Source organism: Cibotium barometz, chromosome 52 (genome assembly GCF_041138505.1).
Source record: "Cibotium barometz isolate CiBa-2024 chromosome 52, ASM4113850v1, whole genome shotgun sequence".
Taxonomy (NCBI): Eukaryota; Viridiplantae; Streptophyta; class Polypodiopsida; order Cyatheales; family Cibotiaceae; genus Cibotium; species Cibotium barometz.
In genome coordinates, this window is record NC_141097.1 from 17,422,185 (window position 1) to 17,489,981 (window position 67,797).

Sequence of the window (67,797 nt, forward strand, 5' to 3'; positions counted from 1 at the left end):
CACGTGTACACGCACACGCACACACACACATACACACACAAATCACATATCACATATCATTATCTATTATAATTTACATTATCAATCACATATTAAGTTATATTTCATGTTTTAATAATAATAAAAATATTTAATCATCATATGGATAACATTATGAGATACTTAAAATAATAGCTATTACTAAAATAAATTAGTACTTAAATTTATATGGGATTATTTGGGTGAGTGTAAGCCTAATATCATAATATACAAACATGGATGCTATTCTATGCAATTGATTATAATGAATATTAATTATCAATATTAAATATTAGGATATTTGGTTTTACATAATGATGACTAATTATGATTCCTTATTATATTATAACATATTTACTTATGAATATCTACCTGTATTTGACATGACAACCAATTATGATTCCTTATTATAACCTATTTACTTATGAATACCTACCTGTATTTAACACGACAACTTGGGTAACAACATTTAAGCGATTTTATAAACATTGTGATTCCTTACTTATGAATATCCACTTGTATTAACATGACAACTTGGGTAACAATATTATGTGATGTTATAAACATTATATTTGACAGGACAATTTGAATAATATAAACATTGTATTTGACAGGACAATTTGGGTAACAATATTTAAGGGATAATATATAAACATTGTTAAAATGAATAATATAATTACAGAATTGTCACATATGTTAAATAATTTTAATAGTATAAATAATAATCATATACATATATTTATATAGTAGTACTAGTAAATACTTTGAGATAATGATAAAGTTAATCATTAATGTATCAGTTCTCAAGGATAACATGATAATATACAGTACAATTTAAATGATAAATATAGTAGTTATCACATCACTATTATTATTATGCTTATCTTATTTTATTATAAGTAATTCAAATAATATTAGTATATGGTATGTATGATTACTATATTATATTATATATATCATTATAATTAAATATGAACTTATTTTAAGCTCCGTGCTTCTATCATCACATCACTCCCACAAGAGACACAATGCTCCAATGGTAACTCCTTTCTGTATCTTGGCGATTTGTGGGGCCCTATCTTTCCGTTGTGCTATATTCTTAGAGTCTCACCCTTAGTAAGTGTAGTGTGGGGGTTTGAAATCTTGAAAATTTTCCTAAAAATTGAAGCTAACTTTTATGGCTAGAGTGTTGCCCCCAAAAAACATGTGATCTCCTCCTCAGTTCTCTTTTTACTTAAATAAGAAATTACTTTACAACTTCCCTTTTGCTCTCCTCCTTTATCCTTGCAATTATGCTAAAGCTCAAGTCCTCTTAGAGATTTGTCTTGTGAAATACTTACGAGACTTACAAATTTTTTTAAAATAGAAACCAAGTAAGAGGCTCGTATGTTTGCTAAGGTCTTATATTTAATCCCAAAAGAAGTGACAACGAGGAAAAACAAAGCACTCTGTTTTTTTCATGGAGAATATATAAGTGATGGTTGGTTAGAGTGTACTAAGTCTTGTAAGTATCTCTTAGCCTTGCTAAAACTTGCAGGTCTAGAGTTTAGGGACGTCGGTTTTGTAAGTGCAAAACGTTTGCAAGAAACATGCCTACTAACTCTCTCTCGCTAAGTCAACTAAAACTTCGCTCTTAAAATCCCCCTCTAAGAATCCCCCTCCTCCCCCTGTTGGCCCTGTGGACAAGCTCTTAGGTGCCTAGGGAAAAAGTGGTGAATCTTGAGCAAGGAGGGAGATCTCCCCTGCCTATTTTCATGGACAAGGAGTCTTGCTCGTCTATCTTCCAGACCTCCCTGTGGACAAGCTCTTAGATGCTTCGGGAAAAAGTGGTGAATCTCCCCCGCCCATTCTCATGGACAAGGAGTCTCGCCCGTCCATCGTCACTCGTCCATCTTCGGGACATGTGAGTGTGTAAACACTCTTAGTTGCTTAGATTTTTCAAAAAGAAATTTCCTAATTTTAGGAGCTAGACAAAAATCCAAAAAAGTACCATCGAGGATGCCAGGTCATCCTCGTTTTTTCCTTGGACGGTTGGACCGTTCTCGAGTTGCGTTCCCGCGTCTCAGACTTCAGTTTGAATTTTGAGTTCTGTGCACGGGTAGTTTTTCCCAACCAGAGAAGAGAGAGAGAGAGAGAGAGAGAGACGGAGATTGGCCAGAAGTAGCAGAACTTTAAGGGCTCCATAGCCCTCTTTTTCCAAGTACCAGGGTTTCACAGCTACAGAAGGAAAAAACCGCAGAACGCAGAAAAAACCATCCGCGGTTTCAAAGCTTTCTAATCCAGCAAGCACGCAAGACCAGGGGAAAAGGAAACTCTAGGGTTTCAGATCGCAAAAGGAACAGCTAGAGTTTTGACCGAAGGACAGAGGCACAAAGCTCGGTTGACGAAACAGTGACATAAGAAATCTAGAAGTAAAGGATAAAAGAACGGCAAAGGAAAACGCTAGGGTTCTGGAAAAGTAGAATCTTGGATTTCAGCAAACGAGAACCTAGGGTTTCAGATCAATTGTACAGGTAAAGGAAATTCTTGTGTTTTGGCACCTCTGTGCAGAGTTTGACTATGGAACCTTAGGCACGGTCCCCATCGCACAATCTTCTTTAACTTTAAAGAGAAAGCTATGCTTGTGCTCGCTTTGAGTCTTCACTCTTCCTATTAAGGTTTGGACTCACGGTGATGCGGCTTCTTTTCTGCAGAAAGCACTCACAGTCTTCATATGAACGACTCCTGCACATAGAAAGAAAGCATGGCTTCAACGGAGACTCCAGTCGATTCTACCTGTGGCTCTCTGCTGCACGAGTTGCAGGTGTGCATTTTGATGTCGTGTTTCCTTGGCTTACTTAAAGCCTTGTTGGTATGGTTCTGTTACCATGGTTCACTCCATAGCTTTATATGCAAGGTACGCTGTCTGTTGCCGTAGTTCACCAAGCATTTTGTTCTATATTTCATCGCAGCACATCTGGGATGAAGTTGGGGAGAGCGATGGTGAGAGGGACAACATCCTGCTGCAGCTTGAGCAGGAATGCCTGGAAGTTTACCAGCGAAAGTTCAACCAAGCCAGCCATGCTAGGTCTTGTCTCCATCAAGCCATTGCCGATGCAGAAGCAGAAATTGCCTCGCTAAATTCAGCTCTGGGAGACCAAAAACTTGTCGCAAGTGTGAGCAATTGTTTCCATTTCAAGTGTAATGTATTGGATGTAGGGATCCTCTGTTAGCCGTACACTTAATGATCAGTGAGGATGCCAGGGTTCTCTGACCTATGTCTGATAATGATCCATGGTTATGCTGACCTCCAGAGCTCTGCATTTTCTGTTTATGTTGGCAACGTAGAGTTTTGGTGGCCTCAGGTTGATGTAGGGTTCTGGCGCTTATGGTTTTGTTGTTTATTGAGCCATGGGTCTGGTGTCCTCAAGGGCTTTTGTTGTTTATTGAGCTATGCTTTTAGTGTCCTTGGGAGCTATGGTTTTGTTGTCTAGTTTAGGTTGTCTTAAGGGCTATGGTTGTGGTTGTCTTTTCATTTCAGTTAAGAATTTGTGACCTGAGAATTCAGTACCTTTGAGGCTCACGAGTCAGGGTTGTGTTGTCTCTAGAGCTCTGTGCATGGAATAATGAGTGAGCTAGGGTTTGTTTTTGTGACATTCAGAGCGAGAAACAAGGTGCTACTTTGAAAGAGCAGCTGTTGGCAGTTAATCCCCAACTGGAAGAGCTGCGGAAGAAGAAAGAAGAGCGCCTGAAGCAGTTTGTAGATGTGAAAGGGCAGATTCAGAAGATACGAGCTGAAATTGCAGGTTCTTCCCATCTTGCTGATGCTGCTGTATTTGCAACTGCTGCGGAAGAAGACTTATCTCATGGAAGGCTTGAAGAATACCATGCTCACTTGCAAGCCCTTGAGAAAGAGAAGGTATTCTGCATCATCAGGCATCAAAATTCACTGTAACAGAACTGAATTGATTTGTTAGGATTGGATGTGCAGAAGAGTTTACCGTTTATGTTGCTTCGTGGCAGGCAGACCGGCTTCAGAAAGTTGCAGACTATATTGGTGTGATACATGATCACTGTTCTGTTTTGGCCATGGACTCTATGAAGATTGTGACTGCGGTGAATTCGAGCCTAGGTAAAACTGCCTCTGGAAATTCTCTTGGCATCAGTGACAACACCCTGGAGGGTTTAAAAATGACCATACAATCTCTGCAGCTTGAGAAGAAGCAGCGTCTGTGTAAGGTAAACAAACAAATTCTAACCCAGCTTTAAGTCTTATATAATCTGACTCATGCATGATAGGAAGCAAGCCAGGAAGTTGTAATAATATGATCATTTTATTCATTTTAACCTCAAATTTTAGTCCCTAATGTGATCAATTAGAAAAGACAATTATAGATGTCTAAGTGCAAATTAAGCAGCTTCATTAAGTTATTGTTGTTGCCAGATCCAAGATCTGGGTGCTTTTCTGATCGAACTGTGGAATCTAATGGATTCCCCTCAAGAAGAGCAGAACAATTATCAGCACATCACAAGTGTCATAGGGGCCAAGGAGAACGAGGTTTCTGCTCCTGGGGTCCTTTCTGTGGATAATGTGCAGCAGGTACACTGACCATAAAATTTCCAGATGGTTCTATTGTATTTAATGCTCTGTGTTTGTCTTGGGCTGTGTGCAAAATCCCTGCTCATCATGCAGGCAGAAGCAGAAGTACAGAGGTTAGATAAGCTCAAAGTCATCAAGATGAAGGAGCTGGTTCTGAAGAAACAAACAGAACTGAATAAGATTTACATGGAGGCACACATGGAGCTGGACCCAGATACTTCCCAAGAAAAGATTATGGCTATCATTGACTCTGGTTAGTGACTATATCTGGCTACTTTTCTTTGGCCTAGTGTCATATGCTCTTGATTAAAGTTTGATAGGATACCAACTAACTTGACTTGACTTGCTTAACCTGAAGGTTTGTTTGCTGCTTTGGAGCTTTTGGCAACTATGGATCAGCGGATTGCTTCTGCCAAAGAGGAAGCACTGAGTAGGAAAGAGATTATGGAAAAAATGGAGAAATGGATATCAGCCTGTGAGGAAGAAATCTGGCTGGAAGATTATAACACGGTAGAGTTCCTGTAAAACTTCTCCTCCCCCCCTACCCCACTTCCCCGGGCATCCATGCATTATCACACACGGTTTACTGTTATCTTACCAACATTGGCTTTGGTAGTGTATGATTTGAACCAGAGATCATTTTAGGATCATATGTGGCATGGATTAAAATATGATTTGTTGAATTAGTGAAATCACATGGATACCATCTTGTTGGACTCTCACAGAAATTTCTTCTGTAGTCTTCACTGGCCCAATTGTTATCACTGAGCAGGAAGCTGGACTTTTCAGGATGAAAATAGGTACAATGCTAGCAGGGGAGCACACATCAACTTGAAGCGTGCTGAAAAAGCTCGGGTTACCATACAGAAGTTGCCAGGTAGGTTTGGCTGTTGAACACAAGTGGATCCTGTGCTGCCCGTGTGGTCCAATTTTCTCTCTCAAATTTCATGCGGACAGATGAGGATGCTTTTGCTTTGTCACAGGTTTGGTAGAGAGTTTGATACTGAAAACAAAAGCATGGGAGGAGGAGAATGGCACGACTTTCTTCTATGACGGGGTGGGTTAAAAAGGAGTATTTGATGCAGTCGCATCTTAATCAATCCACATTCTTTGTGCAGAACCTAGCTTGAATCAGCTTAACTACTTAGTAAGCCAGAGCCTTATAGTAATTTGATATTCCTTCAGCTGACAAGTGTTGTTAGCTCATGCAGATGCGCCTCTTAGATGTTCTAGAAGACCATAACTTACTGAGGAAGGAGAAAGAACAAGAGTTTAACTTACTGAGGAAGGAGAAAGAACAAGAGAAAAAAAGAATAAGGGTATGCCTTTTGACTTTAGAGTTCAATTTTGAGTTGTTCTGTATGGAGTAAGCCTCTTTGCTTTGGTGACATAGACGGGTCTTCGTGTTTTTGTTTCAGGATCAAAAAAGGCTACAAGAGCAGATGGGGACAGAGCCACAGACCTTGTTTGGGTCGAGGCCAAGTCCTCACAAGCCTCTGAGTGCCAAGAAAGGCCTGAGCCTCCGTTCCACTAGTCATGTGCCTGCTACTGCTACTCCCAACAGGCGTTTTTCCTTTGGTGGGGCATTGCTGCAGACAGATGTGCCGAGGATGAGTGGGGTTACCCCTGTACGTTCGGGTAACGATGGGAAGGAGAAGACAAAAAAGCCAAGTGCTCCTGTGAACTATGTTGCTATTGCAAAGGAGAATTCAGTGTGTGCTTAAACCAATGGATTCCAAAGGACGTTTTAGTGTGTGATTGGCATGAGTAGCTGGGTAAGGCTTGGTGCTCCTGTGTCCTGTGTCTGCTACAAAGGAGGATTCAGTGTCTATCAATGTTCTTAACTGGTGCCTTCTTGATAAAAGGCTTTTTGGCATCAGAGTTACCAGCAAAGCTTAGCTGCTCTTGTTGGAAGCTAGAGCATAGCCAAATTTGATGTTGCACCTGTAGGTGTTCGCTTTTGGTAGTAGGTGCAGAAAGCTGACACTCCATGAATGGGTGTCAATGCTTATGTGCTTGATCCGTCAGCCATTTCATGTCTCCTTTCTGTAACCTTTTTGGTCTATGCTCAGAGAAAGGCATTGCAGGCTTGTTAAACAAGCTGTGTCTCAATACACCTTTGTGTAGGCATCTATGTGACAGCGCACATGTCGTGGTGGTGGGTGCATAAGGTAGGGCCAGTTGCTTCTCTCCTGTAGAGGGCAAGGAGAATGAGCAACGTAATCCATGCAAATGTGTTCAAGTGGAGAAGATTTGCCAGAGCAAAGGCAGCTGAATAAAGAAGCAGGACGCTATCCAAAAGTCTGGGGGCACTGCCTAGTGGCTCAGTTCATCACGACCCACAATAACCAAGAGGTTGTGGATTGGAACCATGACACATCATTCATCACTCACGACCCACCCTAACCAAGTGGTCGTGGATTGGAACCATGACACATCATTCATCACGACCCACCCTAACCAAGTGGTCATGGATTGGAACCATGACACCGTAAGATTGTGTTTGTGAGTGATGTAGCTTTTAGCTTGGCTACATCCCCTAGAAAAGGGGAAAAAAGTTTGGACTCTTTAACGAAGAGAAGAGAATCGTAACAGACCATCCATTTTCATAAGCTTGAGGTACATAAGCTTAGGCAGTTTCTATGGACATCTCCACTCATAGTACAATCTTGAATGATGCATAGGTTTTTTTTAATTAAAAATTTTGAAAAATTATGTGCGTGTATACTAAGGTGGGGTAGGGTTGATTTACTTGCCTATGACCAGATTCCATTAGCTTCTCCCTTCATTAAGCAAACTAGGGGCTTTAGAATAATCTACCTCTTACCAAATTCCATTAGCTTAACTAGGGGCTTTATATTAATTTGCCTATAGCCCACGGTCGCGTAGTTGAGTTGGTAGAACGGTTGGGTTTTAGCGAGAGGACTCAGGTTCGAAGCCATCATGGCTATGTGATGTGGGTATGTGTGTGTTCGAATATATATCAATCTCCCTTACAAATATTAATTTGCCTATGACTAGATTCCATTAGCTTCTCCCTTGATTAAGAAAACTAGGGGCATTACATTTATCAATGTGGTCCTAGTTATAGGTATGGCTTTATGTGAAAGAGAGATGACACTTGCTAAGGTCTTTACGTGAAAGAGAGATGACACTTGCTAATGTCATTTCATAATGCCTAGTGTTTTCCAAAGTTGAAATTACCTCAAAACTTTAAGCACTTATTTTTGTAGATGTATATTCATAATTTTTTGTTGGTGTATTGACATCACATTTAATTAATACAACTTAGTACATGAGTTCTTCACAACCCCTTTATCTCCTCGTCTCTCTTCTTGCCTCTACTTAGTTGAATGCCCTTTATAGAGAATTGTGAGACCTTAAATCGAAAGGATACGGGTGAATGGGTGAATGCATGCAAATAGAAAAACCTTATGGGGGACTCATTATTTTATTGCCTTAAGTAGAGAGGAAATGGATGGGTGAATGTATGCAAATAGAAAGTATATGGGGGGTCATCGTTTCATGTTGCCTTAAGTAGAGAGGATTTGAGGGTCATCATTTCATTGACTTTTTCAAGCATTAATCATTATACATGCTAAAATGAGACCTTAGGAAAACACTCTTAATTCTTGAAAATCTTATAGAATATATTTAATGGAAATCTGAAAAACATTTTGGTGCCACATAGGTGTCTTTGCTTTTATTACATATAGTGTGTATTCATATTGTTGTCCTTGCTTTTATTAAAGTGTGTATTTGGTGTAGGGTGTACTTTGGAGAATTAATAGAAAACAAGTTTGCTTTGCTTACCACTCTTTTTTGATTGGAATAAATAACTTAAATATATAAATTGTAGTTGTTTTAGGGATGGAATGAAAAAATAAATCTATTCAACTTTTAAAGACTACAAAATATTTTGTTGAGGTCCTTATGACATCACAAATTGTGTTAGTAGAAAAAGCATCCCAATGACATGTAGAGAAGCATAATCTATATAGCATCTTTCCAATTCTCTTTCCTCTATGGTGCTATACATAGTGTAGTAACCAACATCTTCTCAATTTGCAATTTGCAGCTCTTTTGTGGTGCTAAAATTGTAGTGAAGTATTCCTCCATTTGTGTGTGTAAATATATTGACAAACAATCTTTCTTTCTCTTTTAATTTGTTTCCAAGAGAATATCTCCCTCCTATTTGAATATTTGGCTTTGTCCTTATATTTCTCTATAACATTCTTTCCAATAAATTTTCATAATGATAAAAATAGTTAAAAATTAACCAGGCGTTGACTTTCACCACTATAAGTGGCACCTGCGTAAGAGATACGTGCGTATGTACATAAGTGGGAACACATGTTCTCACATATTAACATATATTCATAAGCCTTGGCCATGCACGTTCTTAACTTTTCTAGCTATGTACGTTTCTATATTGATATGCACCCCACTACTTGTGTCGAGGGGAGTATAAAGTTGATCACCCTTACATGTATACGAGGTTAATGCAAGATTTTTGGACTCAATCTCATGCTTTAGGAGAGTACCTCAAACGATGCCGAATTAAGAGTACCTTCTCAAGACGAATTTTTTCACCCTTTGAAATCCTTGAGACCTCACAGGAACCAAGTGTCTCTAGAAATTAACCAATTGAGCAATGGCGAGGATGCTAGCTTGAGTGAGGCGTATTACTGGGAATCTATCTCCTCAAAGATGTGTTGGACCAAGAAGTTGAAGCATCTAACTCCCCTACAACTACTCAAAGGAGTTTTTTAGACATCATTAGGAACATAATCATAAGAGGACTAACTGAGGAGTGGCAGTTAAAGACTCATCATCAAACTATCTAGCAAGTGAGAGACTACCTGTTCGATAGACTAAACATGGAGGCATCAACTTTTTATATGGATTTTAGCAGTTTGACTCGAGAAAATGAGAAGCACCAACCTTGCAGGTAATTCTTCCTAGAACCACAATTGGAATGGTCACAGAGATAGGGGCGGTTAAGTTTGCGGCTTTTAGCTCGGCTAGCTCTTAAAACACAAACCTGAGTGTGTTCGGAACAGCTTGGAGACCCACAATTTCTTTTGGCTTCAAAGCATCAATCCCGAGTACGAGTAGTGTGCAGGGGGGTTTAGGTTTAATATGACCACAGAGGTCATAACAACCACCTAGGTCACTAGGGCTGCAGGATGGATACATGACTATGGAAAGTGTAAGGAGTTTTGGACTAGGCACGATCTTAGGAGGAGCATACATGCCACAATATGAACCAACCTCACACTATTATCCTCGACAGTATCCAAACATACCTCAAGGGCAAGAGCAACACATGGCATATGCCATGCCTCCACCAACCTACCCATACCCGTACTATTGAAGAAATCCTCGATTCAACCTTGTATAATGCCTTGGTACTTAGAAAAGCATAAAAACTTTGAGACGTGCTATAGAAGTGCCAGAGACTTTGACGATAACTTCATGGGAACTTCTTTAAGGAATCTCTCCTGAGGAAATCCCTTCTGAAGTATCCTTTGGTATAGTACCTTCAAAGGTCAATGACAAAGGAAAAAAAACACATGTCACACCAACCAGACAAGACCTAGTGCCATGATCATAAAGCAAATGATATTTTTTTATATTAAAAGTGCGATTTTCATAAATAATTTTTTATGCATAAATGGATGCATAAAAGAAATTCTTCTATATTAAAAGAGTGATTTTCATCATAAATGATTGTATGCATAAACATAGGCATAAAAGATTTTTTTTATATTAAAAGTGTGATTTTCATCATAAATGATTTTTATGCATAAATGGATGCATAAAAGAAATTCTCTTATATTAAAAGAGTGATTTTTATCATAAATGATTTGTATGCATAAAAGATATTTTTTTAAATTAAAAGTGAGATTTTTATCATAAATGATTTTTATCCATAAAATAGATGCATAAAGAAATCTTTTTTATTTCAAAAGAGTTATTTTCATCAATTTTGATTCTATGCATAGAATGATGCATAAAGAAATCTATTTTTATTTCAAAAGAGTTATTTTCATCAATTTTGATTCTATGCATAGAATGATGCATAAAGAAATCTAATTTTATATCAAAAGAGTTATTTTCATCAATTTTGATTTTATGCATAGAAAGATGCATAAAAGATTGATTTTTAATTCAAAAATATCATTTTCATTTAAATTGAATTTATGCATAAGAAGATGCATAAAAGATTTTAAAATAGAATTTATGCATAGTAAAGATACATAAAAGATTTTAAAATAGAATTTATGCATAGTAAAATGCATAAAAGGTTTATTTTTAATTCAAAAGTGTTATTTTTCTTAAAATTAAATTTACGCCTAAATAGATGCAAAAAAAGATTTTTATAAAAGTGTTATTTCTACTAAAGTTTTCTTTATGCCTAATTAGATGCGTAAAGAATCTTTATATCAAAAAATTAGAATTCTCTTACTTTTTATAAATAGATGTGATGAGATGTGATAGGAATCAGATAAATGTAAATGGATGGATGGAAGTGATATGAATCAGATAAATGAAATTGGATGAATGGATGGGATGTCCTGTGAATTAGGATGTGAATGAATGTGAGGGCATGGTATAGGATGTGAAGGAATGGTATAAGATGTGAAGGAATGTGAGGGCATGTAAATCGTGATATGAATGAATGATAAGGGATGTGAATGATAAGGGATGTGAATGAATGATAAGGGATGTGAATGAATGAATGATAAGGGATGTGAATAAATGACGACATGTGAATGGATGATGTGGTTTGATGTGTGAATGATGTAGATTAATGTGGATGGATATATGGATGATGTGGTTTGATGTGTGAATGATGTGGATTGATGTAGATGGATGAATGGATGATGTGGTTTGATGTGTGAATGATGTAGATTGATGTATGAATGTGGAATGTGGATGTGGATGTGAAAATGGATGTATGAATGTGGAATGTGGATGTGGATGTGGATGTGAAAATGAATGTATGAATGTGGATGTGTGGATGTATGGATGTGGATGTGGATGTATGAATGTGGATGTGGATGTGGATGTATGGATGTGGACGTATGGATGTGGACGTGAATGTATGATGTGGATGTGGATGTGGATATGGATGTATGAATGTGGATGTGGATGTGGATGTATAGATGTGGTTGTAGATGTGGATGTATGGATGTGGATGTAGATGTATGAATGTGGATGTGGATGTATGAATGTGGATGTATGAATGTGGATATGGATATGGATGTGGAAATGGACGTATGGATGTGGATGTGAATGTATGAATGTAAATGTGGATGTGGATGTATGAATGTGGATGTGGATGTGGATGTGGATGTATGGATGTGTATGTATGAATGCGGATATGGATGTGGATGTATGGATGTGGATGTACGAATGTGGATGTATATGTGGAATAATGAATGCGAATGTGTATGTGAAATGATGTGACGATGATATGAACGAATCTGATGTGATGAGATAGAAATTAACGTGATTGGATGAGAATGGGTACACATATGAATTGAATGTGGATTGATGATGAGGGATAATGTGGAAAGATGAGAGTTCATTATAGAAACTGTAATTGTGACCTGTTTGTAAATGACTGTTTTATGTCAAGAATGCTGGGAAAGCATTTTGATCGTCTTATGATTAAGGTCGTGGAGACCTAACTGATAAAGTTGCAACAGCTGACGGCGGCGGAGAGTCAATGGAGGACGTCTCGCGTAGCATGGTCGGCCGAGGTCTTGACCAGCCTCCGTTCGATTTAAATGGTGAGCTTCCGGTACGGTAGATGAGGGACCAAGGAAGCGGCCGAAGCACTAGGTGACCTACGAAGGATCCTGGAGAATGCTGACCTGCTCGGGCTCTGGGTCGCTGAAGATACTCACACGTGCGTCGTGGAAGATATTGGAACAAGGAGTAAGAGTTGTTTTCTGAAACCGAGCATGGATCTGGTTGATTGACCTTGCTGGTCCTCAACGGATGAGTCCATGGCTCTTTTATATGGATCTGTTGGTTGATCTTGCTCATCTTCCATGGAGATTCCATTTTGTTATGTGAATATATTGCCGGTTACTATGAGCTAGGAACTATCGAAAAGGTCCCTAAGTGAACAGGTGGTGAGCGTTCTGGTTGCCAATGATGCCATAAGTACACCGATGAAGGAATGATTGAAAATAAGGATTCAACCAGAGATTTTGAGGATTGTGATCAGTGACATAATGGTTTTATTAAAGGATTGTTTTAAAGATAGCTGATGCTAAGAAAAAAGACAATTTCATATTGGGGTGTGTAAGTGGTGTGACTAGTTTTATGTTTGCATGAACATCCGGCTAGGGGGCTTGGGAACTCTTTTCCCTGGTACCATCTGGGACAAAACCTAACCAAATTCCTAATTGGATCCCATCACTACAGTGGTTAGTGGGCGGTTGGCTAACCCATGGGACTAGATGGGGTTAGGCTGGACTGATAGATCCGTAAATCGAGACTCAATTTCTGTTTAGTTCGATAGATGAAGTAAATTTCGGACAAAAATTGTTCTATGGAAAAGAATCAACGGCTGTGCCTCTCAATGAGGAAAAAAGCGTTGGTCTCTATGATCCAAGTACAGTCTTTTTCCCTGATCTGACTATGGGACTTACGGGTTTGGTCAGATGAGCTCAGTTATCTAAGGCTTTTGACTACGTTAGGGAAAAGTTATCCTGGTGGAATCGCCCATGCTTTCCGGGCAAAGGAAGTTTTTTCGGGTTCGGTTTTGGAAAAACCGATGGATTAGTCTCTTGTCCGGATATCCGTGGGACGAGGCCCCGAGTGTGGGACCTTGCCCCACGCAACAAGTGCTACTTCCGCTACTAGTATCCCAAAATTTGTTGCGCGGTGGGGACAGGGATCTTACAGTTGGTATCAGAGCCATTTGGCTAATGAGGAACAACCGAGAAGCCAAATATGTCAAAAATTTATCAAGAAGCACAGAAGGTTGTAATTGTGTGATAAAATTCATACAATTTGATATTCAAACTGAAATTCGTAAATTGGTAATTGGGTCTTCAGATGGAAGTACCGCAATTGTATGGAATCCCTGACTTGCTTGAGGCCTAGACATGATGATATTTACCTTATAGTTCCAAGAACCATGACTACCCGTATATACCGAGAGGGTATAACGGCAACTCTTTACTGACAGTATATACGACTAAATCTAAGACTTGAAATTATAAGCATTAATGCTATCCAGATGATGAATTCGAATGTGGTTGATATGATTTTTAAATTCTGGTTGAGAACTGATGAGTTGATTTGGATTCTGATTGAAAAATGAAGATTCCTAAATTTTGGTTGAAATGTAATAAGCTAAGTAAAACATCAACGAGGATCATTGGGACGAGTCCCTGTGATGATATTCTTAACTGGAATGACGTTAATGACTTCAGCCAATCACTATGAGATTAGTGGATTGTGGTGGTAGATTGCTACTGTTAACTTTTGTCCAGTGGATCAAGTTAAGGGATGATAAATTAAAAATCTAAAAAATTAAAATTCCCATGGAGGACTGTTCAGATGGAAAAAAAAATAGTATGATGGACCATTATTGTGTTAAAGATATGAATGAGATATTTTGAATGAATTATTAACTGATAATACATTCTATATGAGTATCTTTATCCCTTGATTCTGTGGGGAGCTGACCTATTTAGAGAACCCCGGAATCAGTTGAATAAAAAATCGGATTGAATCATAAATAAAGAGACTTAACAAGAATTTTCGTATGATAGGAACATGGATCGAGGTCGCCATGGTAGAAATGTTAACCCCCAACTCGATGAAGAAGAGATCGACCTGGATGTTCGTAAAACTCTTCATAGTTCGCAGCCTGGACCTTTCAAGGGTGAAGGGGAAAACTTGGGTGAGGCTGTGGAGAAGTGGATCGAATCAATGGAAGAATACTCTGATGTCACCGGATACAATGAGAAGAGCAAAATGGCTCTTGCAAGGCTGAAGATAGTGGAGACAGCTAGAGTGGCATGGAGAAACCATTGCGAGACAAATTGTCTCGACCGAAATACCCAAACCTGGACTGATCTCAAAATTTACCTAAGGACGAGATTCTGTCCTCCCGGCTTTTTAGAAACAAAGATGAACGAATTCTTAGAGTTAACCTAGGGGAGTAGATCTATTGAAGCATATCACCAAGCATTCGCCCTCCTCCTCAGATACTCGCCTCCGCTGGATGAAGAACAGCTGATGGCCAGGTTCATTCGGGGACTGAACAAACCTTTGAATATCCTGGTGAAGAATGCCAAGCCAGTTTCCATGGCCGAAGCAGTTCGGATGGCAAAGGATTTCGCCAAAGCCTTTGATGTCAAAGTCCCACCAAAGCCAGCACCATCACCTTTCAAAAGGTTTTTATTCCCAGAAGGTGATTTCAACCTTCCTTCGCCTAAGAGATATCAGGGTCAAACCCAAGACATGGGAAGTTCCAGAATGGAAGAAATGTCCTTTTCTCAAAACTCAATCCCCTGGATTTCAACTTCAGAAGTTCCACCCTTGAATAAGAGAGTGAAATGCTATAATTGTCAAGGGTTTGGACATCGCAGCATGGATTGCCCAACTCCTTTTGGATCAAGGTTTTCAGGGCAGGAAAATCAGGGATCAAGATTCCAGACTCCCGCCCCTTCCGTTCAAAGTAATCAGGGTTCTATCTACCAAAATTAGGGAAATCCCAAAGGTAGACCCTCTATCCAACCTGCAGTTTCAATCCAAAGTAATGTAAGACCTCCAACTCAGAATAGGGGAAGTCAAAGAGAGTTGTTTCCAAATCGGCCGTCCACTTCCAAGGCAGTAAAGTGATTGAAGAAGAAGAAGAAGATGAAAGAGATCATACTCCACCTGCGAGATGAGGACATCTTGCGTTTTTAAAGTGGGATGTCTAGTATCTTCCCCTGTAGTCAAATCCCTCTTCAGAAATATAAAAGATCGTTTCTACCTGTTTTGGTCTAGAGAGAGAGAAAATGTTCTAGAGAGAGGTTATTCAGATTTTGGATATTTTTGGATGGAAAAATATCTCTTTGTATTTAAATAAGTTCCCCTGAAACAGAAGTTCAAAAAGATTTTCAGAAGGTGTATTCGAAATAAATTATAATATGTTCAAAAGGCCTTATCTTGGGGGTCCAGATTTTTTAAAAATTTTAAATTAAGGTTTTGAGGGGCCAATCAGATTCATCCAAATGTGTGGAGAAGATAAATGCAAGAAATAAAGAAAATCCCCCTAAAAATGAGTAAATACTCACATAAGATGAAGAGTTGACTAAGGACAAGGATATTAGTTGAAAAAGAAGATATATTTAGTGAAATGATGAATTTTTGACACCTCAAAATGGGGATTCCCCCTCATGAAGGAGGCGCCTACTTCACATGTGTGGTGGAGTTTAAAATTATCAAAACGTTGCATACTGCGTCTATAAGTGATGAAAAACAGGTAGAGAGAGAGGAGACACACACACAGGAGCAAACCCGCAATGCCTGCGGATCACTCTGAACACCTGCCACTCTAGCATGTGGTGGCACATATCTATCCTGCCGAGCACCAGGTGTGCGTAAAACAGGTATGCCAAGTTCCTCATCCAAACTCTCTGAACTTAACGACTCATATCCTGTAATTCCAATTCCTTCAACTTTCTTTTTCCCTTTATCCACAGCACTACTCCCAGTGCTCACACTCTCATGCCTCAAGCATCCTGACCATGGACGTATAGTGCTACTCTCAGACTCTGCTGGCCCAGACATAGAAATTCCAATTCCTTCAACTTTCTTTTTCCCTTTATCCACATCACTAGTGCTCACACTCTCATGCCTCAAGCATCCTGACCATGGACGTATAGTGCTACTCTCAGACTCTGCTGGCCCAGACATAGAAATAGAACTTGCTTGTGGCAAGTTCACATGCACATCAGCATCAAGAGAATCAATGTCACCCTCATCCTGCTTTGTACCAACTAGCAAGTTCATCAAGCACATCTCGTGAGATAACCACTTGCCTAGTTTGTGGATTATAACATTTGTATGCCTTACGATCCTGTGCACACTTCTCTGCCTTAGGATCCAACTTCCTCCTTCTCTCATCAGGCACATGTACATAAGCTATGCACCTAAACACTTTGAGGTGTCCAATGTCTGGCCTAAAACCTATAAGCCGCATCTTTGGCGTACTTCCATGTATGGCTACTGTGAGTGTCTTATTAAGTATATACAGTGTAGTAGCACATGCTTCTGCTCAATAATAATCTGGCATGCTCTTTTCATTGAGCATTGTCCTAGCCACTTCACAAATGACTCTATTCTTTCTCTCAGCAACACCATTTTGCTGAGGTGTATACCTGCAAGTTAACTGCCTTCTTATGCCATGCTTTCTCAAGAAATGCTCAAAAGCATGTGAGGTGTATTCACCACCTCCATCTGTCCTCAAACATTTTATCCAAGAGCCATATTGCTTCTCTGCAAAAGCTTTGAAATCCATAAACTTTCCCAACACTTCACTTTTCTCTCTGAGAAAGTAAATCTAAGTCATTCTGCTGAAATCATCAATGAATGTCACATAGTATAAACTGTCTTTAATGGATGGATTTTGTGCAGGACCCCATACATTGCTATGAACTATTTCAAGTGGCCTGCTACTCATGTTGCCTTCTCTAGGAAACCGCAACCTCGCCTACTTTCCAAACCGACAGGCTTCACAAACATGCATATTTCCATCATACTTGAATCTAGGCAGCCCACTAACAATGCCTCTTGCTTGCATGTTCTTTAACCTTTGTATATTCACATGTCCAATCCTTTTATGCCACATATCAATGTCCTATACCACATTTTGGCTTTTAGAGAACATGGCTGATTTCAACTTAGGAATCCCAGCATCCAGCTTAAATAACCTGCCTTCTTTCTTGCCTTTAGCAATGACTCTACATCCATTTTTGAAATCCTCAACAAAGCAACCATGCTCGTTGAAACGAACCTGTAAACCCTGTTCCACCATTTGAACCAACTGAGGCCAAACTTTTTGTAATAGAAGGCACATACAAGACATCTGTCATCATCATAGATTTTGTTTCACCATTGTGCATAACCAATGGTACACTTCCAGCATGTGTGATGGCATGTTCGATATCATCTCCTGTCTCCACATAGCCTTTCACATCCATAGGCTTCATATGCTCAAACCATTCACCATGACAAGTCATATGGTTTGATGCTCCAGAGTCCATGCTGCCATCATTACTGCTTGATGCATAATTTCCACCATGTTGTAACCAGGAGCGTTGGTTTATTTAAGAGTTCCTAAAGATTCTTAGACTGTGTCAAAAGGAAAATGCTCGAATGGTATAGGTACAAATTTTAGGGTGGGGCCTCAAAATTTTAAAGTCTATAAAAGGGACCCTCTCCTCATTTCTCAGTTCACAAGTTCTAGGAGCTCTTCCAACCAACACCCACTATTGCACTCTTTGCACACTCTCAAGCAATATCAGCCCCCATGGATCCTTGTGCACGCTTCTTAGAGTGGCTTTCCACACAGAGCATGCAGATTGTGAGGATTTGTATGACATGTTTGCTCGGGTGTCTGATTGGCACACCACCATCCTTCTGCATAACCACCACTTTGTAGCTATGGCGGATTACATCAACCAATACCTCTACAAACACATGGTGAAGCTTCAAGGATACATCCGGCTATGGGTGCCCATGGACCTCCTACACTACATCCACAAGGATAACCGCCCCTACTTACAGATGCTAGGCCGCTTTGTAGAAATTTGCAAACCAATGATGCAATGTGTGACCATCCCAAAAAAGGTGGTAGCATCACTGAAGAAAGGAAAATTGGGAAACACCTTCTTAGCCCAAAGAGCCTGCCTCATCTTTCATGTTAGTGATCTACCTACTCCCCCTCCCATGGAGCTTTCACATTTGCATCTTGGTGGCGTAGTGTAGGATGAAAAGGATGTGGGAATGGAGCCCACAAACAAGCAAAAGGAGGAGAAACTAGTGCAGGAGGCTAGGCCATCTGAAGAGCCAGGGAAGGAGGAAGACACCCCCGACACCATACCTGAGGTGGAGATCAACAACCTCGGCAACCATCATCATTGGGGGGCATCCCATATGTCTTTATGCACAATCTAGAAAAGGTGCTAGGCCTTAGATTGGATGAGTGTCTAGCTATGCTTTGCACCAAGTCCAAATTCCCCTTTGACAATGAAGATGACACACTTGGCAACAAGCTCTTGCCCCTCGGAGACAGTGTTTTTGCAAACTGTGGTCCTTGTCAATGAGGATTTTGAACAAGACCACAATGCTATTGTTCCGGAAGACGAGTACCAGGAAGTACATGCCAAACTGGTGGAAGGGCGGGTCCCTGTCCCTGACAATGTGGCTGGAGAGCTGGATTACCCACCTACTGTGGAGGAAGAGAAGTCCTCCATCTTACTGGATGCTACGACCGACCATGATGCCAAGCAAGAGGATGTGCTGCTGGAGATGGACAGTTGGGCTCTGAGGGAGGGAAACGCAAAGCTTTTGGTCCCAATGCTACAATTGCCCACTACATTGGCCACCTGCCTATTGGGGAAATCACCATTATCCATAAGGATTGCTCCTCTGAAGGCGCTTACTCCATCTTTTCTTTGAGGGCCATGTCTAAGGTTTTGTGCCTATCCACCACAATAGACAATATTGTAAATAGTATTATTTTGGTTAACAAAGTCTTAGCTACTAACACACTTAGTACCGACTTTAGAGGCAGAGTGCTTGCACATGTAGGAATTTGTCAAGCTATAGGGCATATCGACCCCAAAGAGATCACCAAGTGTCTTTTGATGGGAGAACTACCTGAAGCTAAGAAAAGAAAGATGGACATGATTGAGAAGATCATTGAAAATGACGATGCTATGTAATTTTGTTATCTTTTGATCAATATAATCTTAAGTATTGGCATATGCATAATGATGTCTCTTGTGCATACAATCATGGCTCTTGTCAATTGGCTATTCACACCACATTGTTTGATGAAACTATGCACAACACTTGTATGTCTTACAATATACACAAAAGTTACACTATACACAAAGGCAAGCACATTTTGGATTCAAATTTGATGGATTTTGACTTTTCATACTACCAAATAACATTTTAAGGCCCCTTTCACCCTTGCCACAAGGGTGTGAGTTTTGGCCAAACAGGCCTCCCTGTTTGGCCAAAACTTGCACCCTTGTGGCAAGGGTGCAAGGGGTCTTTATACATCATAATAATGCCCAGATTATGCAAAAAAGCTAAAGAATAGCTCAAATTTGTTGTCTACAGTGCAATTTCTAAACACCTTTTTTGCCCAGATTGTGCAAAAAAGCTAAAGAATAGCTCAAATTTGTTGTCTACAGTGCAATTTCTAAACACCTTTAGCAAGTACCATATGTTATAAATTATGTGTGAAACACCATAAAATGGTGGCTTTACCTTTTTCATGACTCCCATTACATGCTATGGCCAAATAAAGCAAAATGCACCCTTATGGCAAGGGTGCATATGGCCTTATAGCACCATCAATTGACATCACAACCCCTAACTTTGAGCCAAACCTGTGAAACAAGCATGTCAAGCAACCAAAATGGAAGCCTAAAATGTGTTAAGCACCAAATGGTGGCTTTACCTTTTTTCATGACTCCCATTACATGCTATGGCCAAATAAAGCAAAATGCACCCTTATGGCAAGGGTGCATATGGCCTTATAGCACCATCAATTGACATCACAACCCCTAACTTTGAGCCAAACCTGTGAAACAAGCATGTCAAGCAACCAAAATGGAAGCCTAAAATGTGTTAAGCACCAAAAGTGTCGTGAAGGCTTCATATTGCAATTGGAATGCTAAATTTACACAATTGGGTGGCTGAGTCTTCCTTACATCTCCGGAGTTGTGTCAGAAACTCAGTACGCAGACCTTTCTATAAATGTATGCTCGTGTGTGTGTGTGTGGGGGGTGTGTGTGTGGAGGCATATATTGATACCAAGTTCTATACCCACTATTAGGCATTGATGACGTTATAAGTGATCAAAACACACTTTATCACATCTTTACACCACACGATTAGATGCACACACATTTTAAAGAACTGTAGAGCTAGATTTCTCTTGCCAAGGTAATGGACAAAAAATTCCTTTCATTGCATAGATTAAAGATACAAAAAGGGCTTAGAATATCAACAATATAGTTATACAAGGGCACTAGTTTCTTTCGCCCGGCGAATCCTCCGAGCGAGCTGCATATCCTTAGTCATGATGGTTACATGCTTAGCATGTATTGCACATAGATTAGTGTCTTCAAAAATGTTTACCAAGTAGGCCTCTGCAACCTCTTGGAGTGCTTCTAGTGCGACCCCCTGCATACGATAATCATTGCGATAGCTTTGCATTATCTCCTTGCAAGTGCGGTCAAATGGTGCTCTGCATATAAGTAGCTCCGTGGACTTCTGGTAGTGCTTGATCTTCGCAAATGCTCTATAGTAGTGATGCTTCTTCTGTGGCACACGTGGAATCTGCACTTGCTGGGTGGGCTTGCGTTGAGGCTTCTTGTAATACTTTGTTTTGCGCCCCTTGGTCCTCTTAGATTGTTCCTGCTAAGGAACTTGCTCCTGCTCCTGCTCCTGCTCCTGCTCCTGCTCCTGCTCCTCATCCTCACCCTCATTGCCTTCTGGATTTGGGTGAAGGTTAGGACGACTTGGAATCGCTCCCATGCACGCGTGTATGGTCTTGCCTCCTGTGGTAGGATGTTTGGGAATACCCTCACCATCCCACGGTGGCCTATCGGGATCGGTGGCCTCTGAGTCTTCATCGTCATCTGTTCGATCAGAATCGCTCACAACATGCCTTGGGCGCTCTTCCTCTCTGTATCCTCTTCCATAGCATCCTCGTCTTAGAGGTTTGGGTCTGGTTCAGGGTCTACCCTTGGTCTCTTCAATGTGATCTTCAATCTCTTCCCAGTTACACGTGGCCCCTTTGAACCTTTGCCCTCGTGTGGCAGATCAATGGGTTGTTGCACGCCTCGGAGAGTGTTCTGGTTGAGCATCATCTTCTTTGCGGTGTTTTTTGTGCGTGCCAATGTGCTAGATAGTGTGTTTTGAGGTTTGGTGTGTTGGGGGGGAGGGGAGAGGTAGGTGCCCAAAAAAAAAGACTTAGAAAGAAATGAGCCAAAATGAGCCTTTATATAGTTTTTAGAAAAAGGGCAGGGTACCCAAAAATGGGTAGGGTTTCCATGATTAGGCTGTGTACACGCCGAGAGGCCTACATGCATCAAAAAAGGATTATTGTGTGTTTTTGACCCACTTTTAACCATGACATGTCATAGTACTATGCCACATGGCATAAGCCATGGACCTAACGAGAAGTTCCATTTATAGGATTTTGTGGTCCTCTCTTCCCTTCGTGCTTTCTTTGCAAGGTCAGATGCATTTGCATGCTCCATATTTCATACCCTGCAAAAGGTATACCTGAAGAACCAATTGAACATCTCAGCAAGATAGTTAGTGCGCACTTGACCTCCTCCATGCTGCGTGTTCTTGAAATAAACTCCTCTTGCACGATAATGGGACTTCTCCATGCCTTGTGTGCTAAACATATCTAGGGACCCATACTTATTCATAAAATACGCACCATGAGCATAAAGAATATTCTACAGTTAAAGTTGGATAGAGTTAGCCATGGAAACATGGTACAAGAGAAACATTATAAATTTAGAAGAGGCATACCATGTAATGTGTTATGTTTGTTTCTCCCCAGGATATCACAACGGACTTTGTAAACTCAAGTAAATCTGCTTGGAATTGAGTCCTCTTCTCTGTAGTGGTATGGCTTTGATTCATTAAGCATAGCACTTTATTGAAGGTTGCCCACACTTGTCTGCATTGATTTGACGACAATTGGATCAACCTCATTGTCGGTTGGTGACTTTGCACAAGTCCTTCCAGATCTCCCATGCTTTCTCCTCTTGTCCTACCTGATTGCGTAATCCTCTACCAAGCTTCTTTGGGGGTTTCGCAAATAAGCTTCGAGCTTTTGCCCCACTCATGAACACCTGTTAAGCAACCTCATGGCTGTCCCACATCCTTAACTACTATCTGAACATTCCCCCATGACATCCCAAGGAGTTGAGTAGCTCCTCTACTTTACCCAATGCTTCTTTTGATCATTGAGTTGGTTTCATGGTGGTGAAGGCGTAGTCGATGTGAAGCTTGAGCAAGCAATCAAATATTCGCATAAATGCATGCAAGGTGCAAAAGTGCACGTTGTCAAGTGGAAATGCAATTATTGGATTCCAGCTTTTGTCCTTCATCAAACGATTTGGCTCTTCAAGCATGGGGCATTGCAAGATGCCTCCATCCCATTCTCTTTGACTGGGTTGTGCTCATCCTTGAAGTATTCATTCTTGTCCTCGTCCTCGACCTCGACAGCTTGTGCCCTTTTCTTCCCTTTCTGGTTACCCTTTTTCTTGTAGCCCCTTATACAGAATGGGCAAGGATATAGAGAGTTTGCCCCTTGCTTGCACCCCAACATACACTTAATAGTTTTTAAGTCCCCACTCAAGTGCCAATCCACATCAAATGTCCCTATACCCTGAACATCAAGCTTCTCACCTACAATTTGAGCCTTAATGACCTCACTGATGAAAGGAATCCTGCTAAACATCCATGCAAGAACTTCATGGGTCTCTTTGGGCACTTCAAATGCACCCAACCACCATATCTCTTTCTCTGATTGAACACTGAAAGATGGTGCTTTCAATTGGACATCTAGCCCTGTGACCTTAGCGGTGTGCATGGCATCATTTATCAGTGTTATGCTGAGTCACTCTAACCAACGGCCCTTTACTATTTGACATTCATCAAGCTTTAGTATAAAAGAGACTTTTCTCCCAAGTACTATAAAACAACATAACGTAGACATAAGAAAAACTCATTTATCAACAGTTTCATGGTGGTAAAGTAAACAAGCAAAAACATAAACTCAGTTATCAACAATTTCATGGAAGTAAACAAGCAAAAACATAAACTCAGTTATCAACAATTTCATGGTAAAGTAAACAAGCAAAAACATAAACTCAATTATCAACAATTTCATGGTAAAGTAAACAAGCAAAAGCATAAACTGATGTACTCACCCTCTTGAGGTAATTTGTAGAAGGAAATCATTGCTTGTTGTAGCTTTTTCAAATCAACAAATATATTGTTGAACCTTGTGTATGAAAAACCTTTGTCCTCAACCACTTCGCTTGTACTCACCATGGGAGCTTTTTTCCCGCGTGCTTGTTTCTTTTGACCCCCTTTCTTCTTTAGACTAGGAATTACCATTATGTCTTCTACATATTGGTATGAGCCTAACTTCACTATAAGATCGGCATCACTAACCTTCTTTGAAAATCTTATCGCTTGAGGAGCTGGAAATAGATTTTCAGTAATTTCATTCTTCTGCAAGGCATCCCTAAGGAGTTGATGTATGGCTTCATAGCCCCTTGTGCTAATACCAGCTTCATCACAAGCACTCTGAATATCAATATCTAATACAAAGTTAGAAATTTTTTTCAATACCTCATTAGTGACTGACTCTCGAATCAATTTTGATTTTGGTGCACGAATAATAGATAGCACATCTTCTTTGTTAAGTATCTTTTTTAATGTTAATAATAAAGGTATCTTTCCTCCAATTTCTACACCACAATAATAAAGGCATCTTTTGAACTTGTTTGGGAAAGAGCGAGTATGTATTTGAAGGAGATAGACACTGCCCAATTGAACCCTCTACAATGAGGTTACTTCCACAAAGGTTACATAGGTCCCAAAATACTAGAGGTCAACTGATTATCCATGCATTCAATTGTCTAAATTAGGATATGTTCTCCTACAAGGCATTATAAAGCTCAAGGTTGGATAGGATATGTTGGTGGGATGAACATATTCTCGCTCTGGCTTAAGCCTAGCACACGTAAATACATGAAGTACAAGTGCTTGCATGCAAGATACGGCTTCTTCTTAGATTCTCTACCTACAAAATCTAGACATATACAACATGGTTTGTCTTTCACATGCACATCATATTTTCCCACGTGTGCATCATCCCCATGCGATTTGATCTTAAAAACTTCATACTTTTGCTCCACTCTCTACACTTCTTCTACCACCATAGCTTTCATTTTCAAAGCGGCCTTTTTTTGGCCGCTTCCTCTGATATCGAAGTGCAGTACTTGAATCTTATGCCGGATGTGATGTGAATGGATGAGATGTGATGTGAAGTGGATGAGATGTGATGTGAATCGGGATAGATGTGAATGGATTTGATGTGAATTGGGATAGATGTGAATGTATGAGATGTGATGTGAAATGGATGTGATATGATGTGGATTGGGGTAGATATGAATGGATGAGATGTGATGAGATGTGGACATGGGTAGATGCGAATGGATGAGATGATGTGATAAGGATAAATGTGGATAGATGTGATGAGATGGAATATGATGTGATTGGATGAGAATGGATGAAGGACGATGAGAATACATATGATTGTATGTGGATGAGATGTGAATGAATGTAATGTGATGAGATGTGGACATGGGTAGATGCGAATGGATGAGATGTGATAAGGATAAATGTGGATAGATGTGATGAGATGGAATATGATGTGATTGGATGAGAATGGATGAAGGACGATGAGAATACATATGATTGGATGTGGATTAAATAAAGTGAATCGATTTAGAAGAATGTGGAATAATGGAAAATGATGTGGAACAATGTGAAAAGATGAGAGTTCGTTAGAAACTGTATTTATGACCTGTTTTTAAATGACTACTTTATATCAAGAATGCTGGGGAAGCATTTTGACCATCTTGTGAATGAGGTCGTGGAGATCAAAGTGATAAAGTTGCAACAGTTGACGGAGAGTCAATGGAGGACGTCTCGCTTATAGCAAGGTCGGTTGACCAGCCTCGGTTCGATTTAAATAGTGAGCTTCTGGTACGGTGGGTGAGGGACCAAGGTAGCGGCCTATGAGTGAAGCGCTATTTGACCTACGAAGGATCTTAGAGGGTGCTGACCATACGGTGCTTGGACTCTGGGGGGGGTCATCGAAGATACCCAGGCGTGTATGAAAAAGGCAATTTCATATTGGGTGTGTAAGTGGTGTGACTATCTTGAGCTTTGCTTGAAGCGCTGGCTAGGGGGCGTGGGAACTCTTTTCCCTAGTACCCGGGACAAAATATAACCAAATTCCTAAATGGATCACTACAGTGGTTGGGTGGTTGGCTAACCCATGGGACTGGATGGCGTTAGGCTAGACTGATGGATCACGGACAGTCCTTGTTCTATGGGAAAGAATCAACGGCTGTGCCTCTCGATGGGGTTATGGTACGATAGATGAAGTAAACCCCGGACAGTCCTTGTTCTATGGGAAAGAATCAATGGCTGTGCCTCTCGAGATGAGAAAAAAAAACGTTGGTCTTTATGATCCAAGTGCAAGTGCAAGTCTTTTCCTTGATCTGACCATGTGACTTACTTGTTTGGTCGGATCACTTTGTTTAGTTAAGGCTCTTAACTAAGTTAGAATAAAAATATCCTGGAGGATTCGCCCGTGCTTTTTGGGCGACATAAGTTTTTTCGGGTTCGGTTTTAGAAGAACCGAGGGATTAGTCTCTTGTTCGGATATCCGTGGACGAGGCCCTGAGTGAGAGGCTTTGCCCTGCGCAAGAAGTGCTACTTCCGCTGCTAGCACCCCCGAATTCGTTGCGCGGAGGGGGCAGGGATCTTTCAGCTGGTATCAGAGCAAATTGGCTAAAGTGGATCAACCGAGAAGCAAGAAATGTCAAGAATTTATGAAGTACCAGTAAAAGATTGTAATTGTGTGATGAAATTCATACAAATTGATATTTAAAATAAAAATTCATAAATTGGTAATTGGGTCCTCAAATGGAAGTACCACAATTGTGTGGAATCATTGACTTGCTTGAGGCCTAGACATGATGGTATTTACCCTATAATTCCAAGGATCATGAGACTACCCGTATATACCGACGAGGGTATAACTGTAGCTCTTTACTAGCAGTATATACGAGTAAATCTAAGACCTTGAAATTATAAGTAAAAATGCTATCCAGATGATGAATTCGAATGCTGGTTGATATGATTTTAAAATTCTGGTTGAGAATTGATGAGTTGATTTGGATTCCGATTGAAAGATGATGATTCCTGAATTCTAGTTGAAGGAAGATAAGTTGAACAAAACCACAATGAGGATTAATGGGACGAATCCCAGTAATGATGTTAATAATTGGAATGATGATTAAGAGTTGTAATGAATACTTAAGAAAAGTTTACATTTATGCTTAATTAAGATGCTTTTTATGTTCATCTCTCTCTCCCCAAAAGAATGGTCATTCCTATGACCAATTCTCTATTCAAATGATGCTTCTCATTGATAAATTCTCAATTCACAAATCAAACTCTAGACTTGTGAAGCTAGAGGTTAAGAAAGTGGCTTTTGATAGTTTTATGCTTCTAAAATTATGATAATCTTATGATTTAAATCCACAAATTGGATTTAAGTTTAGAAGATAGTTATACTATCATAATTGTATTACTAAGTTTATTCTTTTAAAATTTTTTTGAGAATTATCACTAATAGCAGTAGCAGAGCTATAGTAAATTTTTAAAGAAATTGATACATTATTCATTCTTATGCATAACATGAAAAGAGGACTTCCTACCATAATCTAGGATTGGTCATCCTATGCTAAAAGAATGATTTTCATCACATTCAATGGAAAACTAATTTTTAAGGTTTATGCATAATTAAATAATTAAGAAAAGAGAAAATTATGATGATTTTATTTAAATGATAAAAGAGAAATTTTCATGACATTTGGAATTCAATCATTTAAATAGTAAAAGTGAAATTCTTGGCATATTGAATTAATGGATATTTTTATTAAAGAAAAGAGAAATTTTAGATAAATTTATTTGATGATAAAAAGAGGAATTCCCATGACATTTAGAATTCAATCAATTAAATGTAAAAAGAGGAATTTCCATGATATTTGAGATCCAAGAAATTAAATGGGAGAAAGAGGAATTTTTAGCATACTTCAAATTATGAGTATTTATCAAAAGTGGAATTTTGAGCATTATTGGAAAAAATGGGTAGAATTGATTTTTGTAAATCCCATGAATCTTTTACTCAACAAGAAGAATATTGAATATATTTCACTCGAGAAAATTAAGAAAGAATATGAAAATATCCGTTGAAGCAATTGGCAGAAATATTAGAAAAGTCCCATCAATAGAAAATGTTACTAAATGTGAAATGGATGTGGATATGAAAGAAGAGATGAGAATGAGATGTGAGGATATGTGAAAAGATGTGATATAAATGAATGTGGATGTGAATGAAGAGATGAGAATGAGATGTGAGAATATGTGAAAGAATGTGATGTAAATGAATGTGGATGTGGATGTGATAGGATGTGATATGATGTAAATGAATGTGGATGTGGATGTGGATGTGATAGGATGTGATGTGATGTAAATGGATGTGGATGTGGATGTGGATGTGATAAGATGTGATGTGATATAAATGGATGTGGATGTGAATGGATGTGATGTGGATGTGATGTGATGTGATGTAAAGGGATGTGGGTGTCATGTGATGTAAAGGGATGTGGGTGTAAATGTGATGAGATGTGAAGTGATAGGTGTGAATGTGAATGAATGGATGGATGTGAATAGTCGTGCATGTGAATGACTAGATGGACGCGGATGAATGAGGTGGGATGTGCATGAATGAGATATGACGAGGATAGATGTGGATGTGATGTAATGTGGATAGGATGTATGTGATGGGATGGTGATGAGAATGAATATGATGGATATGAATGGATGTGATGTGATGGATGTGAATGGATGTGATGTGAATGGATGTGATATAAATGAATTTGTATGTGATTATATTGCTGGGCACTATGAGCTAGGAACTATTGAAAAGGCCCCTGAGTGGATAGGTGGTGAGCGTTCTGGTTGCCAATGATGCCATAGGTACACCGACACCGATGAAGAAATGATTGAAAAAATTAGAATTCAATCGGATATTTTGGAGGATTATGATCAGTGATACTATGGTTTCATTAAAAGATTGTTTTAAAGACAGCTGAATCTGTGAAAAAGGCAATTTCATTAAAAGATTGTTTTAAAGACAACTGAATCTGTGAAAAAGGCAATTTCATATTAGGTGTGTAAGTGGTGTGACTATCTTGAACTTTGCTTGAAGCGCCGGCTAGGGGGCCTGGGAACTCTTTTCCCTAGTACCCGGGACTAAACATAATTAAATTCCTAAATGGATACTATCACTACAGTGGTTGGGCGGTTGGCTACCCATGGGACTGGATGGGGTTAGGCTGGACTAATGGATCCCTAAAATGAGACTCAATTCTATTATGGTACGATAGAAGAAATAAATCTCGGACAGTCTTTGTTCTATGAGAAAGAATCAATGGCTATGGCTCTTGATGAGGTAAAAAGCGTTGGTCTCTATGATGCAAGTGCAAGTCTTTTCCTTGATCTGACCATGTGACTTACTAGTTCGGTCGGATCAGTTTGTTTAGTTAAGGCTCTTGACTACATTAGAATAAAAATATCGTGAAGGATTTGCCCATGCTTTCTGGGTGACGGAAGTTTTTCCGGGTTCGGTTTTAGAAGAACCGAGGGATTAGTCTCTTGTCCGAATATCCGTGTGGGCGAGGCCCTGAGTGAGAGGCTCTGCCCTGCGCGTAAGAAGTGCTACTTCCACTGCTAGCACCCCCGAATTCATTGCATGGAGGGGGCAAGGATCTTTCACACACCCTTAGCATATCCGACTATGTGTTGCCCACACCTCTTAGCCCCACAAGGCATTCCACTGCATGTGACCTTGCTACCAATGTATGTCCTTCAAATTGCCCACATTGCTTCGTTCACCTTGCGCTCATCAATGACATTGCCCTCTGTGACTTCTACTATTCTTTCTAGAGTACTACTTGTATCATGTTCCTTGAAATTGATCTTTGATGGCCTTCTAACATACTTGTGATCCCTTACATGTGTGTTGTACTTTGGTTGATGCATGACCTCATCATCAATCATCTTAAAAACATAGCACTTCTCACCTAAGGGCCCTTGACCCGAGAACCTGCTTCCGTGGAAGAAGTCATAAGTGTACTCTCGCTTCAGCTTAAGAAGTGCATCCAAGCCAAAGCTATCCTTTGAAGACCCTTGTCGGTCAGGCGGCGCTGCAGTGGCTGACCTCCAAAACCTAAAAATCAAATTGTTCAAATATCACAATTTCCTTATCTAGATTTTAATAACTCTTTTACACAAACCTAATTGCCCAAATAGATTAGCCTACCAGTTGTCTTCCACCACTAGTGGTCCCATCTCCTCTGCAATATTGATGAACTCTTGTTCTCCAATGAAATGTGAGGAACCATCTTCTTGCACTAGTGCTGCCATTACATTGTCTTTGGCCACTCACATTTGTACCTTCCTTACCCCAGCATTGTGATCCACCCCTAGAACCCTGGACACCATTTGCCTTGTCCTATCAGTTAGTGCCTTTGATGTGCATGCATATACATTATGTTGATGGAAGCCAATGTGTATCATTATCTAATCATCCTCTCGTCGTCGGAGGGCATCATATAATAGATGTAGCAATGCACATTGTCGAAACTGAGTAGTTTGGCAAAGGAGCTTTCTAGATGCATTGCTGCACTCCTCTCCAATGGTTGGTGCCTTTAGCATGCTTCCAGTAAAATGTGATGTATTTGACACCCTATGGTTCTTTAAATGCGGGCAGAGTTCATTAACACACTTCAAACTACCTAGGCAATGGCTTCTCCGACATACTCTAGGGAAGGCAATTTTAGAGGTTTGAAGCTTTGATCACCAGTGAGGATCATACTTATGCTTGATGGAGTCCATTCTTGAGCGTGTTCCCATGGTCGGTGGGAACTCAAATGCAATATCACCATTATATTGTCTAGGAATCTCCATGGACTTGATAACCTCTTTGGCATTCAATAAAATCTTTGTTAATTTGTTTCCATTCTTCATGCTCCAAAGGTATTCCAAAATGCTCTTACCATCTCCTCTTGCAATAGTGGATGAGCCTGATGCATCGGGTTTGTTGTTATCTTGAAAGGGGCTACATAAATCTATCACATTCTTCTGAGTTGGAAGACCTCTAAGCGGGCTGTCTAAGATGGCTATTGGTTGTGGGTTTGAGTTCAATGAAGAATCAAATATTGTCGACTGAAAGAGAGTCCTCAAGTACATAGAACTCCCCCCCCCCTCATGATTAGAGGTTTTCTCGAGAGGGATGTGCAACTCTTGGGCCCCAATATTTACTATGGCTTGCAATCCATAAAATGAGTGGGGAGCTACTTGTTCATGTAAAAACTTTACACTTACCAGAACCCGTCCATTGTTGAAACTTAGATTCTTCTTAGAAGATGGGAATGTGATTGTATAGCTCATTGTAAAGAGGAACAAAAATGAAGTACATAAGAACAAGAAAGAATGGCACAACAAGTAGGAAGTACACAATATTGAATGGTAATTGACACCCTTAAAAAAGTTGGCCATTTTTAATTTGACCGTTTTAAATTAATTACAATTTTTGAATATTAGAAAAAATAATTTCAAAAAATGTCCATATATATGTATATTCTTGAAAATTAGCATCCCTGCATTCTCTTCCCTCTTCTCTCTGCATCACTTCTCTATCTCTCTCTCCCCTCTTCCCTCTCCCTGATCTCTCTCCTTCATCATGGTTTACAAGATTAACATCCAAAAACATAATCATCATTAAGCTATAAAAAACTCGACAAATACATTAAAGAAAGTGGCACTATGAAGTAGTGATAATATTATTACTACATCAAAGAAGTTGGCATTATGAAGTAGAGCCAACATTATTACTACGTTCAGAAACACACTCATTAGGCTCTATGGCGTGCAACCATTGATTGGGCCGAATTTCTAATTAGTCCTGTATGTCCTCCAGTAAGCAATTACGCTTAATATTTTGAGCTCGAACATATCTATCGTTATAAGGTCATTCTCCTTTGCTTTGATTTCTAATTAGTTATGTATGTCCTCCAGTAAGCAATTACACTTAATATTATGTATGTCCTCCAGTAAGCAATTACGCTTAATATTATGAGCTCGAACATATCTATCGTTGCAAGGTCATTCTCCTTTGCTTTGATTATTTGCTTTAATTCCCATAATAAACTCCTTGAAATCTCTCTAGCTTGGTACAAGTCTAGATTGTTTGAGTCCTTCTTGTACATCTCATCAAGCACCATGTATCCTTGTAAGATGATACACTCTATGGTTAGGTCCTCTAATGATGGTGTGGCCATGACATATAGAAAGAAAAAAGAAGGCGTGTCGATGGAAGAGAAGTGGGTGTCTGTACGCTGATGGAGAATAAGGGGCGAAGCCTTGATAGAGGATAGGGATGGGAGGGGGCGCTTGGGCTGCAAGAGACGTGGGGTGGCGCAAAGCCTTGATAGAGGATAGGGAGGGGAGAAGAAAGTAGATTTAGGCTACAGGGATAGGGAGGGATAGGGGAGGGGGCGCTTGACGCTTTGGGAGAAGGGCTTTTGTGGGCCCTCCTCTCCAGCATGGCCTATGGCATATAGGCCACGTGGCCTCGTGCATGCCACCAGCCATGCCAAGTGGCCGGTGGCTTGCAAGCCACATGTGGCACGCCACGTTGTGCCACATCATCATGTGGCATGGGCCACGTGGCATGCACAATGCGATACATGCCATGCGTGGTAGCAATCATGTATAATGCCCAAGTTTGGGCATTACACGTGGACTGTGCATTACATGTGGATTGTGTAGTCCCCATGGGGCCACGTGCATTACAACTGGTGCCTTGTCCTTGGCGGCACCTATGTCATCAATCAGTGACACACACGTGGCACGCTACGTGGACTATTCAGTTCATGTGGCGAGCCACATGTAATGCATGTAGTTGGGCATTACACGTGGCACCACCGTGTGGACTGCCACATGTAATGCCCGCACGTGGGCATTACACATGGCATGGCCCCAACCACCGCGTGGCTTGCATGGCTGTCCACCACCACACAAGCCACGTGCCCTGTGTGGCTGTGCAACAGCTTTAAAGTTGTTGCACAGCCCCGTTGAGGCCTCACACTTTGTGAGCCCTCAACGAAAGCCCTCTCTCACCCTCAACGAAAGCCCTCAAGCCCTCTCTCACCCTCAAAGCCCTCAAGCGCCCTCTCTAGCCCAAGAAGCACCCTCAACGTGTTTCCCCAAGTGCCTTCAACGCTCGCCCTCAAGCGCCTTCAAAATCAAGCTGTCCTCACTTGTTGTCCAACGATTTCAAGCTCAAGTGGTCCTCACACGCCCTCAAATCCCAAGAGTCCTCAATCATCCAAATTCTCGAGGTAAACTTATTTTGATTAATATAAATGGCATAATATCTCTTAAATATTAAGAGATTGTGCATATTTAATACAATGCTAATTTAGATAGTTGCATCACATCTTATTTGAATCAATAATTAATCATGATTAAAGACTAATTTAAGAATTATTCTTAAATATGGTTGCATATCAAATTTACAACTATTCAAGACAAAATGCCTCCACGCACTCATTAGCATTGAAGGGGTTCACCGGATTGCAAGTTATCACTCTCTCGCAAGATGTGAGTATATCACAAGTGGCCACATCAAGCGAGGTAACAAACATCCCTCAATTGCAGTTGACTATGAGAGGTGGTTCTTCAATGCCCGCCAACAATCGTGTGGCCAGCAGTAGTGCCACGATTGTAGAAGAAGAGTCTGTAAAAGAGAGTTTCAGCCAAGTGGTCGATCAACACACTCTACGAATTAGGTGGAGGGCCACTTGGATCAAGAACCAAAACCGCCTTTCTAGAGTGCCACTGTCACCTCCTTGCAAACCCGCGGCAATCTACACGAACGAGGATTCTATCGAGGGGTTGATCAGAAGCATTGAGGAGAGAAAATACCATTCGACAATGGTGGCATTCATTGTCTCTGAGGGATTCCCTGGCAAAGCACTCATTCCATTTGACCGTCGAAGTGCAGTCAGCCACCTACCATTGTCAGGTGAATTTGACACGATATTAGAGGAAACCGAAGGATGGCAACACATGGTTGGGAAGATGTTTGTTGTTTAGGATGGCAATCATCGACTCAAAGCTTGCAAGAATGGGTGAATACCAATTGAGTAAAAAAAGAGAGGATTCCCAAGGTGAATTACACAGTGGTCCGGTTCCTTGAGGAAGAGGAGGCGAAGTTCTTGTTGGTGTTGCGCATGATCAACAAACAAGTGGATTGTACATTGTTTTTTTTTGGTAAAATGAACAAACATTGTATATGTCATCATTTGCCTTGTTTAAAATACATGCAATTTTTTTAGGGTCACTACCATTCATGTGCTGAACACAATAGCACATGATATATGATGCAACGTGCGGGTCTTGCCAATCCACAATCATTGTTGTCAAAGTTCAACGACGCTGATCGTGCATGGGCCCAGAAAGTGCTAACTCATCACAAGGACCTAAGAGATCCAAGTGGTTGAAGCTTCCCATGGCACTCTTGTCACAATTAGTTTTCAAGGTGTGTGCACGCCTCTTTCTTACAGCATATTTTGATTTCAAAGTATGTTTCTTACATAAATATAAACGCATTGCAGTCGGACTTCGATGCCACGTTCCAAGCCAAGATCAGTGGCTTGCCTAAGTGAGGGAGGAGAGAATACATGATGAATGTAGAAATGTTCGACAAGAACTATGGGGATGCCCTCAAGGTGGCGAAGGCACTTTTTACTAAGAGGGGACATGAGCTAGGCACAAATTGCCAACCCCAACTGTGGGAAAGAGTTTTTTTTTAAAGTGATCTCGTACCAGGGCGGCTGGGGTGAGAAAAGGCTAGCAAATTCACTACCCTTTAAGTTTGCTAGGGAATATAATGGAAGTTTAAGATCATAATATGGTGACTTTGTAAACAAGTTTGCTAGGGAATATAATGGAAGTTTAAGATCATAATATGGTGACTTTGTAAACAAGTTGCATTAATAGTTAACTGTAAATGAGTTGCAATGTGTGTAGTGATCTTGTATTCAGCTACTCCTCTCCTCTACTGTCACCATGAGTCGCAATGTGCGAGACAGTAGAGGGAGAGAAGTTTAGCGAGAGAAACCGGTGCTCGCTTCGCCAAAAAAATACACCTTGATGTTCATGTTCAAGAGTTGCAAGATGAAACAATTCAATATCAAAATAATCTTCAAAAGCATTATCTTCTTTAGAAAAAATTATCTCTAGAAAGAGATGCAGTATGCTAATAGCACATAATCTTTGCTCACAAAAATTTATAGCCAAAATTAAAATACCTTAGTTGAGAATAAATAAATTACCTACTTGCAAAGCAATGATTTAAAAAAACTTAGAAAGGTAAGCATTGTATAAATTGATGGATGCCATGCATATTTAACACCAAAGTAGCTGTCAATTATAGCCTTTTCTTTTCATTATTTTCAAGAGATAAACCTCTTGAAAAGCATGGAGTGGGATCTACTAGCCTCAAACTTACTTTCAAGATTTGCTTGCCTAGAGGAAAACATTAGAAACAAGTAATGGGTTCAATTTAAGAGAGAGAGAGAGAGAGAGAGAGAGAGAGAGAGAGAGAGAGAGAGAGAGAGAGAGAGATTTGAAAATCTATAACATATGACAAGTTTGATTGGCACACATGCTTCTCTACAAGAGAGGTAGGTCTCTTCCACATGGGAGATAGTTCAGAGGATTCACTAAACATGCTACTAGCCAAACAAACAATAAAGAGCTTAGCTCTGAAAATATAGGTTGAATACAACACATGCTTCTACAAAGGAGAAGATAAGTAGGAGGATGTGGTAACTAACTGATTGAAGAACATAGAGTTTGAACCTCAAAAGTATCACATAATATATGAGTTTGCAAAGCTGACAAGGGTAAAAGCATATGAAGTGCAACCGATTGAAACACTTGAAAAAAAAAAGCTTAATTGTCATTTGGAAGCACGACTCCTTAATATGAATTGGCATCTATAAATATCCTAATGAAAAAACAATTCAATGTCAGAGAGAGGCAGTAACTATTTGGTGGGCAACTATACATCATCATGTAGCTATATGAATGGATCACACCTTAATCATACAATTATAATTTGTATGGAGGCCTTAGTAAGACTTATGGTGAAGATGACTCTTCCTAGGCTTATGTGGTGAGCCTATAAAGATGATAACTAAATGCAATTGCAAAACACGTGGTTTTGTGTAATTGACAAAGAAAAAATATATCTCAAAATATAGGTAAAGAATGAAGACAGTTTAGATATTGATGTTTGCTTTTAGCACATGGAATCACTAGATGTTAGACATGACATGGCATGTAATTAGCAATAGTTACCAATGCATCATTTTTTTTCTACAAAAGCACCACAACCATAACATTTCAATGTCATTATCAATGACATGAATTGTACAAATATTGTAGAATACATTTTACAAATTTGAACCTTGTATTTGAACAATAAAAATATTCACAAAAGACTTTATACATTGCAATTCAAAATATGTATAAAATTCTTGCATGCCTTGATATCCTTTTCTTGGCATTGCACTTCATATGCTTTTACCCTTGTTAGCTTTACAAACTCATATATTATGTGATACTTTTGAGGTCTGACCTCTATGTTCTTCAATTGGCTAAAATATGTATAAAAGTCTTACATGCCTTAGCCAACTCTCCCAATAGTCTAATCAAGATGCTAGTCATGAATCCTTACAAAGGCATGTTTTGAAAGATAGGATCATGATGCAAACAATAAAGGAGGAACTTGAAAATAGCAACATACTTAACTCTCTAACAAAAGCCTAAATTGCATCATAATACCATCTCATCAATGTATCCAATTTTCACCCAAGTAACTTTAACCCTAAATCCATTTTGCATCATGAAGATATATCTTTATACACTACAACTATTAGTAAGGCAACATTTTTACATTAAATGCCCTTGTAGGATCCCCAAAATTGTTTACTTTTTCATGTCATCTTTGAATGGCTCACAAGAGATGCCATCTAATAAAAAAAGAACCTCGAGTACATAGCCCTTTAAAAAGATGACACAAAAAGAACCTCGAGTACATAGATAGCACCAAAAGAACACACACAAAGAACCTCGAGTACATTAAATACCCTTGTAAGATCCCCAAAATTGTTTACTTTTTCATGCCATCTTTGAATGGTTCATGAGAGAGATCTCATCAAAAAAGAACCTCTAGTACATAGCCCTTGACAAAGATAGCACAAAAAGAACGCTGTGTGTCTATCAACATTCTAAAATTTTAAGAGCTAATATACGACATTAGTAGCAAAATAAGGTATAGCCAATATTTAGCTACGATAGTTGATAACAAATGATTCGTATAATGCGCAATAAGAGTTGTTAAGTTAATTCTTTTTTGTCTTTAGTTGGTAACTCCATGCATTTCTAGGACTTAGTTTACAAGACTCAAAACAGGGATTGAAACAATAGTTTACCTCTTCAATAGAATGCTGCATGTGCATTCAAAAATGCCAGTTTTGACTTTCAAACACATGCATCATGTGAACATACACACAATATAATAATGAGGTTGGCAAGTTTGATTAATTACCACCAGTCTTACTTCATTAACCTTGAGAGTTTTTTGAAATCTCCTACACGAAACTCCAAAGACGATGCTGCAGAGATAGTTGTATGGAGGTATACAAACATCATCAAATGGACGCAAAATTTTGACATCTTTAACAGAATCAGTACAATGTACTGGACGCAAAGTCTTTAACTTTCACTTCACAAATTTGAAACAATAGACCTGTTCTACACCCTGCACAAGATAGTGTAGGTTTCATGATTTCATGTAAGGCTTACGCTTATGATTCTTTTGAGATTGATTATATTATATACTATACTAGGTCCTGGTGTTTCAACCCTAGACCTACACATCCACAGGCCCAAAGTGTTACCACTTTGGCTAAAGCACGCTGGCGAGTTATATAGATATTTTTACAGAATTGTTGAAACTAGAGTACTTGGCATCAAAATTAAATAAATTGTTTCAAAATGTGGACTACTTAAATGTCAAAAAAGCTATAAATTTAAAACCAGCATACATTCGCATATGTATGAGAGAGAGAGAGAGAGAGAGAGAGAGAGAGAGAGAGTACATGTGACTCAAAGGTCCATGATAACAAAAAGGACTAAACTGGAAAAGCCACATGCTTCTCCATGAGAGACTTGTGTAGGGATGTTTGACAACTCGTAAAAAAATTTGTTGTAATCGTTGATTGAAATTTTTTCTTTCGCATGATCAGAGTAAGCCCAGCATTTTCTGGTCATTCATCTGGATAAGGTTATGGAAACGCCCAATAGCTGATTTATTTCTTTTTCCAACAATTCAAGGATCTCAGACTTTGTTCGTCTATAGACCCAACAGTGCTCCTTAGCATCCCAGTCAAATCTTGCAGGTCCACTGTTACAAACAAGATAATAGTGAGCTGAAAGTTTTTCATGTATGCTAGCTATCCATGGTCTGTACATAAATATGAGAGAGAGAGAGAGAGAGATTGTATTAAACGTCTATGAGACTAAGAGTACACATGATCCATGAATAACTGGATGTCAGAAACATTAAAAAAAGAAACATCTACCAAAGGAAACCCACCCACATAATACGTGGGCCCTATATACAATGAAGAGAGTCAAGGTTCATAAGATGTCATCCTTCTCAATGATGCACAGTGCAGCAGCAATGTCCATGTCCTGTGGCGATACATCTCTATGGCGTCCGAGAATGTCTTGGATCTACAGCTAGGGGTTCTAAACTTTAAGGACTTCGTTTGGCTCTCTAGGAACAGGGACCGCAGGGGGGAGAGAGAGAGAGAGAGAGAGAGAGAGAGAGAGAGAGAGAATGATTATCTTAATGTCTACTAGAGACCCAAAGGGTCTATGAGACCAGACCAAAAGCCGGTGTACAAAATCTGAAATCTCATCAATATACAGCCCAACGTGTCACATGCACCATGCACTGAGGTGCAGTGTGACACACTAGCTCATCATCAGTGCTATACTTATACAGAAATTAGTACCTTTTTAGGAATATTTGTCATACGCCATGACCCCATTGTGAGCCCCAATCTGGGACATGTCAGGCACAAGCTATCTCCCAGCCTTAGGTGTCAGGGTCAGTTCCTTAACCCACTTGGAAACAAGCATTTAGGTCACTTAGTACCTAAGTGTCTAAAGTACCTTCAAACTGTTACAAGCAAGATAGAAGCATTTAGTCAGTTCTTTAGGAGCATGATTCATTCGTCATTGTGTTGTGCCATCTCTCTCCATCTCTCTCCCAGCCTCCCTCTCTCTCTCTCTCTCTCTCTCTCTCTCTCTCTCTCTCTCTCTCAAGCACCATGTAATCTCAACATGGTATTAGAGCCACCCTATCCACCACACCTGTGTTTTCCATCCCACCATGTTCATGCCTGGCTAACCCTTTTCTCCACACCATCATGCTCATCTATTTTTCTGCATTTTTAGGGTTTTGCATTTTTTAGGGGTTTGGAATTTTTAAGATTTCAGCATTTTTTAGGGTTTCTACATTTTGATGCTAACGTTGCCAACATCATCATGGTTAGGGCTGTGTTTCTCTGTCCACACTGATTCTGTGTGTTTTTCTATACCCTATTGGTTGCCCACTCTTGCTATCTATTGCCTCCATGCATAGCCACCATAAGATCATACATCATAGTCACAACAGAACACGAACGGGAACAGGAACACCCCATGCCGTCCGGAACGGGAACAGGAAATGGATGGAACATGAGAGGAATGCTTTTCATTCTCTGAAGCATGCAATTATTTATGGGCCAGTATTTTGATCATTCCAGACTTGCGTTAAGTCATTCAGTGTGGAATGTGATGCATGTGGAGATTGTACTGGGGTTGTCCTCAATCAAGAGGGTCATGCTGTGGCTTATGAAAGCCGATGATTGCATGATGAAGTGGTTCATATGGATGTATATGAGAAAAAGCTTTTGACTGTAGTTCATGACTTTAAACATATGGAAGCATTACCTTCTTGGGGCTAAATTTGTGGTCAAGACCAAAGCCTACAATATTTTCTCACGTAGACAAAGCTTTCTAAGAAGAAAATGAGGATGTCAAACTTCCTCTCTATGTTTCATTTTCAGATTGTACATACTTCCGGAAAGAAGAATGTGGTGGTAGATGCATTGTCCAAGAGACCATATGTGGCTATAGTTTCTGTTAGAAATTGTGCATCTCAATGTATTGGGGGTGTGCCCATTTATTGGGTATTTATCCATTTTTCTCCTATTTAGTAGGTCGTGAGCTGTCGGCTAGCTTCTAGGGGCAGTCGGCTAACTTCCCAGCATCACTATATAAAGGGGCCTCCTCTATTCACTTGTTTATCCATCTAACCTATTTGACAAGCACATGTTCTACACCATTTGCTGGCTGATATTGCCATTGTAAAAGCCTCTTGCTACATAACATGATGTTCATTGTCTAATCTCTCTCTCTCTCTCCTTTGCTCTCCCTCTCTCCTATGTTTTGCTTCCGCATTGTGCAACTTTACCATGGTATCAATCACTTAGGTGACCGGCACTTCAAGGCAGTAGCGGTAACTTTCCTTACTACAAGAAGTTCAACGTTTTTGGGTGCACCAGAAGGCTTGTGTTTTTGCTACATATGAAAGCAGAGGGCTGCATTTTGTGCAGTTTTCCAAGCAGCTGCGTTTTCCTCATCACTAAGTGACTGCGTTTTCCACTGGTTGCTGCGTTTCATCCTGAAGGCTGCGTTTTTCACAATGGTGGCTGTGTTTTCTTCTAGGGTGCTGTGCTTCAGCTTTGGTGGCTGCGTTTTTTTGGTGGCAGCAGCTCTCTCTCTCTCTCCTCTGCTATCTTCTCCATCTTCTGTTGGTGGTGAAGGTGGTGCGTGGGCTGCGTTTTCAGCCCTGGGCAGCAGTGGAGGTGTTTCTTCTCATGTGCTTCAGCCTTGCTTTGCTTGAGAGGGGGCTGTCGGTCCTGTGCTTTCACAGTGTTGGCATTTGGAGCAGATCTCTGGACAGCAATTGGTGGTCCTCTTCTTCGCGTGTGGAGCGCCACAAACTTGTGGCATCTTCAGCCTGCCTCTTCTTCGATGGATCTACCTCCTTTGTGGTGTTTTCCGGCAAGTTTTGGTGGACTGTTTGCTACTGTCCAATCCCTTTCTCTTAGTTTTGGCAGGGGGCTGCTTGTTCCTCATACCTCGTTCCGTTGGAGACGTGTAGGAGATTGGTTGTGGAGTGTTCAGATCATCAGTGGCACAAAGGCTTGCTTGCAGAGTTGTGCTATTGCCGTGGATATGGGTTCCCTCTTGCAGGAGGCATGTATCCTTGTTTCTCAAGAGCAAGTAAGGTTCCCTCCTAGTGGACAGGATCAAGCACTTGCTACAGTGCAATAGACAAAGTTTTCAAAGACGGGCAATGATCATATATAGGATGATGACTCTGATACTTCTAGTGTCCCCAAGGCTACAAAAGCCAGGGAGGACTTGGATGGTAAACTTCTATAGTTATAGAGATAGTTCTCCACAATGTGCTTCCAACTAGAGGAGGCTTGTGGGCAGGAGAGGGGACTGTTAGTAGCTCCATTTCTCGTGCATGGGAACCGTGAGTCGGAGTTCCAAGCATTTAAAATATCTAGCTAGATAAGTTCATTTTGGAGCTATGGATTGGATGCGTTCCACGTCTATTGCTTGATGTAGCAGATATTATGGACAAGATTTATTCCGGGTTCATTGTTCGAGACTTTTGGGACGTGATCATTGTGCAGCTTTATCAGTTTCACTTGCCTCCCATGGGGACTTGTCTGCCATGCGTGATATGTACAAAAATGATGCAGATTTTGGACATTTATGGGCTGATTTGATGGCTGGTCATGCACATGCCTCTTATGTGATTAAGAAGGGGTATCTCATGAGGAATAATTGCTTGTATGTGGTGTCAGACACAAGGAAAAAGGTAATGGATGAGTACCATGCTCCTCCGTATGCAGGACAAAGGTATCATGCCTACTACTCGCATGATTGAGAGGAACTTCTATTGGCCAAATATGCATGGGGACATAAGAGGCATATGTACGTGCATGTCTCACTTGCCAGAAGGCAAAATTTGACAAGTAAAAGGCTCCAGGTTTGCTTCAGCCTTTTCCCATTCCCTCATAGCCATGTGAAAGTATAGCAATGGACTTCATTATGTACTTGCCAAGGACCGAGGATGGAAATGATGCAATTTGGAGCATTGTTGACAAGTTTAGCAAGCAAGCTCACTTTTTTGCCAATTAAGAAAACCATCAAGGAAGATCTTTCTTGCACAAGTGTTCAAGCATCATGGCATGCCGAAGTCCATTGTCGGGGATAGAGATCCCACGACTACGAGCCTCTTTTGGTGGGTTCTCTTTGTTAAGCTCGAGTTCTCATCGGCTTATCACTTGCAAATGGATGGACAAAGTGAGGTTGCAAATTCAGCCGTGTTGGATCTTCTTAAGCGCCATGTTGCAGATTAGAAGAGTGCATGGGAAAAGTATCTACAACTTGTACAATTTGCCTACAACAACACGGTGCATACCTCCACTGGAAAGGCTCCGTTTCAGATTGTCTATGGCAAGATTATCTTGCCACCTATGCTTTGTACTACGGATGAGATCTTTGTCGCTGATGAGTATGTGCGAGACCTTCATTTGGCCTTTCCACAAGTACAAACAACTATTGCTAGATCTCAGGACAAGCATAAAAGAGTTGCCCATAAGCATCGATGAGACTTGAATTCAAGAACCATTTGTCCATTGATGCAAAGTGGGTAGACGAGGAGTGCTTCACTGACTATCCACAGCTCCTCAAGGCGTATCTTGAGGCTTTTTAGTTGACTATCACCATCCCCTTGTCTCCTCATGGACTCCCAAACCTGTCATTCTTCCCCTCCTAGCAACCTTTTCACTGAAAACCATGCCCGGTCTCCAATTCCACTCCAAATTTGATGAAGATCAGTGCATCTGTTCCACTTTGTTCCCTTGTCTTCTTGCCTTGTCTCTGAACACTTTCTTTGGTCTTCTTTTCCGGAGTACTGAGTTTGGCACTTACATCCCTTGGAACTGTTTCCTGAAAGCCTTTCCTGATATGCCCCAAATGGCATCCGACTCACAAGACTACCATTCCTCTTGGGTCTTGTGGAACACCACCAACCAACCTCCTGGAAACTTCTTCCATGTCTTGTGTTACTGTCCTTGGACTGTGCACCTTCATCTGGGACACCCATCAATGTTTAGCCCTACTGTACCTAAAGCTGATACAATGTTGCCTTATCACCACACCACCAAAAGATTTAAGACATAGGCGATGGTTTCATCCATGCGCGATGCAATAAGGGTGGGTGAAACATGGGCAGCAACAATATCTCAAAACTAGCCTGAAGCTCTGATACCAATATCAGAGAATCTCTGGGAGTCTTCTTTCAGCCCTAAACGCCTTTCCTAGAACAACTTGATGCAAAACGCAAGCAAGAGATGGAGAGAGAGAGAGAGAGAGAGAGAGAGAGCTGTATTTTCAATATATTCTATATAGTACAAAAAAGTGTACTATCTAGCTAGCCATAGGCTGCCCCATAAAAGGATGAAGACCCTAGTCTAAACCTAGTCTAAGACCTATCACCCCAACAAGGTGAAAGATGCTAACAATGAGTCAATTGCCCGCTTTTATATAGGCGTTGGAAGCATATATGGAGTGGCCAATGGTCCATAGTTGCATTCCGTACTGGTACGGAAAGATTAAACCCGTACAGTACGTACAATACGGATCTGTAAGTTCCGTACATCATACAGAACAGCACAACTTGGACTTTTTTTTTTTGAAGTCAGTTTCGCATCGCCTAGGGTTCCGTATCCCTTTTTTTTTACAAATCCCCTCGTGTTTTGGGCCACCGTCGCGTTTCCGTACCTGTGTACCGTACCTGCGCCACGTGACCTTCTACGCCCGTCTGCTGCTGTCTAGCTTCAAGATGCCCACTGCCTCTCTCTCTCTCTCTCTCTCTCTCTCTCTCTCCGTGTCTCTCTCTCTCTCTCTCTCTCTCTCTCTCTCTCTCTCTCTCCTTACTACTTAGTACTTAGAAGTTAGTACTCTATAGACTCTCTCTCATGAATGATCATTGGTGACACAGACTCTATTTTCAGCCCTCTATTAATTTTGTATTTTTTCCAATCATTCCCTCTATTTTCAGAAATTCAGCCCCTTGAACAATCCCTTTTTAATGTATTTTTTCCAATCATTCCCTCTATTTTCAGAAATTCAGCCCCTTGAACAATCCCTTTTTAATGTATTTTTTCCAATCTTCATTCCCGAATTCCTCTATTTTCAGAAATTCAGCCACTAATGTGGCTTCTAATGTTGATTTTTTTAAATTGCAGCTTGTCCAAGATGCCAAAGGCACCAAATCCTAGGTGGGCTGCACACACCATCATACTTAATAGCACATCATCAGCAAGTTCAGGCACTCGTCATTGGAAGTGCCGTTATTGTAACTTGCAGCAGTCTAGCTCGATCACGCGGGTCATCCGCCACATGTCAAAGTTGGGGGCAAGGGAATTGGTGGGTGCCCAAGTATTCCACAGGAGATGGCTGATGCTATTATAAGAGAATCCCAAGGAGTTTCGACATGGCAGAGAGATTCGTAGCACTATCGTTGATAACGATGTGTTGTTGGATCCTTTGCCTACAGATGCAGCACCTAGCAGAAAGAGAGCTAGGATTTCTAAGGATGAGGAAGTGCCTGCTTCTTCTGCACCTATTGGGCAGCCTTCTACGCAACGCAACATTAATTCCTCCTTGCACTCCATGTCATGGATCAAGGAGAGACAACGTAGGGCAGAGATTGAGATAGAGCGCACTCTCATCGAGTGTAATATCTCTTTCAATGTGCTACGCACAAACCAATGGAAGAGGATGATTGCCTCTGTTGCAACTGTAGTGTCATGTGTAAGAAATGCCATGACCAATCTCAGAGGCTAATCCAGAAGGGGCAGCCAAGAAAAAGATCATTAGAGATAGGACTTGGAGCACAAGGTGCAGAAAAGGCTAGTGTGGACTAGAAGCAAGGGCCGGAAGGCCTGTCGGCTGTACCAGAACTAAGCAGAAGCTGTCGGCTGAATCAAGACAAAGGCGGCAATAGGCGCTTCATTTATGGAGCACCAAGCCCAATCGGCTGGTCGACAGCAGTCGGCCAGCTCCAATAGGGTCCAAGAGACTATATAAGGCATAGAGTGCTCATTGTTTTAGGCATTCATTCCACTAGGGAATGGGTCCAAGTTTAGGACAGATTTTGGTGTTTACCACCTTTTATGTAAGGCAGCCTATGGCTGTAGATTAGGTACCTTTTTGTACCATATGAATATACTGAATTTTCAGCTCTCTCTCTCTCTCTCTCTCTACTCTCCCTTCTGTCTATGTTTTTGCATCAGCGTGTTCTAAGTGGTGTTTAGGGCTGAAAGAAGACTCCCAGAGCTTCCGCGTGTACATGTAGGCAATGTGGATGGGTGGACAGATTTAGAGTACAAAAAGATGAGGATCACCATGTTGGAGGAAGAGAAGGAGAGGATTGAGACTTCTCTCCAACCTATCAAAGAAGGTTGGAAGAAGTTTGGTTGCACCATCATTTCAGATGGTTGGAGTGACACCAGGCGGCGCCACATAATAAATATCTTGGTCTCTTCATGTCTTGGCACCTATTTTTTGCGTACAGTTGATGCAGGCAAGGCAAGGGAGCGGATCACAGCTGATTTTATCTACCACCACATTCGTCAAGCTATTGTGGAGGAAGGGGTAGAGAATGTGGTGCAAGTGGTAACAGACAATGCCTCTAACTGCAAGAGGATGGGTGAGCTGATTGAGGAAGAGTTTCCAAGCATTGTGTAGACTCCTTGTGCTGCACACTCCTTGGATCTTCTTATGGAGGATATGGGGAGCTTGAGTTGGGTGAAGCCCATCATCGAGGATGCTACACGCATAGCTTCTTTCTTTAGAAAGAAGCACCAAGCATTGGCTATTTTTCGCTCTCATAGTGCGAAAGATATCATACAACCCTCCAAGACCAAATTCGCTTATATGTATTTGGTCTTGGAGCGTTTGTATGATGTTCGAGATGCTCTTCACCGATCAGTGGTTGATGCACCTTGGAGGCAAATGCATAATGCAGATCATAAAGCCATAAGGACCATCTAAAGAAAAGTGCTAGATGAAGAGTTTTGGACAGAAACACATAGCATCACCATAGTATTGAAACCCCTCTTTATCCTCTTGCGTGTCACAGATATGCAGGAGTCGACAATAGGAATACTCTATCATCTTTTCCACAAGATGAAGAGAGAGCTTGCAGCATGCACAGTCATCTCCAAAGCCAGGTGAATACTAAATATTGAATTGTAAATTGCAATGTCTATTTAATATTTAGTATTTATAAATTACTCTTCGAAGTTCGTAGTATGTACTTATGGTTGTTGACATTCACAGGGTGGATGAGATTATGCGCCTTGTAGAGAGGAGCTGGGATTGGATGCGTCGTCCAATTCATGGTATGACAGCACTATTGCATCCTCTCTACAAGAGTGCAGATCTCTTCATGGACACGGCGGTTCTATCCATGAGAGATCAGTACATGAGTCATGTACTGACCGATGAGCAACAGGTACACATTGATCGAGAGATGATAGGATACTCCAATAACCTTGGAGAATTCTATAGTCGCGGTGTTTCTATGCTGCCAGATGTGTGTAAGACGCCTCTTGATTCGTGGGAGACACATGGATACCATCAGCCTTAACTAAAAGCCCTTGCACTTCGGCTATTATCCCAGGTAATAATACAAAATACATATTGATTATTGATAAATTATTTGGCTTTGGAGTCACGAGTGTAGGATGCAGGGCCCAAGCTTTAAGATTTGTTATAACTAAGACTCAAATCTTCGTGGATTTAAGGATTGTTCCTCTGGAGCCTGTGAGAGAAACTGGAGTTCTTACTCTCTTATTCACACAAAGATCCGAAACCGCTTGAGCATAGCATAACTAAAGAGATTGGTGTTTTGCAGAGCCAACCTTCGACTAATTCGGAATCTTCGAAAGATGGATAGACCAAAACAAGTAAAAACATTTACGACATACTGATGCACTTCAAAGTTCATAGTAAGCTTAAAGTAATTAGTCACTAATAACTACTAGTGAATACATGCTCCATAGCTTGATGTTGAGGAGTTCGAGCGCCGCAGCCAACAACATGCCGAGGAGAGCGACATAGTACGTGATGGGCAAGAGGAGATATATAGACAGCTTCACAAAGAGCTCGAGACCATTGATAGATGAGTCACTCGAGCTTGGTCTCGAGCTCTCACTACCAGCTCCCTTACTTCTTCAGCTCAGCAGAGTCGTCCTTCCACCTCTAGAGACACCAAGGTGTATACTCGTGGTGCACATGCCAGAGCGATCAGTAGAGGTGGTCCAGAGCACCAAATGCAGACTCTTCCAGAGGAGATACCTAGGACCTCTACCATTGTTGAGGAGATACCAGGTGATGTGGGGGAACGGGAGCCACTATATGATTCTAATGGGAATCTCCTCATAGATGGAGACTACTTATCATCCTCATCTTTAGGCTTGGATGATGATGAGTGAGAGCCGGCCATATGACTATTGGCGTTCGTACTTTGTAGTATGTACTAGGATTTCAGCTTCAGCAGGACAGTCCTTCATGTTGTATGAAGTGCAGCTCATTTGACAGCTCATTTGACATTTATATAGCATACACCATACATGTTTGCATTTCAATTGTTTTTTGTGCATCTTTGTGTACTAGTATTGCTAAATTATGAATGATTTGTAATGTGTTTTTTTTATACACATTTTTAAAAAAAAAAGTGAACGTACTTAAAGTACTCATCCCGATGCGTACTTTGCGTACTCGTACGCATACCGCACCGTACCTAAAGTACTCAACCACTATGGGCCAACTTGTTGTCGATCAAGTCCCTGGACAAGAATTATAATCTTGTTGCTGACAGCCTCTTGATTGGTCCTTCAACTCCTAGCCAACAGCCACTTGGTCCCACCATAATATCTTCCTTGCCAATATTAGCTGCAGTAGCTCCAAAATCTGGTCCTAAATCTTGTCTTTATTTGTTGCCTTTTCAGGGATTAGCAATGGGATTAGCATGTACACATCATGCACATGACAATTTCTCTACATCATGAAGCAAAGATTAAAGCAAGTGGACAAGCGTTGTCCCAAGCTCTCTTTCCAAAGTTTTAGCCCATTCCCTATTGTAAAGAAGCTCACCGATATCTCCATGAAGTCGAAGTTGCCAAACAATTGGACTATGCATGATGTCTTCAACGTCTCATGGTTAAAGCCCTATGTTGGACCATCCTAAGAGGTTCCGAATCAGCAACAGCCGGAAGTGGTCAACAAATTTGAAGCCATTGAGCCTAAACAGATTCTCCTCCATAAGTGGAAGCATGGTTCCATTCAAAGGATCACACAATTCTACACAAAGTTGCACTCACAAAGCCGTTTGGCTTGACGAGGATCTCTTCCAAGAGTAGCCTCAGTTATTGGTGGACTACTTGGAGACCATGCAACTACCGCCAAGCTAAGGAGGGAATGTCACATGCACCATGCACTAAGATGCAGTGTGACATACTAGCTTATCATTAGTGCTATACTTATACAAAAATTAGTACCTTTTTAGAAAAAATTATCACACCTATGCCCGTGGAAATAAGTCAAAGGCTTTCTTGAAATCCACAAAGAATAATAAACTAGCTGCCTCCGAGCTCTCGCCTCCTTGATGATCGCATGGAGCTCTCGCCTCCAAGCTCCCGCCTCTTGAATGATTGCCCGAAGGGTGAAAATGTGGTCTAATGTGAGGTAGTTCCTCCGCAAGCCTACATGTCATGTGGCTTTCAATCACTACCCCTCCGCCCATGTCATGTGCACACTCTCTCGAGTGTGACGTGGACATGCTTCTATCCATTGGCCACCTCAAATGTCGAGTACGTGGCCAGATTCATGTGTTTGTAAGTGCTATTGTGCCCGATCATTGTAATATTATTCACGCACCCAATGAGCAACCAAGTGTAGATGTTATTGGGTTATTGTGTGAACACACTTAGTTGTCCATTATTATTATGTTTGGTAGAGTTGGTAGCCAACTCACCAACATTAGACACTATAATACAAGTCCAAGCTCAGCCGTATTCATTCGTTGATCAAACAGTCATCATCGAGTCGTTGAAAACTCAAGGACACTACTACCATTGAGTATCTCTATTCAGCATTGTATATATTTCATGTTAAATACATGGTAGATTAGGTCATCTCTCTCTACCGTGTATTGAGCATGAAGAAAAGCAATTTGGTAGATAAGGTCATCTCTCGCTTTTGTGTATTGAGTATGAAAAAGAAGCAAGTTTGTGCATGGGTTTAAGTCTCTAATTAGACGCTAATCGAAAAATCAATCAATTCATAAACACACTTTTGCAAGCACCCATGTTACAACCCATGAGCTAACATGAACCTCCAAAACTCTGTGACCTGTGACCAATCATGATAGTCCGGTAGTTATTCAGGTTCAAGGGGTCTCTTGCTTGAATAGGGGCTATGGTATGGCTAGTTCAAGAAGGGAAAAGACCAACACAAAGAGCGGCATTAAAGAGCTGCGCTAGGATAAGAGTGACGGCTCTCCATCCATGTGCCAAGTGCTCCGTGCGGAGGTCCTCAAGGTCTCTAGCTCGACCTTTGTGAAGCTTTAATAGTGCTTTCGTGACAGTCGATGTCGTGAAGAGGGTGGATGATGAGGGGTACTTGATATGCGATATGTCAGGTAGGGTCTGGTTTGGAATATCATACAACCCTCGTGCATAGGCTTCCCGTCTAGTGGGGTTGGTGATGTCAGATTTCTTTTTCCTAGTGATGCGCCAAGCATCAAAGCTATCAAGCAGGGCAGGCAAAGATGTCAAACTTTGTGGGTGTATCCCACTTGGTCCCTACTTATGCAGAAACCAAAAATAAGCTAGTCAACTCATCAACAACCAGTAGTACTAGCCTATACAAGTCTCCCAGGGTCAGAATTTCCACTCTTGTTTCGGTGTTGACAGAAACCAGTCCATAGATCTAAAACTGGAGAAGCCCTTACATTGCAACACGGTTCTGCTGGCAAAGCCCCAATGTTAAGCTTGTTCTGAGTGCATGTGAGGCAATTTTGAAGCAGCCAGAAATTACATCCTTTGCTATCTTTGCTGCTATCAGTAAAACAAGGTACTCCACAAGGAAGAAGGTGCCAGTAAGCAAAGCCACAGGGGAAAGGGTGGGGTTTTTTTTTGGGGGGGGGGGGGGGGGAGGACCGCGGCGGAGGCGGAGGGGGGGAGGGGGTTGTTTGTTAACCATAAAAGGAATTGCAAGAATTCAAACACAAGATAGCACTACCATGGGGAGAAAATCACCTCACAGGAGATGAAAGCCAAATTTGTCTATTTGGAGTTTGCTTGTTGATGACATATGTACCAGATGCCCCTAACTTTATTGTCAGCACCCCCTCCTATGTGCGTAAAAAGCAAAGACCATGTCTTTTCAATATCCAAAAAATTCTCAGAAACATAAGAGAGACAATGAAAGCCCTTTTTGATATGCATGATTTAACACTCACCGCATGATCTACATCAAACCCCTCAATATCATGTTCCTCCCCAAGCTCCTGCAGAATAAGAACATGACTGTATGACTTGAAATGTTTTTCTTATGTTTATACCAAATAAGCATTACAGAAAAGTATTATACCAAAGCTCGATTGATAATCTCATCAATACTCACATCAATTTTTTCCTGTATATGGTTTAGGATTTCATCGACCAGTTCATGAAACTCTCTCTCGTTTAGCAAAGAGCTGCAAGAAAAAGGAGACATATCATTTGCAGCAATCTTCTGACACCAAAGACAGGGGTCTGCATGACCTATACAGGAAAAGATAGCTAGTCGCTTCTCTGGAGCCCAGAGAAAGTCATTTCTATATTTTACACATGGAAAATCAAGTGGAAGCTGTGGAAAAAAGCATGCAAAAATGTCAAGTGAGATGAAACCCTGATATCAAATGAGATAATTTCTACATTTTACACATAGAAGATAAACAAATACATGGACGGAATCTGTGGGAAAAAGCATGCAAAATTGTCAATTGAGATAAAATTCTGATGTCAAATAGTATAATTTCTATATTTTACATAAAATAAATAATTAAATGAATGGAGCTGTGAAAGGTGCATGCAAAAATGTCAAATGAGATGAAACCTTAATGTCAGATGAGATGATTTCCATATTTTAAACATAAAAGATAAATAAATAAATGGAAGCTGTGGGAAAAAGCATGCACAAATGTCAAATGAGATGAAACCCTCATGGCAGATGAAATGGAACCCGGATGCCGGATGAAAACCTAATGTTTTTCTCACCTGTTACCGGTGGGCAACGAGCCAGCGGTGCTGTCTTCTCCCAGAGGTTTTGTGGCAAGTCTGCGAGTTCGAAGGCCGCTGCCGCTGCCGCTGCTGCATGGAGAGAGCGATCGCGCTAGTGAATGATAAGCAGCACAGCCGCCCAGACATCGAGGTGAAGGTAACCTAAATTTCTGCTCAGCAGCAGCAGGAGGAGGAGGAGAAGCAGGAACATACAGAAAACTTCGATGATGGGTCCGCAGAAGCCTTCTTGGCAATGCTCGGTAGCAGCACATTTTCATGGCATGATGAAAGATGATTCGCATGAGGAACCTCTTAGGAAGTGTGTTTGTGTGTGTTTTTTGGACAAACTACTATACATCGTGGAATACATGGAATCCCTAAAGATAATACAATCTTGGAGAGTGCTGCAAGAAGACTTTGGGGAAAAGTTGCAATGGGTTTGGTGAGGTCTACTCCGATGCGTCCGTTAATTTCTTACTTGATAAGAGGTAATAAATAATGGTGCACTGAGAGTATAATGGAATGGTGGCACAAAGTCCATGTGGAGCCCATGCGAAAGGAACCATCATGTAATCCTCACATACCATACCTTGTCAAGTCCCTCATTGCTAGTTTCATGGATGAGTGCATTGCAAGCATGGAGAGTCGATGCCTATCCATAATAGATGTGGTACAGATATGTAATTGTCCAGAAAAGCGCATCAATAACAATGAGTAAATGCTCCATAAACTACAAGAATGATAGGATGAGGCACTGATGGCTTACTTTGGTTGTCTCCAAAGCATCTCTGGAAGCCAAGGGAAAGAAAGAATGCATCGATCTTATCATACCATGCCTTGGGCGCTTGTTTCAAACCATAAAGGCCTTTGTGCAATTTGTACACCTTACCCTTGTGTCTAGGGACCTCAAAACTTGGAGGCTATTCAACATAGACCTCCTCATGCAAGTCACCATTAAGGAAGGTAGACTTAACATCCATTTGATAAACCGGCCACAGTGAGGATGAGCAAAGGGAGCAAGAACTGTCCGGATAGTGGTGTATTTGGTTGTAGGGGCAAAAAGTTTCATCATGGTCAATACCCTCAATTTGAGAATACTCCTTTGCAACCAATCTGGTTTTGTGTTTGTCTAGAGAACCATCGGCATGAAACTCGGTTTTAAAGACCCAGTTGACCTGCCTATACAATGGTCGGCGGTCCACAAGCTCCCATGATGTACCATTCCTTTCAATTGAATTAATCTTGGTATCCACCACTCAGGAAGAGCAAGAGCCTCTTTAGCTGTAGTAGGCTCATATGATTACACCACGTTACTCATCAAGAATGATGAAGCTACTATAATCTTCGTGTCCATGTCAAAGGTGCTGCTAAGGAGTCAGCAAGCTGATGAAAATCAACATTTGAGAGATGAGAGTCACGAACAATGGCTTCCAACCATCAAAGAATCTTGGGGGCAATCCTCTGTCGCATAGAAGTAGGAGAAGTAGGAGAAGCTAAGGGTAGAGAAACTTGGGATGGAGAAGCTGAGGGTGGAGAAACTTGGGATGGAGAAGCTAGGTGTGGAGAAGTTGTGAGGGGGGTGAGGGTGCTGAAGAAGAAGAGGAAGAAGCAAGAGGATTAGGAACCTCTATGGTAAGCTTGGGGTGAGACCAAGAATCATCAGATGAGGATTCAACAACGTGAACATTGTGGGAAATCACTAAGAACTTCTTCTTTGGATTTCATTATCTGTAAGCTTTGGATTGAGAGTTATAACCAAGGAATTTGCACTTCTTAGATTTGGGATCAAATTTGGACCTGGTAAAATTAGGGATATGAGCATAGGCATCACAATCGAAAAGCCTGAGATGTGAAACTGAAGGTTTATGTCGTGTAAAAGCCTTCTCTAGTGTCATACTAGCAACCGCCTTTGTGGGAGAACAGTTGATGATGTAGACAAGAGTGGTCACAACTTCTCCCTAGAAAGAGGAAGGAAGATTAGAAGAAGAAAGCATGATATAGGCCATCTCCTGAATAGTCTTGATTTTGCATTCAACCACACCATTCTATTGTGGAGTGCCAGGTGTGGAGAACTGACGGCCAATACCTTTATGGGAATAAAGTTATGGAAGGCTTTGGAGATGAATTCTCCTTTGTGAGATAAGTTTTCTAGGGTTTCCTTAGGGTTCAGCCTTGGCCGCGGCGCAGTTCGCACACAGCACAGGTAATGAACTTGTCGAACCTTTTGTGTGGTCGCATTCTCGACCAGGGCCAGCCTGAGATTTTTTCACCAAGATATACACCCAAACTTAACGTTATAAATCATCAATAATAAGCATGAAGTACTTGGCACCACCTGGGTAGTAGTAGTCCACGTGGGATCGTTCAAGTCCATATGTATAAACTCCAAGATGTGAGAAGCCCGACTAGTGACGTCGTGAGAGGGAAAGGCTCTCTGTGTTGCTTGCCATGCAAACAAGCCACACAAATGGAGTGGGAGGGTTGCAGCTGCATAAGACTCTCCACCATCTACTAAGAAGATAACTAATGAAGAGAAGCATAGTTGAAGTGCCCGCCGTAGTAGCAAGCATGCATAAGACTCTCCACCATCTACTAAGAAGCATAGTTCAAGTCCCCGCCGTAGTAGCAAGCATGCTACAACGATGTATCCACCTGAGCTACCAAGGCATGCTTTGAAGAAGTCGTAGCAAATGAGATTGTGACTCATTCAAAGAGCCACCAAATTCCTTCAACCTATAAATAACACCTTCTTGTACACCTATAGCAATAATCTACAAGATGTTAATGTTAATGACCTCAAGAACTAAACCATCAAAGTCCATGACATAGACTTTCTCTACAATCCAAAACACTAAGAGCAGATTGTTAAAAAGAGCTTGGGAACATAAAGCACATCTTGGATGGTAGAGGTTGGCTAGGAGAAGAGTTAAGTCACATGTTCCCCACATAAGAGGCCTCAAGGTTGGAAGCATCACCACACCTTCGAAGAGCTAGGCCGAATATCATGTAGAATGGACATGTCATGAGTCATGTGAGTAGTGCACCCAGCAATCAATCTCACCCTAAGGAGAAGTCACAAATTAGCTTAGCATCGGCCTCGGTAATAATACCCCATAGCCAATGATACCGAAGTAAAGTCTTCGTCTGCAAAGACTAATGAAAGTAGTTGATCCCATCTAGGATGGATTTCTTGGGAAGTTAGGGAATAAATGAAGAGATGACAATTGATGTAGAAGCCATGGAATCCTCCTCTTGAATCTACAGTGCAAAGGCTGCCCACTCCTCCCTAGATGCTAGGTGAGGTGAAAGAAAGATATAGAACTGTACTCCTTCCAGAGATCAATGATTAATGCACATGGGTGAAGACAGGTGTTATGAGAATATATTTTAAGTCCTCTAGAAAAATATTATTTATCCCCTCTTGAGTAATTTGTTGGGGACGCCTAGATTACTCTTGCATCATGCCGGCTAGGTTAATATCGTGGGTGACACCACTATAAATATTGATACGTGCAGTATATGATGTATGTTTGAGGCCACCTATGATTATTTCAGTTAGGTTTGTATGGCAGGGTGATCCTGGGGTACTTACACCTGGTAGTCATGAGTTAGTGATGATTTGTGCCTGTTTAATATTTGTGGGATTAATTTAATAATTAATTGGGCTTATATTTTCAGGTGATGAAGACTATGGGAATTGAAGAGTTTACTTTGGAAGAAATGTCTTGGTTCATCACATTTCATTTTTTGGCAAGCATAGTAGCTTGCAACCTTATCAAATGATTTTTCCATTTTGAACTTTAGGAAAGATACATTTATTTATGTGGAATTTATTAAAGCCTATGGCTTTACCCTAGTCTCAATTTGACACTCTATTTTTGTTAAAGAAGAGTGCCGTGCTCTCTAAAAAGCACATCTTGTATATTTTGGGGGCTATGGCCTAATTTTGGTGAAAAAGAAAGCTAATAAAGAAATACTCGTGTGGGGAGAGGCCACGCACAAGAGGGGGGAAGATTGCACCCAATATGGTTTTGAGCTAAGTATTTTTAATTTTGTGTTTTTAAATTTCAATTGATTTGATTTAGTTGAAACTTACAAAGCAATGGTTTTTATGGTTGAATTAACTCTTGTGAATTCTCTACTCTTCCACAATCATTCCTAGAATAAGATTCCGGTTTGCAGAGTTTTTAGAACCCAAACTGGTCATTATGAGTTTTTGGTTATGCCATTTGGTTTGACCAATGCTCCAGCTACTTTCAGCCGTATGATGAATCGCATATTCCTTAAGTTTCAAAGTTTTGTTATAGTGTTCTTTGATGACATTCTTGTTTTCAGCAAGGATCGACAAGAGCATGAACAACACTTGGAACAAGTGTTCAATCTTTTAAGAGAAAATGAATTGTATGTCAATCCTGAAAAGAGTTCTTTCTTTCAAGAGGAGATTGAATACTTAGGTCATATAGTGTCGGCTGAAGGGATTCGTGTAGATCCTAAGAAAATTGAGTGTATTGCTTCTTGGCCTACGCCTAAAAACATACATGATCTTAGATCTTTTCTTGGATTATGTAGTTATTATAGGAAGTTCGTCAAGAATTTTGCTTGTATTGCTCATCCTTTGACTGAACTCCTTAAGAAAGCTACAAATTTCAATTGGACTGAAAAGCAAGATAAATCTTTTGCAACACTCAAGAATGCTTTAACACAAGCACCAGTTCTAACACTACCTGATTTTCAAAGACCATTCTTTATAGTAGTGACTGATGCTAGTGGCAAAGGATTTGGAGCTGTTCTTATGCAAGACAACCATCCTATTGCTTATCAAAGTAGAAAGCTTAAGCCTGCAGAGCAAAATTATAGCACTTATGACAAGGAATTAGCAGCAGCAGTGCATGCTTTGAAAATCTGGAAGCATTACCTAATGGGTTCTGAATTTCTCATCAAGACAGACCAACAAAGCATTAGGCATTTGCTTACGCAACCTCTTATTTCAGATAGGCATATCAAATGGGCAGCTTTCATTTAAAGTTTCCAACCTATGATTCAATATCAACCTGGAAAAGAAAATGTTGTTGCCGATGCTTTGAGTCGAAGACCAAATATCAACAACATTTCCATTATTGAAAGTGAACCATTTATACTTATGAAAGAAACGAAGTTGATCCAGATTTTTCTCAAATATGGATCAAATTGCGTGAAAACAATTGGACACCTCACGGAAGTTATTCTCATAATGATGGCTATCTTTTCTTTGAGAAAAGATTGTGTGTTACTCAACCTTACAGATAGCTTATCTTGGAAGAGATGCACCAACCACCATTTGTGGGACATAGAGGAGTTTTCGCAACACTTCAAGTAGATTCTTGAGAATTCTATTGGCCTCATTTGAAGAATGATGTAGCTAAATTTGTAGCTGAATGTAACATTTGTCAAACAATTAAAAGCTACAAAGGCAAAGCTTTAGGATTGCTTATGCCTCTACCTATTCCTGATAGACCATGGGAACAAGTGTCTATGGACTTCATTACTGGCTTTCCTACTACTTCCAGTCACCATGACATGATTTGGACAATAGTGGACAGATTTAGTAAGCAAGCCTATTTCATTCCATGTAAAAAGACACTAACTTCTCAGCAAGACGCGAACATATTTGTTAAGCAAATTTTTGTTCATCATGGTCTACCCAAAGTGATAGTTTCTGATAGAGATTCTAAATTTTGTAGTCACTTTTGGGTTGCTCTTTTCTCAAACTTAGGCACTAAGTTAGATTTTTCCATGGCTTTCCATCCGGAATCGAATGGACAAACCGAAGTTACAAATAGCACTATCTTAGATATGCTTAGGGCCTATGTTTCCCAGCAACCTAGTGCATGGGATAAGTACATACACCTACTCCAATTTGCTTATAATAATACTCCTCATACTACTACTGGTCGAGCACCATTTGAGATTATCTATGGAAGAGCATTGCCTATTCCGGCTACTAGACTCTCTCATAAGATTGAAGCTACCGACCAATATGTTAGAGACTTTGATCGCATTCTATCTGAAGTGCGTGATTGTATTGCAAGAGCTCAAGAGAGGTATACATCTCAAGCAAATAGGAAGCGTAAAGATTTTTCATTTCAAGAAGGTGATTATGTACTTTTGAGAATTGAAAAAAGTCGATTAAAGAGTGTGGAAAAATTCCTTGCAATGAAGCTAGCGCCTAGATATTATGGGCCATTTAAAATTCTTCAAAAGATTAATGATGTGGCCTATAGACTAGAGCTTCCATCTAATTGGAATATCCATAATTCTTTTCATATCCATCTCTTGAAACCTTTTCGAGGAACACTTCCTACTCACCCAACATTACTCTTCCACAATCATTCCTAGAATAAGATTCCGGTTGCAACAAGAGAGCCGATCAGATGCATAATGAAGTAAGGGAGGGAGAGGCTAATGGAGCAAGTGCACAGTTCTACCATTCTGTGGTAGGGACGAAATACAAAAATTAGAAAAGATAAAAATTACATTTTAAAAAATTGCATCCTCTACAGAAAGAGAGGGTTGGAAAGAAGAAAACGCTTGCTTCCTATAGAGTGTAGAAGCAAGGGCCTAAGAACCATAACACAAAAAGCCTTTTCTTATATACGGCACAAATAGCCAAGTTAGCTAGTAGAAGAAACCCATAACCAGTGAAAAAACCTACGATTAGGAAAAAGTGCCTAAAAATGTGGAAAATTTTACCCATGATTGAGTAAAATACATCAAATAAATGTGCTGCATAGATGGTGCAAGAAATGGGATAAACGTTGGAGATGGACATAGTCCAACGAGCTTTATATTCACCCCCTTAGAAAAGGAGCATTTTGCTATGGTGACAACAAAGTGAGGACATAACATACGAGCTAGCACACCCACATCGGGGAGTTGCATTGCATATCGAAGGCAAGAATTAATGATATATGATTTGACAAAGGCTAAGGTAATCTCTTGACTTGAACATATTTGGCACCGTCAATGGGGATTAGCTGTGTTCTTCCATCCATTCCAAGCTATTAGGATCACGCAATATTTCTCGATGTTGAAAAGGGAGTCATACTCCAAAAAAGCGTACAATTTTGGAGCTTTGGATAAGTTTAGCTTGTTTACATTAGGTTACGCCGTTCATTTGCATACATTAAAAGGGGAAAACTATTAGCATTTTACATCATTTTGAAGCTCACAAGGGTTTGATCTTATTGCATTAAGCCAAGGAATAGCTTAGCATTTATGATTAGGAATCCACTCCGCAAACATAAGCCTTGAGCTTCATTAGGTGTGAATTAGAGTCAGGAAGTTGTGAATTTTAGTTCATGCATTTTAGATTTTTTCTCCATGTATGGTAAAATAAGTAGTATGTAAAAAAATAATCAAAAAGTATAAAATCACTTACCAAAATATTATAAACTAGAATTAGGAACCTTAACCATCCCTATCAATTCTTAAAAACCTCAAAAAACTCTAAAAATCGGGCCAAACCATATCTCTTGTGTTGGGAGACGTGAGCCTATAGTCCCACAAAAAAAAGACATAAGTCAAAGATGCAAATCGATACATGTGTATATGGAGATGACATGAGCGTCTAGGAACCTCAAGGTTAGGTAGTGCCCAAACCATGTCAGATGCCATAATATTCCAAACATTTGTTGGTGTCCATCTTAAGCTGGGATTGTCCCAAGCTAGCCATGGCCAAGCAACCCAATAATTATAGTTATTCCGATAATCGAGACATGTCTCTTTTGTTGTACCCCATTAGGATGAGCATTCCATAAAGCACCCAACACCAAGCGCACATAGTGCAAACAAGAGTCCCACTTTCTATAGGAGCCCATTATAGAAGCTCCTTTAGTATAAAACAAAGTTCAAGCGCCTCTTCATTTGGATGAAGAATAGGGAACAACGGGAAGAATAAACAACCAATGATTGTGAGTACCTCAAACCCAAGGGATTCATAGAGCATTCACATAACATGTCTTTTGTTGCATCAATCTTATAACCTCAAAGTGTAGGATAAGTACCTTTAGAAAATGCATAGCCTAATCCTTGAGATAGATGGTTGTATGCAACCCCCTTATGTTCAACTGCCACATGAATACATAGAAGACTACTTAGGATGACACAATCCAAACCCTGAGACATAGGGTTTTTTATAACTTAGGATGTAATTTAAAATGGGAAGGGGAGTTGCCATAAACATAGCACCTAAAGGCTTAGAATTGGGCAAAATAAAGCCAATACACATCTCAAGGACCAAATTTGATGCAATTGGAGATCCCATTTGGTACATCTAGAGTAGCTCGATCAAGTCGGTGAGGCCATGGGAAGGATTGATGATCCCATAAAGATATGCTCATATGGACTTTGCCTTGAAGGCAAAGTAGGCCAGTGGTACAAATCTCTAAACCTACTTGAAAAGGCCAGCTATGACGTCTTGAGAACATGTTCATTGTGGGCTTCTCATCCAGTGGATCTAGATGTGGAACCCCATTGCACAAATCTATATTCTCAAAGCACAAGAGAAAGGAGAGACAATGAGAAATTACATAATTAGAACCAAGTATCTCCATATGAGATACAGCTCGTAAAAGACCGATGGATGACTAATTGCTTAGTGATGATCAGTTTATGATTGATCTCAAGAGTAAGAGGCTTCATGATTATCTCTATAAGTCTAGACACTACATCTTTGATGGGTGTTGCCATGAGGTAATAGACATAGCAGACAACAACCTGTAGAGGGATGTACAAGTTAACCACCCAAACTAAGAGATAGGGGATGATGCTGGGACACATCATCCTAAGCCTCAACAGTTAAGGGTGGCCAACAACAAGCCTCAACTAGAGTCTTGGTGAGAAGGATATGAGTATGGTCAAGTTGGCACAAAATCTACTCAATTTCTTAGACCAATAATAAGTGACATGGCTAATGCCCCAAGAGCAGCCATGGCTAGCTCCTTAAGCTGGACACCCACACTTATTTCCACATAAAGATATGGTTTAGTGTACTAGCTTGCCATTTCATTGTTATTCTGAGTGTCTTCTATGTCTAAGTCTAAAGTATGACTCTTACTATGCTAAATATGTTGTTTGTTCACCCAAAACCACACACAAGTATAGAGTGTCCATCATTGCTAAGGCCTACTTAATAATAAATTTGTGAACACCACATGAACCACAATTAACCCATTGTTGGTACCAAGGAAACTCGACAAGGTGGACTCATGCACCACAACCCCTATCACCATTAGCTCTACCATCTACCCATCTAAATGCACCTTAATTGACACATAGTCTAGTGCTTGTCTATCAAAACCCTTCATCAACGAGAGGTATATACAAAATGCCACTAAACAATAGTCTCCACAATATTGGATGGTGCTGCTAGTGTCAGCATAATCACAAAGGATTGTTGGGAGGCCTAGGGAAGGCCACCACTTTGTAGGTGCCGATAAGAACACAACTAAACCATTGGGCATCATCCTTCAAGATGTAAAGATTAAGATCTCTTTCCACCACACATTTATGATGATAAATTTTTGATGTATACCATGATCCTCAAAAGGCCTTATATGAGAGAAGCAAGGCTCGTTTATGATTGTGAAAGAAACCAATCACATTTACATACACAAAGGTAACCAATCCTTGAAAATCCTCTTGAAAACAGGGGGAAAACTTATCCCATGGGTTGAAGCATTATTGCCAATGAGTCTGCCTACTTTCAGATGATATTTAAGCATACAATGCAAAAGCTACCATTACTTTGATTGACATTTATAGAGTTTGTAACACAAGATGGATGGTGAAGATGAGCCCCTCTAGAAGCCTAACAACTTTGAGGATTGGTGTCACGTTCTGGTAACCATGGACACTCTTCATGGGACAAGGTTTACATGATTGGACGGTGTGCTCAAATCACATCCCTATTCATGCTAGATGCATTTGAAATGGAATTGTTACCATATTATAGTAGTGATGTGTGTGAACACACTTAGGACCGCCGGGGCACTTTTTCCCTCACTAGGAGGTTTTTTCCCCCGTGCATTGTATATACGCCCATTATCTTCTAGGGCTTGTTATCTTTCATTTTTGGCACTCATAATACACTACTGTGTTGTGCTCAAGCTTCCTCATCTTCTTGAAGTTGTGTGTGCATTCCTGCAACCCTAATTCCAACAGGAATGAGTAATGAAACTTACATACCTTGAGCTAGAGCAGAAAGACCACCTTGCTATTACTAGATGCATTTTAAATGAAACCAAAAGTGAAACTTGATTGCCTTGAGCTAGAGTTCCCTCATAAAGACCACATGTGTTGCTAGCCTTGGTTGATAGCAGGGCTAGTCATAATGTTTTATGGTGGGAGAGGTGGGCCTCATTAGGTCACCCACCCCTCACACAATCCACAACTATTTTCACTTTGGTAAACAACCCCCAATCCATAAATGTCAGTTGTTTTGAAGAGAAATTTTATGTAGAAATTAAACATGCATCTTTTTTAAGTTTTATGTGACCCTTGTAGAGCTACTATGAAAGAATGCATCATCCTCAAGAGAGAATGGATTGTTGCCCCACTGATTGTGTAGTTAGTTAAGCATAAAAGAATTAAAATACTCAGGCTTCCCCATGGGATGGTTATTACCTTACCCTTGGTGGACACCCAAAAATTATCAACCCCCCAAGCCTCGTCTTCCAAATCAAGGTCATCACCACATGTAACCCCTAACACCCAACACTCCCCTCTTGCATGTCGTATCCCCTTAAACCATTATGGAGATCCAAAACCTCACCGAGCAAAGACAAAGACCACCCCCCAATCATTAACTCAACAACCCTTCAAGGAGGTTATGCTAAAAAGGAGTGGGTACTTAAAAGCACCCTGTACAATGCCCAAGAAACGACTTGGTAGCCCCACCATTTAGCCAAAAGCCTACCCAAGAGTGAAGATCTAGCAAGCAGGAGAAAAAGACTTTTACCCACTTGAGCTCTATTGGATACCTATTGAGGTGTTAAAAGATTAGGACTTCTACAAGGGAAACCATTCCATTTGGATCCTAAAAACCTCATGGTTTGATTTCGAATCTTAAAAATTAAAGAGAGTTAGATGGTAACCTCAAACCCTAGTTTAATCCCAACAAACAACTGACATTCTGGTGGTAGCTCCCAACCAAGCTGTTAGAAGCACAAGGCTTCTATGTAGGGAACCCCTACATTTGGTTCTCAAAGTTAAGAAAACCCATATCACAAGCCTCTACAACCACATCATCAAACACTAGATCAAAGATAGAGCGGAGACTAAAAATTGTACCTCCAACACCAACCCTAAAGCTTAAGCATGAATGGAGAGCAGTACCTCAAGCTAACACAATCTTTGGAGAATTCAAATGAGTCCATGGACATTAAGAAGTCAAAGGCTAGTGGCAAATCCATGCCAAAGCCCAAAGAGAGTTGTAGAAACACTTCCTTGGTACTATCAATGCAAGGCCTAAGGGGATCACCACGGACCCATAATACCCCTATGCACCATAATACCCCTATGCACCATGTCATAAGAATAACTCACTGTGTCATAACACCAATGTGCAATGTCATAACATGAATATGCCAACTGGAATCGCAAAAAATAAATCTCAAGCAAGCGTCGATGGTGGTGTGGCCTCAAAGCTTTTGTTGTGGATAGGCAAGTGGTTCTCCATCTTTGTTCAGTGAGCCAGCACGGTAAGCTGAAACCTTAAACCATCTACAATAGTAGAAGTCCTTTTCATTGAAATTAAATGAGAAACTTTCGTCAAAATGATCTACCTACGACCTAGATTGAATCATATTCTACAATTAAGCATGCCAACAAAACCGATGGTGGTGGTGTGGCGTCAAAGATTTTGTCATGGGGATAGGCAAGCGGTTCTCCATCTTTGTTCAATGAGCCAACACGGTATGTCGGAACCTTAAACCATCTACAAAAGTACAAGTCCTTTTCATTGAAATTAAATGAGAAACTTTCATTAAATGATCTACCAACAACCTAGATTGAATCATATTCTACATTTACTAAATGTAATCTAGTTATGAAATCCATGCTTATACATTTCCATTTCATGTGCGGAATGTCTAAAGGATACAACTTTCTTGGCATTTTTATCCTTTCAACCTTAATCTTCTAATATGACGAACATGTTATAGTGCATCCTTCTTAAGTCTGGGCCAAAAGAAATTACTGAGGTATCCTGCTATAGGGCCATTATGAGCTTCATTTAGAATCATATTTTTACATTAACATAACCGATTATTGAAGTATAGGCCTCCATCCCCTAACTCAAATCCTTGAACTTTATTTATTTCTTGGGTTGTCTTACTTTCTAGCTTAATCAAGGTAACAACTAGGTTGAAATTTTTATTTAAGGGATTTGAAATTACAGTTACCACAAGTGAGGAGGCTTTCCTACTAAGCGTGACCACATTCTCTTTTCTTGACCTAAACTCTTGAACTATTTGCATCGATCTTCAGTGTCTCATGTTAAGATCATTTTGAGTGAAAATCTACTTCAAGCTCTTATGATCAATAACCAAAGTGAACTTTTACCCGAGAAGATAGTGTCGCCAAATCTTCAAGAAGGCATGTACTATTGCAAGTAACACAAAATCATGGACATCATAGTTCTTTTTATGCGGTCTCAATTTTTGAGATTTAAAGGCTTTGGGGCATCCTTCTTGCATCAAGATTTCTCCAATAGCAAATCCACTAGAATCGGCTTCAAGTTCTAACAACTTCAGCATAGTATTTGTCATACCTTCAGCTTATCAAAGGCACTCTAACACATTATAAACCATCAAAATGGAATGTCCTTCTTATTATGTGCATATACTAGGAGGCTAACCCACATTAGGCTTGTGAGCATGGGAACATGGGAACAAGCTCTAGTGGAGCATGGGTTAGGGCTAACCTTAAGGGTTGAGGTTAGGGTCAGGCATCCAAGGGTCACATATGGGAAATGGAGAGTCAAGAGTCACTTGAGGCCCCTCCTATATAATAGGGGCATGGGGCATCCTCAAGGGATGTTCTCTTTTGTAGAGCATGGTATCTACCCTCGTGCCATTTCACACTACTAGAGAGCTGTGCTGCTAGAATGATGTCATATCTGTTGGTGGTATGGGATACCAAGGTAAGGTATGTGGTACTTCATTGTATTTATGTGTGCACCCTTGGGCTTGGGGGTGGTCGGGTGGATGAGTATATACCTAGTTCATGTATGTTTATGCAATCTTAGGGTTTTAACACTTCTTGAGAAGTACCATAAAAGGAGAAGTAATCTTGGCATATTGTGGAATAAAGATTTGATTCCACCCTATTAAAACTAACCTTCCTCTGACTTTCTTTACCGTCTTTCGTTCTGGTCAATTAATAATAGCTTGCAACACCGTGGCATACCGTGTTAAACCTAAGAATCCTTTAACTTTCTTTATTGCCTTTGATTCTCGTCAATCAATATAACAACTTGCACCTTTGCCACATCAATTGATATCCCATTCTGACATAATAAACCCTAGATATTTAAATTGGATGATAAAGGAGGTACACTTACTCTTCTCGATGAGAAGTTTGTGCTTTCAGAGGGTTTCTAGGACTTTACATACATGTTTCTCATGATTTGCAATATTCTTGGAGTAGACTAGAATATCATCAAAGAAGGTACACTTACTCTTCTCGACGAGAAGTTTGTGCTTTCTGAGGGTTTCTAGGACTTTATACACATGCTTCTCATGATTTCCACTATTCTTGGAATAGACTAGAATATCATCAAAGAAGACTAAAATGAAATCATCCAGATTCTCTCTAAAAATATTCTTGGAGTAGACCAGAATATCATCAAAGAAGACTAAAATGAAATCATCTAGATGCTCTCTAAATATTTCCTGCATTAATCTATTAAAGGAACTAGGGGCATTTGTCAATCTGAATGGCATTACGTGAACTTATAATGTTCATATTGGGTATTAAAAGCCATCTTAAGAGTATCCTACTCCTTAGTCTTGATATGATAATACCCTGGCTTTAAGTCAATCTTAGGGATATCTTACTCCTTAATTCTCATATAATAATACCCTAGCTTTAAGTCAATCTTTGTAAATATCTAGGCTCCATGCAATTAATCTAATAGTTCATCTATTGTGGAAATAGGATACTTATTCTTAATAGTGAGCTGACTTAACCCTTGATTATCAATGCACGATGACTCCCATCCTTCGTCTTTTGAAAAAAACCTAGGGCACCCCAAAAGGATACCGTTGGTCGAACCAAAGCCTTTGCTCCAAAAGTTGCCTCAATTGTTCCTTGAGTTCAATTGCTTTTGGAACGACCATCTTCTAAGCTCTTTTTGTAGTTGGTTGAGATCTAGGTACAAACCTTGGGGGATGCACTAGTAAGAAACCCTATGTATCACGTGCATTCAAGGGGTATTTAAGAAACCCCTTACTTGTGAATTTTGCATGAATAAAATCACCCCTTTTTCTTTATGGACTTACGATTTTTTTTTCAAAATCTATTAAAAAAACATCTTCTATAAATTTACCTTAAAATCTTGAATTAAAAACCCCTTGAACTCACGTGCTATACTTACATATTTTTAGGTGAACCCCCTGAGGTATAAACTCTATCTCATGAGCCGGAGACATTTCAGTCAGACATTTCAGTCAAATCTTCAAGAAATATATCAATATACTCACTTAACCATTTAGGCTCCTTAGTACTCTTTACATATAGGATTGAGATTAACAACATAAATTGTATACTTCTTCCTAAGTCCTTAATAGCTTGGATGCCTTTACAAGTTATAGGTAGAAGCACCAATTACTCCAATCTCTTACACGTTGGAAATAGTCCCCTTGTGAAGATAATGGATGTCATCTTGATTCTACGCAAGCCCATCCCGCCAAGAATCTGATCATACATGCATAAGGGCAAAATTTTGAATTTACATTTGATCAGGTTCTTCCCATCTAAGGAGAACTAAATTACATCCATCTCATGGCATATGACAAGAACCTTTCCACTAGCCAATGCCACTTGCATTGGTTGACCCTGCTATTCGATTACTAATTTATGTAAGCATCCAAGTGAAATGAACAAATGAGTGCTTCCTGAATCAACTAAAGCTAAAAATATTTACCTTGGAAATTGGTCATGGCACATCTATCTCAAGGCGCGTGAAAAGAACCCACTAGCTAATTCAAGTTGCATTGGTTTACTCTACTTCTATTCGATTACTAATTTATGCAAGAATCCATGTGAAATTAACAAATGAGTGTTTTCTTGAATCTACCAAAAGCTTAAAATCTTTATCGTGTAAATGAGTTGGGGTTTGAATTACAAAGAATTGTTGGTTCTAGCCTTGGTGCTCAACGGTAGCACGAATTTTTACTCTTTCTTCCTCCTCCTGGTCAGCTACTATAATGGCACTAGATATTGCTGATTGGGCTGGAACTTATCTCCTTTGATATTATTCCAATTGTGATGTGGGGTCCTTGATCGCTCTAGACTGAAATTGTAGGCCTCTGGTAATGAGATCCTTGAGTAGGAGGAGTTGGAATTATAAAAACAACAGGAGCATTTGGATTCCTCAACTAATTGAGCTATTGGCATCTAAAACACATACGCTCCTTCCTAAGCTGAAACTATAATTTTTGAAGGCATCCTTGTGTAAGATTCTTGACTTCTAGGTTGGATCCTGACCTCGATTTCTCTTTGGCTTTGGTAACTTGAAATTAGATGGAGCTCTTTCTTTCTTTTTTTTTTTGGGGGGGGGAGGGGCAAAAAGGGTTTCTATTGGATGTCTCAACCAACAAAGTTTAGATGGAGCTCTCTTTGGGGGGGAAGGGGAAAACATGGTTTTTGATGTCTCCTTAGAAAAATCTTGTGCAAAATCCTCAAGCATCTTTATTGCTTTAATTAGGGGAGAGAGCTTTGCGTTCTTTACCAATCTATCTAGGGGGGGAGGATCTAATCTTCTGACAAATTGAACGAAGGGTCTCATCATCCATTGCAAAATCATAACAAATAAGGCTTGTGCAAGACTGATGATATGTCTCGATGGATTTCCCTAATCGAGATAATTCCACAAATTCATTCATCTTCTACTCTTAGAATCCAGGGGGACAAAACCTTTGACGGAGGTAAGCCTTCATGTCCTCCCATTTGAGTTGGTCTTGATTTAGATGGTTAGACTCAATATGGTTCCTCCAATTGTTTTGTGAGAAACATTGATTTAGATGGTTAGACTTAATATGGTTCCTCCAATTGTTTTGAGAAACATTGATAATCTTTAGTTGAGCAAGAGCCATCTTACTTTGATCATTGTACCCCATGATATCAAAATACCGATCTATGGAATTGATTCAATTCAAAACCGCT

General features: G+C 40.3%; 2 protein-coding genes across 3 annotated transcripts; one reads left to right on the top strand and one right to left on the bottom strand.

Annotated features, from left to right (window-relative positions):
* The first annotated feature begins 2,138 nt into the window (after window positions 1-2,138).
* Window positions 2,139-7,206, top strand: LOC147608882 (65-kDa microtubule-associated protein 1-like). The gene is made up of 12 exons (XM_086788331.1): window positions 2,139-2,531; window positions 2,712-2,821; window positions 2,970-3,173; window positions 3,659-3,916; window positions 4,021-4,236; window positions 4,442-4,597; window positions 4,691-4,850; window positions 4,956-5,107; window positions 5,387-5,474; window positions 5,581-5,654; window positions 5,809-5,916; window positions 6,016-7,206. The coding sequence occupies exons 2-12, from the start codon at window positions 2,762-2,764 to the stop codon at window positions 6,319-6,321; spliced, it is 1,782 nt and encodes a 593-aa protein (XP_086644457.1). The 5' UTR covers window positions 2,139-2,531; window positions 2,712-2,761; the 3' UTR covers window positions 6,322-7,206.
* Window positions 7,207-37,990: 30,784 nt separating this feature from the next.
* FH (frataxin-like protein) lies at window positions 37,991-51,746 on the bottom strand. Of its 2 annotated transcripts, XM_086788392.1 has the most exons (5): window positions 51,370-51,742; window positions 50,735-50,807; window positions 50,571-50,618; window positions 50,368-50,462; window positions 37,991-38,303 (listed from the first exon to the last, which is right to left on the bottom strand). In XM_086788392.1, exons 1-5 carry the CDS (start codon window positions 51,672-51,674, stop codon window positions 38,171-38,173), a joined length of 654 nt encoding a protein of 217 aa, XP_086644518.1. In that variant the 5' UTR covers window positions 51,675-51,742; the 3' UTR covers window positions 37,991-38,170. The 2 variants fall into 2 exon arrangements, with proteins under 2 accessions (XP_086644518.1, XP_086644519.1); XM_086788393.1 differs by lacking the exon at window positions 50,368-50,462 and having other exon boundaries at window positions 51,370-51,746.
* Between the last annotated feature and the right edge of the window lie 16,051 nt (window positions 51,747-67,797).

Excerpts from the sequence above, each read along its gene's own strand:
- LOC147608882 (XM_086788331.1), top strand. The coding sequence starts at position 2,762 with ATGGCTTCAACGGAGACTCCAGTCGATTCTACCTGTGGCTCTCTGCTG. Across the intron at positions 3,174-3,658 it reads ACCAAAAACTTGTCGCAAGT|AGCGAGAAACAAGGTGCTAC; the intron begins GTGAGCAATTGT and ends TGTGACATTCAG. Across the intron at positions 5,108-5,386 it reads GGCTGGAAGATTATAACACG|GATGAAAATAGGTACAATGC; the intron begins GTAGAGTTCCTG and ends TGGACTTTTCAG.
- FH (XM_086788392.1), bottom strand. The coding sequence starts at position 51,674 with ATGCGAATCATCTTTCATCATGCCATGAAAATGTGCTGCTACCGAGCA. Across the intron at positions 50,619-50,734 it reads ATATACAGGAAAAAATTGAT|GAGCTTGGGGAGGAACATGA; the intron begins GTGAGTATTGAT and ends CTTATTCTGCAG. Across the intron at positions 50,463-50,570 it reads GGTTTGATGTAGATCATGCG|GAGGGGGTGCTGACAATAAA; the intron begins GTGAGTGTTAAA and ends TTACGCACATAG.